The sequence below is a fragment of the Canis lupus genome, chromosome 17, assembly GCF_048164855.1.
Source record: "Canis lupus baileyi chromosome 17, mCanLup2.hap1, whole genome shotgun sequence".
Taxonomy (NCBI): Eukaryota; Metazoa; Chordata; class Mammalia; order Carnivora; family Canidae; genus Canis; species Canis lupus.
The window spans coordinates 21,927,233-21,988,180 of record NC_132854.1 but is presented as its reverse complement, the minus strand read 5'-3'; the positions used below and the strand labels follow the sequence as shown (position 1 = coordinate 21,988,180).

Below are 60,948 nucleotides of genomic sequence, written 5' to 3'. Positions count from 1 at the left end.
TTAATACAGGCCAACCAGAAACCACATGAAAATTAGAAAATAACACTCCATATGTTGGAGGCATTTAGGAAAAACAATTGCTAGTCTAACTTGTAGGAGCACATCCTTCTCAATGGGAAAATAAGCTGGACTTCAGACACAAGTAGCAAATTCAGTGACTTTTTAGTTACAATTAGTTATGGAGAGAAAAGCATCTGCTAATATGGAAATTAGTAAAAGACTATAGTGTATTTTTGCTTGGCCTCTTTAACATCTGATGTAACTTGTAACCTTCATGCAATAATAACCACCAATATTATGATCGCTGCAATTAAGCGCATGAGAGAGAAGGCACCTGACCTATGTGTATGCTGAGGGCTTTGCTACAGGAAAATGAAGGGAAAATGTTCAAAGACTCACTGCTTGTTGCAGGGGAATACCATAAACCTAGAACTTGTTGGATGGTAGTGATGGTAGTGGCAGCAAACTTCAGAACTAATCTTACTAACTCCGTTAATGACTTAATTTGGGTAAACTTTTAGAAGGACTGAACTGTAATAACTTTGGCCTAGTGGAAATTTCTATATGAAACTATTGGATAGGCTGTGCCCTGACCAGGGGCACTGTGATCACATGAGAATATCCGCATGCCATCATAAGTGCAATGTATTTCAACTACAAGTCGGAAAACCTAGCCAGTTTTGATAGATGATAGATAGTAAAATATGCTGATGTGAATTTAAATTTTGATGAGGACACAAGAATTCCAGAAGTTAATGTCATTAATTACCCAGGAAGGAAATCACGGATCCCAGGAATTCAGTAGGCTTGTGTCAGGAGGCTAAGTTAGGTGTCCTATAACATAGTAGTAAAGGGAAATTGCCCTGATGACTATAAAAGTTTCTGTGAATCTAGGGGCAAAATTCTATCTTATTTGGTGAATCAGTAATCAGTTTGTAACCCAAGATGGGTTGAGTATAGGGAGTAAGATATAGGATATAGCTTCAAAATCACAACAAAATAAAAGGTATAAAATGTATGAGGCATGCTAAGACAAGTGTATGGATAAGGGGATATTGACATAGCAGCTTTTCCATTGCATTGGAAGGAGATTCTTTTAGGACAATCCTCTATCACTAATGGGAATTAACTTTGGCTTTGCTTTGAAAAAAAAAAAACGCACACACACACACACACAAACATGCCGTCATTCAGGCCAGTAGCAATCAATAATTAACTTCCAATTCCTCACAAGGGAAAAGGCACGTGGTCTACAGACACATTTTTGGATCCCAGATATTTTCATATTTAGGGATAAATGTAGGGAATGAAATCATCAAATATGTGTATTAACAAGCTGTGAGGTGGGTTGGGGGAGCGGACAGTATAAAATGAGATGCTATCTATCCTCTACAAGTCACTGATTTTCAGGAAAAATAAAAGGAGCTGAGAGCTGGAGATGTCAAGACCCTGATAACACATTTAAACTATCTTCCTACTGATAAATTGGACGAGCATTTTATTTTTATAACAGCAGTAGTTTCTCCAGAATGCATACAGGCTTTCCTCACCAACGATTAATCTATTAAGGTCACTGTAGAGATTCTAGCCTTAGGAGTTTCATGTAGAAAAAGTTTCTCTACAATTATTTACTTAAACAATGGGTCCACCTTTAGAGTAGAAAACTTAAGGGGATGATCATACATATATATCTATATCTATATCTATCTATATCTAAATCTATATATAATATTATATATTCCAGTGAGCTGAAAGTAGTTGCAAAATTGGAAAGTAAAATCACCTGAAAAGGGAAGAGTTGACCCTTGAACAACAGGGGTTTAAACTGTGCAGGTTTGCTTATATGTGGATTTTTTGGGGAGAGTTAAAAATCTATACAGAAATTTTCAGCTGTGTAAGGGATCAGGCTCTTAACATCCACATTATTCAAGGGTCAACTGTTTTAGTTATACCATTTTTTTTTTTTATGAAACCTGGAAAAAATCATGCTGTTCACTTTAGGAGCTCTTTGGAAATGTCTCTGCCATTGTTCTTTACATATTCATAAGTCACAGAGAATCTTATCAAGGAAAGTTCCTAAGGTGGCTACAAAAGCTATCCAAGAAGAGTATCCACACCGACTCAGTTCGAGCCACAGAAGAAGTCCATCTTTGTAGTCCTGATGTCCCTTAATCCCCTTCAGTAACTTAAGCATCCTTTGAAGAGCTGTTGAATCCACTGAGTTGATGATTATTTACTCAGTGTGTGTGTGTGTATATATATATATATGTTCTTATACATTATATATACTATTATAATATATATATATACACTTAACATATATACCATTATACTCAAGATATGAATAAAAGAAATAAAATAAATATTCACTGAATCAAAGAATTAATATATATTCAAAAGTGATAGCTAAAAACAGGCCAAATATAAATTAGACGCAGTGTTCTGGAAAAATAATACAAATATAATACAAACTGATGGTTTTGTGGGCTATAGAGATGGTGCTATCATTTTTATGGTCTACAAAACCTCCTTATTTCCTTTTTTCCTTCTTATTTAATTTATCTCAGATTTTCTACACCAGTCTATGTTTTTCTGTCCTCCTCTTTTCTGCTCATTGGGGTTTACTTTGTGTTGATTTGTTACAAATTGGTAAAGAATGAAAGGTAGCTCCAGGGTCTTTCTCTTAGCAAGTGGATCTCAAAATCTGTTTTTACCTGTCTGCAGCAATTTGCCATCATTCACTATCTCATTTCATTGCCTATACCAAGAGATAGGATGGTGCTAGTGACCTGAGACTTGATCTCTGAGACTCTGGAAGTTTCTGGATTCTCCCTGGCTGTTTTGATATGTATGTGTCCCTGAACTATTTAAGGTGATATCTGTACCTTTGTTTTCAAAAAAAAGAAAAAAAAGAGAAAAAAAAAGCAAATTAAAGTCAAATGGGATTTCACTAGGGCAGAGCTTGAGAGGAACATTCACTAAATGACTTTAACACTAGGAAAGTTTATTAAAATATGAAAAGAACTAGATCTTCCCTTTCATCTGTTGATACATCCAAGACATTTCTTGAATATACTACTATATTTTTTTACTGCAGGTACCTCTTTCATTGAACATCCCCTAAAGTGATAGAGTAATTCAAACTGCTCATCGTAAGAATGTATGAGCAAGTATGACATGGTATAAAAAGTGATCTAACTTTCCTGGGTGAACAAATATAAATTAGAATACATGTTTTAGGGAAGTTATATGTTTGTCTCAAATCCAGATGACAAAGACAAATTTTTCTAAGAGAACCTGGAAGCAAAAAAAATGACTTTAATAAATGTTGCTGGAATTTGGGAATTATAGCCATTTAAAAATTCAAGAACTTAATTGTGAGTAAAACAGACACCATTTTGCTGTCATCAGAAAGTGCAGTTAGGGAGAGAACCAGTTATCAAAAATAAGATGATAAGTGTTACGAAGGACAAATGCAATGTACTGTAAATGAAAGCTCTAACTTAGTCTAGATAAATGTCCTTAGCATTTGCTTGAAAATAAAAACTTTGATCTTTTCATTGAGATCTAAAAGATGAGTGTTTGCTGACAAAAAAAGGAGCAAAGTCAGGATGGTTGGAGCAGAGGCAACAGTGTGTGTGATGGCCTAAGGCAGGGAGCAGTATTGCTCACTAGAGGAAATGAAGGTCAGAGTGAAAGAAGAATAGAAAAATGTTAGACATGAAGCCGAAAAGTGAAGTGCAGACCCTAAAATGGTAGGCCTTGCACATGTTAAAAGTAGGGGAGTTACTGAAAAATTATAAACAAGAAAGATACTGTTAGATTTGCATTATTAAATGATCAATTTCCCTGTACTGTAAAGATTTGCAGAACAGAAAGAAAGTGGGGCCACTTAGGAGGGTGTTGCATTAATTGAGGGAGCAGTAGATGATCACTCGGATTAGGATCCTGGCAGAAAAGATGCTGAGAGAGGCAGAGCCTAAGAGCTATTTGGGAGGCAAAATCAATAGAGTATCAGACCTCACTGATAATGCGGGATGAGCGGAGAGGATTCTCAGGTTTCTAACGGATGGATACTGTTATCGTTCATTCTGATAGGAATCATTAGAGGAAGACACTGCAAGATCACTAGTGAGCATGGAAACATGCAAGTAGGCAGTTATCCTGTTTAATGGGGCTAGAATTCAAAAGGGCTGAGGTGCAGGCACATATTTACGTGTTTAATGTCAGAGTATATTCCTAACAACTGAAGCGATGGGTAGGGTGTGAATTAACTGAAGGACATTGACTGAGGATCATGTGACCTGTGACAAACCGCAAAGAAATTCAACAGTTAAGGATTGCATAGAAAAAGAATGACCATCCATGTGGTTGAGAAGGGAGAATTAAAGCGTAAGACGAATGCCAGAAGAGGGTGGTATCGAATAAACCAAAGCAATATGCTGTCATTTTTTTTAAAGATTTTATTTATTTATTTATGAGAGACACGGAGAGAGAGAGAGAGGCAGAGACACAGGCAAAGGGAGAAGCAGGCTCCACGCTGGGAGCCGGACGTGGGACTCGATCCCTGGTCCCCAGGATCCCGCCCTGAGCTGAAGGCGGCGCTAAACCGCTGAGCCACCAGGGCTGCCCATGCTGTCATTTTTATTACTGTTGTTATTTTGAATATTATTTTATTCAGAGGCAGTGGTTTAATGCTCACTTAGTACAAAGTGCTTCTGAAATATCAGGCAAGGTGAAAGTTGGAAAATTTTCCCTGGACTTAGTGCTATGAAGAACAGTGATCTGGAAAAGAAGAGCTCTCTAAGTAGAGGGGAGAGTTGACAGGATGGAATGGAGTGACGATTGAGAGCATGATGAAGAGATTTCCTTTCTTTCTTTTTGTTTTTTTGTTTTTTTTCATTTGAAAAATAATACATAATAATACATAATGCAACGTTTATTCTTTCTTCTTGTCTTCTGGTGAGGGTCAGCTGGTGGCTCCTCACTGTGGTGCTATTGCTCTCGGAGACAGTGTTACTATCACTGGGCTCTTCCTCAACCACTCTGTCGGCCCCCTCCTGCCCGCTGGCCTTGTCTTCAGGAGTAGATGTGCCTTCCTCATCACTCTCATGGCTTTCGTCACTTCATCAGGATGCTTTCCTGGTGTCTCTGGGCCTCAGTCTTACTAGCATCTGGCTCCTCCTCAGGAACCACACTGCTCTGACTGCCTTCGGCTTGCTCTGCTGCTTCCTCCTTTTCCTCTTGCCTTTTGCAGGCCTGTCCCTCTGCCTGTGCAATTCCAGGGGCAATTTTCTTCCATATCTACCTTGATTTTCAGACTGAACAATATTTTTGAGTTCATTGTTAAATGAATCTGTCCTTTCCAGGAATTTCCTCTTCTTTTCTGGGTGCTGCTCCTCTATTTGAAGAAGTTCAGCTTCTAGTTTTTGCTACTAAGGACTGGTGGTCCAGTCACATTCTAGGTGCTGTGACAACTGACCAAACATCTGGTCCCATACTTTCACTGGGCATTTCACTGATGAGGCGATGATCTCTCTGAAAATGGATGCTTCACTAAAAAGCCAGTATCATAATCATCTGCATCTTAAGCTAGCTGAATGCTCATGCACGGTTCTCCTTTCTCCGTGTGAGACTGTCTCTGTCAACCTTCTTCCTCCAAAGCAGCTTCTGTATGACTTTCTGCATTTCTGTAAGCAAAGTATGCAGGGGAATTATGAGAGGTCTTCATAGATTCATTGTACTCTACCCTTTCTGCTTTGTATTCATTTAAATATTCTTGTTTTTCTTTACCAGTGAGATCTTGCCACATGCCACCAATAATCTGGCCAATCTCCTACAAGTTTAGGTCAAAGTTGGAAGCTTTTACTTGGTCCCAGAATTTTCTGCTGTACCTCATGTAGGGCATCAGTGTATTATCTGGTGGCTTTGGGTGTTTTGATCTTAATACCAGAGGATACATTGCCTGGCTGTAGGTGCATGGGTTCTCTCCCAGACTGTAGTTGTAGGTGAGATAACTGCATGGATGGTATCCCACAGACCCTGGTGTGGTGGGAAAACTGGTGTTGCAGGAGTGAGGGTGCGAGGTGGAACATAAGATGGTCTTTCTGACACTTCAGAAGATTAAGTTCACAGTTCTGTAAGCCTGAATCTGAGACACAGAGGGTAGAAAAAGCATCCACAGCTCCATCCTCGTTTCCCTTTTATGATGATGAAGTTATTTCTTAAATTGGGCCTGAAAGGTAAGAATGCATGGTAGTAGTTGGGTAGTAAACTGACCTAGGAAAAAAAGGATTTTTTAAATTATTATTAATGTATTTATTTTGCCTTTTAGGTTAAAAAGATTCCAGCCTGTTTCAGCACCAATGGAAAAGATAAATAATAGAATGTAATAGAGAGGAAAGTGATTGATCTGGCCAAGGAAGAGGCAGGAGCAGCTGAATGCAGAATTTCTTTGTTCCTGAGAAGTACAAAGAATTCCTAAAAGTGAATGTTTAAAACATTCGGACGTCCTTTCTAAATGTTCATACAGATTAATTCACTAAATCCATAGCCATAGGAGGTAGAAGCATGGATAACCCCATTTTACAGATGAGTTAAATAAGTTGTCAAAAGCCAATTTTGCAGGTAATGGAACCAGGAATCAAACCTTGAAAGATGGGGGCATCTGGGTGGCTTAGTTGTTGAGCACCTGCCTTTGGCTTGGGTCGTGTCGGTCCCAGGGTTCTGGGATCGAGTCTGGCATCCGACTCCCTGTGGGGAGACTGCTTCTCCCTCAGCTTATGTCTCTGCTTCTCTTTCTGTGTCTCTCATGAATAAATAAATAAAATCTTAAAAACAAAAATTCAAAAGACAGACTCCAGCGTCAATTGACTAGCCACTACCCTATATTATCTCTCTATCTGGTCTTATCATTTTCCAGCTAATCTGTAAGAACTCTGAGGGAAACCTGTCTCATGCTTCCCCTGGTTTTCAATAAAGACAAATTTAATCTTTGTAATGAAATACCTATGCTTATTCCAATATTTTAGATAAACAAAAGTTTAAGGGAGATGAGAAATGCCTCAGTTTTATTTTATAGTACATGGTAAAGACCAATTTGAACCCAAATTGGTCTAAATTTAAAGCCATTGACCTTTTCCCTCACCAACATGAATGATTTTCAAGTTCTCATGGTTGAAAGCTACTCTCCTGCTGATCTGCTGATCGCAGTTACTCCAACATTGATCTCTCAAGCCTGCTTTAAAGGAAAGCTTTTCTTCGCACTCCCCTTTCCTCTCTAGAGCCCACTATGCTAATTCAAATTTGTTGTCCTCATGAGTGCTCCCTAGCACCCCATACCTATTTCATTCACAGCACACATCTTTGCATTATAATCATCTGGTTAATTATGAAACAAGATAACTGTTAACACTTTTTTTTTTTTTTAAATGAGAAAGGCCACCAGCTGCTACAGAGTAGTCTTGTTGAAAATAACCTGGAGCAGATCATGTAGATTATCAAACATTACTTATTTTGGTGTCTCAGCTTTATGAAGGCATTGCATAGAGCGTGTATGAAGTTCTAGGACTTGGACAAAATCAAGAAGGATTGCCTTGAATTGATCCAGCATTATAGTAACACTTTGTGTGGAGAAAGGGTGCCATGTCTCATGTTCTTTGGGAAAGAAGACGACCCCCCCCCAAGTACACCAGAGGAGGTTCACAGGGTGGGTAGTGTACTCGGAGCTGGTGAAGAGGGCTTGCTGATTCTTGTGGGGATCTTAGCCTGTTCTAAGGCTGGAACTCTTCTGAGGCTCACTAATATTTGCCAGGTAATAGCTGAACATGGGGGAAGGTGGTGAAAAATAACCAAGCTAGTCCTGACTTAGAGTGAGCTGCAGCGAACATGGTCCATCTTCTTTACTGGGCAGGACCAGGTCTAGAAAACATGTACTCTTTGGCAGTAAGAAACAGTGACAAAACCCTAGCACTGAAAACCACACCCTCACTCCCTTTCTACAGACTCAAGTTTTTTTGGGCTAGCCTGTGGCAGGACATCTTAAGAGCTTAAGGGGTTAATCGGGAAAATAAGGATCATTGCTATAGTTTATTACCTAATAGTTAAACTGGGCAAATGGATTCTCTTTTGCTAACTCCTACTCCAGTGTGTTGAGGACTTTGCTAATTCGTTTTTGCCACTCCTGTATCGCAAATGTTTGCTCAAAGTGGAACTTAACTGTGTATTTAATACAAAAAACTGTAAGAAGCATAGCACATGCATTTTTACTTTTGGTAGTAGGCTCATGTGAATGTATCTCTAAATAATTACAGTAACTATTTTATGGTACTTTAGCATTAAGCTAGGAATGTTAAAGATATTACCTTATTTGATATTTATATAACTCTATATGATACGTACTGCTACTTGTTAAAATCTGAGACTTAGGCCTTAAACCACATGGCTAGAATCACATAATTAGATATTTATAAAATCAGTATTGAATGAAACTTAAAATACAAGTAGTTCAGTTACAGAAACTCTACTCTTAATCCTAAATATAATTTTGTGCCTTGTCAAAAGAACTAGGCTGAAACCATTTTAAGTGAATTCTGTGTAAAGTAAAATCTCCTTCATTAACAATCTTTTAAGCATAAAAGACTTGTATTTTCCCATAGGTAAATTATAAACATGGAATAAAGATGAGTCAGGAAATTAATATTAGAATTTCAACATTGCTTCAGAACTGTGATTTTTGGAAATATACTTAGTAACTTCAATAACCTATTTTTGATTTTGCATCAGTTATTTTGGAAGAGACACTATGGTTATAAACTGTGTAATTTGAAAATTAATCTTAGTGAGTAGTGAATAAACAACATTTATTGAGATTTACTTGAAGGAGTACGACATTATTTAACTCTTTCCAAGGCCTCTCTTTCCTAAGCCATATACACAAAAATGGAGGAATTATACAAATAAGAATCGGATGGTAGCATAGAAGTCTACCCTGAATTGAGCAAATATAATAAAATTATTTTTGTATAAGGTCTAAAGATGTATTACACATGCCCCCTCCCTATCCCCTTTACCCCATCTTTCCTTCTCCTTTTCTCTCCCTCTCATATATAGGGTATGGGTTCCATACAGTGCATGTGCCCTTGCAAAAGTCAACCAGCTGCTGTTCTATCTTCCCTCATTTTCAGGAAGAAACATATCACACAGTGTTTTGGATTAGAGTGTGTTCACCAGGAAGATTACTGATAACTGAAAATTATAATTCAGACTAAGATAGAGGAAAAGTTAATTAGACATGAATCAATCATCCCTTAGAAATTACATAGTTTTTCTTTTACTGATTTCTTCCTTTTCATCTCTGTCCAATCTTTCAGGCTTTCCCATTTTTCCTTTATTAAACACTGAATCATGAGTATACTGTAGACACTGTCATAGGTACTTAGCTTTTGAAGAGTTCAGGTTGAGTTAAGAAGGAAAATATATAATCAAATACATTGCAAAAGTGGGTAAATTGTTTTACATGAAGAAAATATTGCACAGTAGATTTTCAATTGTAGCTCCTAGTATTTCAGACAAGGAGGTGTTATCCTAAATCGGTGCTGTTTGACAATTGAGCACTAATAAAAAGAAATAAAAGGTGGTGATTTTAATTCAAAACTACCATTTAAATTGTTATATTTTGGATTCTAGAATCTAAGAGCTAAATTTCATCACCTTCCAAATTGGAAGGAGATGTTTTGGTCAGGCAAATCCAAGGAAGAAGTTTTAAAAATATCTTTTTTCTAAAAATAACTGTGCCAGGGCAGCCCCGGTGGCGCAGCGGTTTGGCGCCGCCTGCAGCCTGGGGTGTGATCCTGGAGACTCGGGATCGAGTCCCACATCAGGCTCCCTGTGTGGAGCCTACTTCTCCCTCTGCCTGTGTCTCTGCCTCTCTCTCTCTCTCTCTCTCTGTGTCTATGACTAAATAAATAAAATCTTAAAAAAAAATAACTGTGCCATATTTTTCTATTCCAATGATTATTCTAACGGAGAAATTTTTATGATGTTTAATAAATTCCATTACCAACATTTATACAACACTATATATCTATGATGACATCCTTTCTGAAACATTTTAAAGTGAACTAATTAGTTTGATATTTTCAATAAAAATTATTTTGAAACATTTTGAAAGCATGCTTATAGCAAATTAGTGAAGACTAATTCTAACTAGATCAGTCTCCTAATGATTAATTCTGTGTGCTTCCCAATTAAACTAGGCCAATACCAGAGTTTTTTGATTTTCAAATTAGTTTTGACATAATGCCATATGTATTTTTTTTTAATTTTTATTTATTTATGATAGTCTCACGGAGAGAGAGAGGCAGAGACACAGGCAGAGGGAGAAGCAGGCTCCATGCACCGGAAGCCCGACGTGGGATTCGATCCCGGGTCTCCAGGATCGCGCCCTGGGCCAAAGGCAGGCGCCAAACCGCTGCGCCACCCAGGGATCCCCATAATGCCATATGTATTAGTTTGTCTTGACAAAGTACCACAAATTGGGTGGCTTAAACACTAGAAATTTATTGTGTCACAATTCTAAGGTGTTGAAAGGATTGGTTCCTTCTGAGGGGCATAAAGGAAGGATATGTTCTAGTCCTTTCTCCTTGGCTTGTAGATGGTTCTCTTGATATGCAAAAGGTGTTTATGTTCTAGGCCTTTCTCCTTGGCTTGTAGATGGCTCTCTTCATATGCAAAAGGTGTTCTGTATGTGTGTTTTTGCACAGGTTTCCATCTCTTATAAGGATAACAATCATAATTAGGGCTCACCCTATAGATCCCTCCTTAACTAATTGCACCCACAACATTCTATTTCCAAATAAGGACATTTTCTAAGGTATTGAGAGTTAAAACTTCAACATATATTTTGTTTTTGGTGGAGGGGGCTCTAAGTAACCCATAATACCATCAAATTTTGTAATTCAATCCTTCTTTAAAAAAATATGGGAATAAATTAAAAATACTGTCCTGATCTTTGATTCTTTGGATTCTCATTAACATAGGAACAACAAATGAGCATTTTTACAAAGTATACTTTTGACCATCTGTAAAAGATCATAAGGCATTTTTTTTCTACAGTCTCCCTCGTACCCACATGGACATTGGTAGTTTAGTTCTAATGATTCAATATGCATTATAATATCAAGAGGGTCTTGATTGTTATGTTTTGTGCCTGGCAAGGGAGATAGGGTAGTGGGGGTTATCACGTGTTGGCCGACTGAACAAATTACATTTATTTATTTATTTATTTATTTATTTATTTATTTATTTTTTAAGTAAGCTCCACATCCATCCTGGAGCCCAAATTGGGATTTAAACTCAGGAACTTGAGATCCAGACCTAAGCTGAGATCAAGAGTTGGATGCTCAAACAACTGAGCCACACAGGTGCCACAACAAAATACTTTTCAATTAGTTTTGACTCTGGCAGATTATTTCCAAGATTATTTCCAGATCATTACCTTCAAAATGTTCTGTAGGGAACATTTTGCCTTTTCTTACCCCACCTAAATTTCAAACTTAGAAATTGCAGTAAGTATATACATAAGTATAAAACAAATAATAATTTTATGTGTTAATTGAAGCTCTCTTTAGGCAGTTCTAGTTATTTTTGGTGTTTCTACCACATTGGTTTTATCATCCAAGTTGTAGAAACCTTCATCTTTGGCAATGTATCTCTCAGGATGGAAGTTGAAGATATAAAAAGGCCAACTGGAAGAAATCAGAGGCTGCAAGAGACCTGGAGGTTGAACTAGGCCTGGGGCTCTTTCTCCCTTCATCCTGACTTGCTGAGGAAGGCAGTTTTGTTCAGTCTGATGTTGTACTCAACTCTTTCTCCCAGTTTATGCCTCCTCTTAACATTTTATAATTGCATTCAATATTATTTTTAAATCCTCTTATTTATTCTCAATTCAATGTCTCTATGATCCCTTTTCCTATAACTTTGTTCATTTATATATATATAAAATATTTCAGAAAACAGTACTTATTACAACTTAAGTAAACTAAAATTAAGACAAAGGACAAAATTAAAACATTTTCCCAGGCTCTTCAGTGTGGTATGTAGTCTTCATACTGACCCTAATTGAATGTATCTAAAATTAAGCCTGAGCTTTAATGCCTGGATCTTCTGTAGTTTCAGAGCATGAGTTGATTTGAATTCATGTTCTCATGTTACAGAGCCTGTCAGGGATGAGATTGAAACCTTACACATTCACTGTTTGAAGCATGGGAAAATTGCTTAAGTTCTCTAGATTTTAGTCTCTTACCTACAATATAAAGATAATAATGACTATTTCATAAGTTTGTGCAGGAGTTAAGAGAGATGATAAATGTAAAGTACCTGGAATGTTGCTGGTTTTCTGTAAGCACTTAATAAGATGACCACCATTATTGTGTATACAAAAGTCTCAAAAGTTGTTCTCTCCATCTTCTCAATACCAACCATCTAGGAACATTCTCTATAGTAAGTCATTTTATTACCACCTCCAGGCATATAAATTATCCTGTGAATCTTCATTTTAATTCCAAAGGCCTGATCTTCACTTGCTTTCCTAAAAACCTTGTATTTTTCAATATGGGTGGGTATTTTTCTCTCTAAGCCTCAGTTTACACATCTATAAAATGGGGGTAATAATCATGTCTAACAGGACTATTATGACTGATTTTGAAAGCAAATTACAAAGCATGATACACATTATGCATTGATGGCCACTTTTGCACTAGTAGTGTCAAAATAACAACGTTATCAAAATAGAGTTTGAGTTATAGATGCAGCCAGACCTACCCAGAAATACTGAGAAATATGTATGTGCCTACTTAGCAAGTGTAAATTACTAAATGCAAGCTCTCCACCAATCAATGCAATTTCATTGGGTATTAATCTAGTAGATTAGACTAAAGTTAGCATTACAATTCAAACCATGTGTGCTTATCTATATAATTATGAACATTTCAAGGCTAATTCCTCCAAAATGACATTTCATCTCTCACATATATATATATATTTTTTAATATATAAATGGTTACCAAACAAATGGAACACACATTTGAGCTTTGTCCGAGTTTAGACATCAGGCTTCGAACCTTGAATCACTGACGTATAATAGACTAATATATATAAATATGAGGCTTATTATCATTTTAAATACAGATGCTGTTATGTTTTTAATACTCAATAGTACAATAAGTCATTTTTATTATAGGCTGGGATTTTGAATAACATAACTTCTCTCCTAAAAACTAGAAAATAAAAAAAAAACTAGAAAATCAAATTTTCTTACTGAGTAGAAGTGGTATTAAATATGTCTTTCTTCTTCATATATATTTTAAGTTTTGTTTGTAAAATCTATCAACAGTTCTAAAGTAACATTTCTAGGTATAGACATACTCAGTGATCCTTGAAGATAAGCTATAATTGACGAAGGAATTAAATTCAGAAATATCTAGTAAACATTTGTGAAAAATGATTATGTATTTACAGTTATTTTATTAACTTGTATAATGTTTTTTATTGAGCAAGAATGAACTTTCCCAGGTTTTTTTTTCCAGGTTTCAAAAAGAAGGGTTAAAAACTGAATTTATTTCTGACACATATATATCAGATATATATACATGTATATAAATATGTTTTTTAAATAATAAATTTATTTTTTATTGGTGTTCAATTTGCCAACATACAGAATAACACCCAGTGTTCATCCCGTCAAGCGGCCCCCTCAGTGCCTGCCACCCAGTCACCCCCACCCCCCGCCCTCCTCCCCTTTCACCACCCCTAGTTCTTTCCCAGAGTTAGGAGTCTTCCATGTTCTGTCTCCCTTTCTGATATTTCCTACCCATTTCTTCTCCCTTCCCCTCTATTCCCTTTCACTATTATTTATATTCCCCAAATGAATGAGAACATATAATGTTTGTCCTTCTCTGATTGACTTATTTCACTCAGCATAATACCCTCCATTTCCATCCACGTCAAAGCAAATAGTGGGTATTTGTCATTTCTAATAGCTGAGTAATATTCCATTGTATACATAAACCACATCTTCTTTATCCATTCATCTTTCGATGGACACCGAGGCTCCTTCCACAGTTTGGCTATTGTGGACATTGCTGCTAGAAACATCGGGGTGCAGGTGTCCCGGGGTTTCATTGCATCTGTATCTTTGGGGTAAATCCCCAGCAGTGTAATAGCTGGGTCGTAGGGCAGGTCTATTTTTAACTCTTTGAGGAACCTCCACACGGTTTTCCAGAGTGGCTGCACCAGTTCACATTCCCACCAACAGTGTAAGAGGGTTCCCTTTTCTCCGCATCCTCTCCAACATTTGTTGTTTCCTGCCTTGTTAATTTGCCCCATTCTCACTGGTGTGAGGTGGTATCTCATTGTGGTTTTGATTTGTATTTCCCTGATGGCAAGTGGTGCAGAGCATTTTCTCATATGCGTGTTGGCCATGTCTATGTCTCCGTCTGTGAGATTTCTGTTCATGTCTTTTGCCCATTTCATGATTGGATTGTTTGTTTCTTTGCTGTTGGGTTTAATAAGTTCTTTATAGATCTTGGAAACTAGCCCTTTATCTGATACGTCATATGCAAATATCTTCTCCCATTCTGTAGGTTGTCTTTTAGTTTTGTTGACTGTATCCTTTGCTGTACAAAAGCTTCTTATCTTGATGAAGTCCCAATAGTTCATTTTTGCTTTTGTTTCTTTTGCCTTCGTGGATGTATCTTGCAAGAAGTTACTGTGGCCGAGTTCAAAAAGGGCGTTGCCTGTGTTCTCCTCTAGGATTTTGATGGAATCTTGTCTCACATTTAGATCTTTCATCCATTTTGAGTTTATCTTTGTGTATGGTGCAAGAGAGTGGTCTGGTTTCATTCTTCTGCATGTGGATGTCCAATTTTCCCAGAACCATTTATTGAAGAGACTGTCTTTCTTCCAATGGATAGTCTTTCCTTCTTTATCAAATATTAGTTGACTATAAAGTTGAGGGTCCACTTCTGAATTCTCTATTCTGTTCCATTGATCTATGTGTCTGTTTGTGTGCCAGTACCACACTGTTGATGACCACAGCTTTGTAGTACAACCTGAAATCTGGCATTGTGATGCCCCCAGCTATGGTTTTCTTTTTTAAAATTCCCCTGGCTATTCGGGGTCTTTACTGATTCCACAGAAATCTTAAGATAATTTGTTCTAACTCTCTGAAGAAAGTCCATGGTATTTTGATAGGGATTGCATTAAACCTGTAAATTGCCCTGGGTAACATATGTTTTTGACATATATCAGAGTTTCTGACATATATGTATCAGAATTATATATGAATTATATATGATATATGTTTTATAAATATTAAATATAACTATGTATAGTATAAAACTTTGAGAATCAAAGACACTTCAGAACAAAAAATGGAGAACCAGCTTACGCTAAGAGTATGAAGATAAGAGTATGACTTAGTAGATATTAACAAAGGAAAAGAGATGTAGTCTAGATGGCTTATAAAATTAGGTCAATTCATTTGTTAATTGCTTTTTCTTTTAAAAGGTCTTTTGGGAGACTTTAATATAATAGTTATTTTAAGAATAAAATACCTTTCTTCTCCCATTCTCATATTTGATCATTAAAATTTTTAGTATCAAGGGAAACTTACCATATTGCACTTTGAATCAGCTAAATTATATGAATAAATTATCTGTAACAAAGAGCTCACATGTTTCTAGACATAATATCTTTCAAGTTAATGAACTCCAAAATAAAATATGATTTGGAATATATATTATATGCTACTTATTTTCTCTTGTGTTTCAATGGTCTGCATGGGTTATTAGGATATGTAGGTCCAAAAATGGGATGAATTGTTTTGGAATTTACCATAACATATTTAATCAACATGCTGAAGGAGGGTATTAATCTTCTGCTAAAATTATTAAGAATAAATATTAATGGTAACCATGACAAAGCAAATATAGATGTTTATTTATAGTGGTATCTTCCTAGAGATACCATATGTAACAAAGTTTAGTATTAAAGATATAATATATCTATTATGAAAACCCATATTGAGATATCATTATAATGAAGAAATAAAAAGATTGAAAATAACTAAATCTGTATATATCTATCATTAACATTATTAAATTATAATTCATATTATTATTATTTTTTAATTCATGAGAGACACAGAGAAAGGAGCAGAGACACAGGTAGAGGGAGAAGCAGGCTCTCTGCAGGGAAACCGATGTTGGACTTGATTCCAGGAATCCGGGATCAGGCCCTTAGCCAAAGGCAGACACTCAACCACCAAGCCACCCAGGTGTTCCCATACTATGTGTTTAGTAATATATCTGCTTTAAGTAGTTCCTCACTTCCTGGATTTAATCTACATGCTGTCAGGGACTCTGCTGTATCCTCTGTTGTGTATCCTAATCACGTAGATTAGGAACTAAGTCAATATGCAATAAAGGCAGATAATTAACATTCCCATTGTTAAAAAATTAAACAAAAGTTTATAGAATATACAATATGAACAAGTTGACTGTTAATAAAACTATTTGCTAGCATTATTTAGAACTTTAATGAACTGTAGTTATTTAAGAATATATATCGTATTTTATAATATGTACATATTTTAAAATTTTAGCCATAAATTACAATTCATAGAAAATGCATTTAGGGTCCCTGGGTAGCTCAGTCAATTAAGTGTCTTCCTCTGCTCAGGTCATAATTTCAGGGGTCTTGGGATGGAGTCCCATGTGGTCAGGTTCCCTGCTCAGTGAGGAGTCTGCTTCTCCCTCTTCCTCTGTCCTTCCCCCTGCTAGTGCTCTGTCTCTGTCTCTCTCTCTTTCAAATAAATAAATAAAATCTTTAAAATGCATTTGGAATTAAAAATAGGATTTATAATTGACCTTAGACTTGGCTCATTTTGTGCTGTGTCTCTTTTTTGGCTCTTGTTACTCCTCTTATTGTAGATAATAGAAAATAACATGGATATTTTTATCATGAAAGTGGCTTCTCTAGTTATTTTTGTCTTTTAAGTGACAGATATTTGTACTGTTTAAATGGGAATAGACTGTCTTAGGAATTAGTGAGTTCTTTTTACTGGAACTATAAAAAATAAAGCTGGGAAATATATAATTATGTCCTGGATATGCTGAAACATGATTCATACATTAAATATGAAATGGTATAGAAAATGGTTTTCAAATTGTAGTTCATGAATTGCTAGAGATTTTTTTCTGGTTACTAAGGGTCCTCTGAGGGAATAAAGGAAGGGCCAAGAAGACAATGTTTTGGGCCTACATTTATGTTTTAAGCAGGACAGATTGATACTGACTCTTTTAGGTATGGGGGTTCCATAAAGATTTATCCTGAGTAAAGTAGTGCACGGTTATTTAAGCTTAATAGCCACAGTATTAAAGACTCCTTGAGGTCCTCTTAAATTGGTGATCCCATGATTCCACAGATATACAAAATAAAGGTATAATTTGGTTGCATATATAAGCTATTATCATTTTCCTCTTTGAGTATATATTCCCCTCCTTAAGGAATTATATTACCCCTCTCCAATGAATCATAGAAAATTTAGGACTTAATAACACCCTTAATTTGGAAGTATTTTTGAAAATATCTACTTGGCTATATTCATAGAAACATTAAATATCTTTACACTGAACTATGTATAAGAGTCAATTACTGGGACGCCTGGGTGGCTCAGCGGTTTAGCACCTGCCTTTGCCTCAGGGCATGATCCTGGAGACCTGGAATCGAGTCCCACCTCAGGCTCCCTGCATGGAGCCTGCTTCTCCCTCTGCCTGTGTCTCTGCCTCTCTCTCTCTCTGTGTCTCTCATGAATAAACAAAATCTTTAAAAAATCAATTACCATAAAATATATATAGTCATCAGTAAAATGGAAATATATATGCACATATTTGACAATGAATGAAAAGATATTCTAAATCGGTAATAAAGAATTTTAAAAAGGTAAAGTAATTATACAACACCTTCTATTAAGGTAATATGTGGAAATATTATTCATTTTTAGTGGTTGATTTTTGAACAATTTCAAAATTATAGAAAAACACAAAGATTTTATTTTTTTTTAATTTTTTTATTTATTTATGATAGTCACAGAGAGAGAGAGAGAGAGAGAGAGAGGCAGAGACATAGGCAGAGGGAGAAGCAGGCTCCATGCACCGGGACCCCCGTGGGATTCGATCCTGGGTCTCCAGGATCTCGCCCTGGGCCAAAGGCAGGCGCCAAACCACTGCGCCACCCAGGGATCCCAACACAAAGATTTTAATTATTTATTTGTTTGTTTGTTTATTTATTTATTTATTTATTTATTTATTTATTTATTTATTTATTTTTAGCACAGGGCTCATTCTTGCATTTCTCTCCAACCATACGCAGCCACTACAAAGATTTTTTCTTAAAATGTTGAGAATATATTGCTAGGTTGATGCCTTATCAACTCCAAATTCTTTAATATATCTCCTGTAATTATGTACATGGCTGTGACAAAACTACAGTACAAAGTCACAATCGGAAAATTAATATTGATATACCATATCCATTTCATCCTTAAATCCCACTCAAATTTTGTCAGTTACCCTTAATTATTTTTTGCAGCAAATTGATCAGATTCAGAATCATTCATGGCATTCACTTGTCATGACTCTTCAGTTTCCTTCAAACTAGAATAGTTCTCGATGTTTCCTTGAGTTTCCTGATCTTAAATCTGCTGAAGTATAAAGCAATTATTTTGTAGACTGTTTCTCCATCTGAGTTTGTTTGATGCTTCCTCATGATTATTTTTTCCAGGAATATCACAGAAGATGTGCTGCATTTTCTTCGTGCCTTATTAAGTGTCATGTGATTTTTATTTTTTTCCTAAGACTGATGATGATCAGTTTGACTGGTTAGTGAAAATATATTCAACAGGGCTCGCCATTGTAGAGTTACTCTTTTTTTTTAAGTTTTACAATTGACAAATATTTTGTAGACAGGTACATTGAAACAATATAAATAGCTAAGCTCCTCATCGAACTTTTGATTTATTCTCTTTATTTGTTTTAATACGGGCTTATGATTATTATTTTATTCAATGAGTTAAAATTAATTAATATTTATTTGGCCAGAAGAAGAGCCTCTTTAACATTTTCAGAAAGAGTCTATGATCTCTTCTCTTGGTCAAGTTCTAACATCCAGCTCTGGAAACCCACTCTAGCCTTCTCTGCCTCTCCAACTCAGACCCACTAGTCCATGGGCCTTCAACACTGTGTGCCATTTCATAGATTTAAGATTGAATTGCTTAGTATGGTAAAGGGAAAGATGGGGGAAAAAAGAGGAAAAGAAAAAATATCTTTTCTTTATTATTTAGAATGCTATTTTTTACTGATTTAGAAAGTTAAATCCTTTTTAAAAAGCATTTTTGTGTTCTTTTAGAAACCAATGATTATAATGATAGTGTCTGTGGTGGTGTGTCTGTAGGTGTGTGCATTTTCTCCCAATGAGTAGGTGTGTTGCAATTGCGAATATTCTTTTATTAAGATTTATAGAGAACTAATTTTTAAAAAATAGAAAAATAATACCATGGGGTCAAATCTGAAATATTAGCCATTAACCTACTGCTCCTATGGTAATAGAACTCTATCCCATCTATAGTCTAAAAATACTAGAATTATCTTTGAATTCTCTCTTTCCTTTATCACCTACAACATTCTTATGGTTTCATATTTGCAGTATTTTACATTTACTTTTTTGTTATTTTATAGTTTTAATTGAATTCCTGTTTGTTAACACAGTATAATATAGTTTCAGGTGTACCACATAGTGATTCAACTGTTGGCTACAATGCCTGGTACTCGTCACAGGTGCCCTCCGTCATCCCCATCCTCCGATTCCCCGTCCACCCCCCCCACTTCCTCTGGTATTTTTTTTAATTTATTTTTTATTGGTGTTCAATTTACCAACATACAGAATAACCCCCAGTGCCCGTCACCCATTCACTCCCACCCCCCGCCCTCCTCCCCTTCTACCTTCTGTGTTGTCCTTTTCATCCTTCTTTCCCCTAGTTTGCCACAATGCCACAAAATTGGTCTTCCTCCTAAAACCTTTATGCCTTTATCTTGCACTGTGATGCCAAATTACTTATCTTCTGCTCCCCAGAGCCAGAAAAATAAAGGCATTCAACAACTTCTAGGATCTCTTTTCTAACCTACCTTTTCAATCTTTTCTTTTCCGCTCTTTCCTTTTAAAATGGGTCACTCCAGCCAAAGAAAAGATGTATTGTTCCTTTTGGAAACTCTCAGATTTCCAGATCTGTACCTTTTCACTTTCTTTTGCACATGGCACTCCCTCTTTTAATACTCCATTCGCTCAGCTCTTCTTCCCTAACACTTAAAGCCTACGTCAAAGTAACCTCCTCTATGAAATTTTACATGACTTCCCTAAGTCATCCAGCTGCATCTTTGTAAACAAATCGCCTATATTATTTCCTTTTTTTTATTGCCTATATTATTTCCTACCATGCATTTTATTTTTTAATTTATCAACTGTTTTACACTTAAAGTGTGCCAAACAGTATTTTAAGTGCTTTACAAATAGTAACTTAATTCTCAAAACAACCCTATCACATAGGTTATTGTTAATATAATTTTAAAGATTGGAAAACCAATCTTTAAAAAACCAGAGTTTTTAAACAATGCCAACCTACACAGTTTAATTATTGAGACCATGTATTTAAATTTTATGCAGTGTGACTGAAGTCATTTATAATTTTACCTCTTTTACAAATATATAAAGGGAAATCTTATGTCATTCACTCCCCTCCAAACAGAACCTAGTTCACTGCATTACATTTATAAGGTATCTTATAAATATTTGTTTGATAAGCAAAAGTGCTAACGTTTATTGAGCATACATTATGGGGAAATACTATTACTATTAATTTGCATTTATTAGTTGATTGATCCTTCAGTAGCCTGTACAGTAGGTACTATTATAACATCTTAAAGATTAAGAAACTGATATGAAAAAAGTCTTAAGCTCCTTATTCATTATTTTCATTGGGAAGTACAAATTGGTACATTTGGATATGTGATCTTCAAGTCTTAAGTAGAATGTTTAAATCTTAACAGCTTCAATAGTTTGTTTTAGACCGGCAATAGCCCAGCTATGTAAATTGGGAAATTTATACCTATTCATAAATGGGGATACTGAAGCTCAGACAAGTGGCTAAATTGACCAGGATCACATATTTATAATAAACACATCTTGGATTTTAATTTATCTTCTGACTCTCAAATCTAAGAGTTTCACTTTGCCCTTTCAACTCTCACATTTTCTCCACAAAAGAATAAAATGAAGGGAAAATGGTGCTCTCACATGCCCTCCTCAAGTTAGCCTTTGAGAAACAAAGACCAGAACATGAGCAATGCCTTAGCAACCTAGGAAAACATTTCACCATGTTCGTGGAAGAAAATGTAGTCTCTACAAGAGTACAAAAATGTGAAAGTATCTTTCCTCCGCATACAGAGCATCAGTCTGTAACAGACAAGTGGCAGACTTCTATGAGAAGCTTGAACAAACATTTTCTATACCACTGAGCATAGTAAAGGCTTAAAAGGAGTGAAAATAAGTTCTATCCAAAATAATAAAGGAAGTATCTATAAAGATGTGATTGGTTGTAACATCTATTTCTCAGAATTTTATTTAACAAGTCAATTAAATTGATGAATAGGGAATAACTCGGCATTTCCTTAAGATAGTCTTTGGAAAAAGAAAAAGCATACCCAGACAAATCAATTTAATTGTTAAAGGAGAATGAGAAAGGAAACTATACAAACAATGCAGCAGAAACAATGGACTTGAGTTGTAAACTTTCTAAACTTAATAGCTGTTATAATTGAAAAATTCAAATTAAAGTTGTGGCTTAAGAGATTTTTAAAAACACAATATCAACCTTTTACAAGTATTAAATATAATCTAACAGTAATAGTTATTTTTAGCATATAGTCTACCCAAAGTCAGAGGTTTATGATACACTCCCATTAAAAACACTCCTCTTTGTAGAGATATGTCTCAGAATGTGAAAGTGGCTATAATCAGTTATTGTATATTAAATATTCAATGGAAGGAGATTGGCATTACATTTCTATTTATCTTTTATCTATCTTTAACATTGAAAAACAAAAGTAGAGTTAATATTTATTTGAGAAAGAAGCCTTTTCTTTTTTATCCTGAACAATCTTATTCTCAAATCTAATTTAGATTAGATAATCCCCTGCTACATGGACACTTAAACAATGAAGGTGTTTCCTAATTTTTTTGCTACCAAAGAACACTATATTATTTTTCTACCATGATGAACATGAGCAAAAATACACATAATTCTTCAATAGTTGGAACTGCAAAGACAAAAAATCTGATCATTTAAAAATTTTAATAGATAGTTAAAAATGCCTTTTCAAATATATTTCCTTAATTAATATTCTATTCAAGTACATGGAAGTGCTCATTTTAAACTCCCTCAACAATATTAAATAAGATATAAGCACATTTTTACTTTTTAAAATCTATTGGATGAACACTCATATCTCCATTAACTCCATACTATTTTCAATTCTATGCCCTAGATTATGAATTAAGTTAAATATCTTAAGACTATTTACTATCAAATTATATTTCTTCTTTGGAGAAGTGTTTGTTTATATATTATACTCACTATTATTTAAGACTACTTGTCTTTTTCATTATTTTTAAGCTACCTTTGTAATTTCTAGATATTTCTGTTTTTAATTTACATATATTACAATTATTTTCTGACTAATTTTAAAAAGATATGCTGTGCAAAAAGAGATGGTTTTGTCTTTTTCACTGTAATATTTATGATGCTTAGTCTTTTTTCTTGTCATATTGTTTGTTGAGTAAATTGAGGTATTTAACTACTTGAAAGCATAATGTTGATATGGTACTGCTTATAGAGTGTATTTGGCCTACTTGGGGGTAAAAAGAAGTCATTATACCATAATATAAAGTGGTTTTTCAAAAGTGATACAACTTTTCAAGAGTGTGATGGAGAAATATATATTTACTAAACAGTCATTAGATGAGGTAGGTCTGTGATCCAATGGCTTTCAGTTTGTAGAATTCACCATTCCCCCCAAATCTTGCAATGTGTATGTGTAAACTTTGGAGAATCTATTTTAAAATGGAATTTTAGTACAAACCATTAGTTCTTAAAGTTTCTTTTCAAATGACATTGAGAATTCTAGTAGAGTTTTTTGGGTCCTGGTGTTACTTTGAACATTCCATTAAAAAACTTACATCAAACTTGACTAATGATTTTAGGATATAGATTATTTTTACATGAACCAGTGATTTCATATAGGAATTGCAAAATGGTTAATTTATAATTGTCAATTTCTCCATGGTTTATCATCACCTATGTGGTTATTTCAAATAAAACTAATTTAAGAATGTCACAATAAACATCTGATCTTTTAGTCATAAACTTTTTTTGGCATTAATTAACTAATTTATTTATTTGCAGGGGATTGTCAAATGATCCATTATTGAAATTATTTTTTGTTGTATTCTTGATCTGGGCATTCCGTGGCACCACCATTTATGCTATCCACGATGTCATGAGGGTGGTGGCCATCAACATTGCAGCCCACAGATTGGGCAGGCCCCTGGATCTCTTTAACGGCTTCAGAGAGTTCTCTGGCTAAAGATCAGTGCTGGATCTTTTGGACAATGTTGCCAATCTCATCAAAAGTGATATTTCCACTGTGATTAATATTTTTCTGCTTCTTTCTGTCTGTCTCTTGGTGTTTCCTAGAAGAAGAGACTGAAGGCACCACTGATTAAATGAGCCAGATTGATGGGCTTGTCTCTTCTGAATGGTCAATTTCACTGTAATCCTCAGACGGCTTCCAATAACCAATGGCCTTGGCAATTTCATCACCAGTCTTTTTTAGAGACAATCCCAGGAAGCCAACCTTCCCAGCCAGGGCAGAAGTGGCACCTATTCCCCACTGGTATACCCCAGGTTATGACTTTGATCTGGTTGGGGTCAAATTTAGGCAGCTTGCTGGAGGCGATTGGTGTCAATTAACCCAGATTATGGACCACCAAAGGCAGTGGCACCTTTGCCTCTTCTGAGCCAAAGGCCCCCTCTTTTTTGGTATTTAAAAGATTTTAGGAATGCCTGGGGGGGCTCAGCGGTTAAGCACCTGCCTTCACTTCATGTTGTGATCCTGGAGTCCCAGGATCCAGTTCTGCATTGGGCTCCCTGCATGGAGTCTGCTTCTCCCTCTGCCTGTGTCTCTGCCTCTGTGTGTGTGTGTGTGTGTGTCTCATGAATAAATATAATCTTAAAAAAAAAAAAAAAAGATTTTAGAGTAACTAGTTTGTGCTACAAGCAATCTCAAATATTGATGTTTGGGTTAGTTGCTTTAAACCATGTTTATGTATTCTTGCATCTTTATATATTTGAAGTGTTTAATAATGATTGTTCTTTTTTGTTTGAATTATATCATTTTAGGAAAGTGGGAGCTTCTTCCAATTGGTTTTTATATCCTATGGATACAAATCTTGAGGTCTTATTGCTTTCTTGTCTGGTGGCACAAAAAAGTATCCAAGGATCATCTCATATATTCTCTTCCCCAGATTTTATTTATTTATTCATGATAGACATAGAGAGAGAGGCAGAGACACAGGCCGAGGGAGAAGCAGGCTCCATGCCGGGAGCCCGATGCGGAATTCGATCCTGGGACTCCAGGATCACGCCCTGGGCCAAAGGCAGGCGCTGAACCACTGAGCCACCCAGGGATCCCCTGCCCCAGATTTAACCAACTGGATTTAACCAGGTATAGAAAGAGATCCAGTTTCTTTTCTGGAAATGAGATTTAGAAATCATAATTTGGGAATATGGGATGAGGAGGGTTCATGTACCGTTTGCTGCTGCTGCTGTATTTTCTAGACAGATATAGAAAAAAATGTCTTAAGAGAAAATCACAAGTGATCACTGGTATTTCCATTTAAAATAGAAGCCTTTTTTCATGTTTTTAGAATCAACCACAAGGTAAGTTATTTTAGCTGGCATAATGTTGTCATTCTTGAGAAAGTCATAAGAAAGACAATACGTAAAAGCAACAATGACAATCAAGTGTTGTCTGCTGACTACTGCACAATTCTATTTGCTCGGTGAAATGTAATCAATGAGCAGTACTATATTACTATGCTAATTCTGGATATTCCTTAGGTCAAGCCTAACTTTGCTTATATTATTAAAGGAATATTAAAAAATAAATTTTTAAGGATAACCTTTGCCAGTATTTGTTTAAAATTTCTTTAAAAAAAAAGATTTATTTGGTAGAGAGAAACAAAATATAAGCAGGGGGAGTGGTAGGCAGAGGGAGAAGGAGAAGCAGACTCCTTGCAGGCAAGGGAGCCTGACCCAGCAGCACTTGATCCCAGGACCCTGGGGTCATGACCTGAGCTGAAGGCAGACACTTAACCTATTGAACCACTCAGGTGCCCCTGCTTACAATTTCTGAAGTAAAAAAAAAAAAAAAAGAAAAAAAGAAAAAAAAAAGAAATGTATATTTTTCAGTAATATACTCAAAGATTTTTACATTGTATATGCAAATAATGTGCTTTTCAATTTTTTAAGCTACTAAATCCTCTGTTGAGAGGAAACTGTACATGAAACTTCAGTGTGCAAATAAACGAATGCAGAACAACTCTGGTTGGGGAAGTTTATATGTAAATTTTGTTTCAATAAAGTTGCCTAGAGTTTTTCCACTCAGAGAATCATATTACCAAAATCGCTTTAAATAGAAAAATAAAATAAAAAATAATCCTTTGGTTTTGAAATTAGAACTACTGGGGCGTAACTTGGTCATTCCACTCTCAGTTTTGTAAATCAGGAAAAAGTTATTTAATCTATCAGAGACATGGAATTGTTATGTGTAAATTGAGAACCTCAGAAAAAGAGTTTATTGTGTTTTTGCAATAAAAACATAGCTTTGGAAGTACTATATATATGGTATGTTACATATAAACATTGTAATTGTATGCCATATTTTCATTTTCATTAACTGTATATCATATTTTTAATCCTGATTCCACAGGATTACTAACCCTCCCCTTCTCCTCCTCCTCAAAAGAAATCTTACAGGATAGTCATATGCACTTAGTTCCCAAGTGAATCTAAAACAATTGTGAATGCATAGGGCTTTGTTTTTTTAGTGAAAACGTGAGACTTTATTGGTAGATGATGTGTACTCTCACCGCCGACTAAATCATTGTGTGTGAGTTATTGTGTAGGCTGATGCAGTACTGTACCTATTGAGTGCAGTATTTAAGACCTGGGATATTTCACACATTCCTATAAACTCATAACATTGCTACAATCTTTGCAGCAAGCAGCATATGCATAAACTATTAGGAAAAATTTGACCCAGGAGATAATTTTGCCCTCCAACATGATTTCAATCTTTGATAGTGGGTATAGTTTACATGAGATAATAGAAGCAATGAAATCTCTTTCAGGATAATTTCACTTATAAGGCAATCTTCACATTATAGACCTTGAAAAAGACATTTTAGAGTGGTGTCCTTGTTGGCATGATTTTAAATACATCCCTGATAGGGGATTGGATATCTAAATGTTTGGTTAATAAATAACACATTCAGAGACAATGTGGATCCTGGTTACTATTCACTGTTTTATGTCTGTTCTCTACCCTGCTGCCAGCAGACATTTCTGAAACTAACAAAAAAAAAAAAAAAAAGAAGTAAAATTATCCTGATATAAGTTTATAAATTCAGGGAGATTATTTTGGATGTTACATTTTGGAAAGGTAAGAAAAATGAAGGACCATAAACTGAAAGCTCAAGCAACATAAAAATCTCCAAATTCACAGAATATTTAGTGTGACTACATTAGAGTACAAATAATTGAAATTTTTATTGCTAACACTTTTAGAACTTCAACAACAAATTATTATTTTAGGTATCTGATCCCCAAGAGGAAAATCGATGTAGAATCTTTCAATAAAGAAGTTGGGACATTGTAAATGTAAATACAAGGAAGATGACCTAAGAGGTCTGTCTGATATTAGAAGTGGAAACAAGTAACTACTTAACAACACTGTTTCTGGCACCGTTTATCTCTCATAACACCTCCTAGAAATCTTGTGCCTTAACAAAAAAGCAGTTTGATGATAGATTATCAAAATTTCAATATTAAAGCTACTTTGTACATATCTATTTGCATAATGTATTATTATTATTACAAATTTTAAAAGATAATTAGCAAGGCAAAAGTTAATGTAATAATCGGTGTAATAAGGCAAATAAGTGCTTAACCTGGAATTAACAGTTTATTACTTTTGAAACAAAATACTTTTTTGTAAGAGTTTATTTATTTATTCGGGGAAGACAGGAGAGAGAGGCAGAGACATAGGCAGAGGAGAAGCAGGCTCCCTGCAGGAAACCTGATTGGTAACTCTATCTCAGGACCCCAGGATCATGACCTGAGTCTAAGGCAGAGGCTCAACCCCTGAGCTACCCAGATGCCCCAAACACTTTATTTTTATGTTTACTTGCAAGTCCCAGGATTTGCTTCTCTTTGTTAATTATTAGATTTATTAGTAGTCCTCCAACCTTGTAAGCACTGATTATACATTCACTCAATAAATACCGTAGAGTATTTCTGGTAAGAATATGATAGTGGCAAAAATAATAAAAAGTGAGAAATATTATTAAGCTTATCATAACGTATTATAGTCTTTCTTTTGACAGAGCTCGATGCTAGGTAAACCTTCAGGGAAGAGTGAGCGATCACAGGGTACGTAAGAAAAAGTATGTGAACTAAATGAGGGAGGCCACCTGAAAAATAGGAAACTTCTCCTTTAGCAGATAAATAGCTTGTACCTGAAAGGAGGAAAATAAACTAGCTCCGTTGCTAAGGGCAACTCTAAATGCTACTTCTTCAAGCATGACATTGTATTGGAAGATTCATGTCTGTGCCTCCGCTATTTATCTATCTGCAAGTGATTAAGAAGATGCTATTTTAAGTCAGGTGTTCACACAACTGTCAGCAAGCATGAGTTGTGGAGCAGAGAGCAGAGGCACATGGGCTTAAATTCTACCCCTTCTGGGAAGCCCAAGGCACGAAAGTAAAAGACAGTGAAAACTAGGAACAAGAAGAAATGTGGGCTTCTTATCAAGTGAATGTCGCCCTTGTCAAGTAAGGCTGACATTGCTAGAATGTAACAGGATGCCCATCTGTTTTGGCCAAAACACAATAGCTGTACCCTGGTAAATTACCTGAGATTAACTTGACATATGTGTTTCCTTGCAGCTCTTTGTCTATTTACCTTATATAAGACTCACAAAATAAATTATGGATGTAAAAATAAATCAGGCTAAAGTTATAATAAAATGTGTATAAAGATGCCTCAGATCTGTTCAGATATTATTATGACTACTAAAATTTTGTAATGTTTGGCTGGATACTCCTTCAAATGATATTTACGATTTATATTAGACAATATCCAATGGCATGCAAACATTTATAACTACAATTTTATTTTTTCCAGCTTTTGAGATATGACTGACAAATAAAACAAGTATATATTTTGTGTGCACCATGCAATATTTTGATATATGTGTGCATCCTGAAATGATCACTGGGAACTACCTGATTAACATGTTGATCATTATCATCGTTTTACATTATTATCATTTTTGTTATTCTTAGAACAGTTAAGGCTTCCATTCTTAGCAAATTTCAACTCTACGCTACAGTGTTGACTAGCGATTATCTTCATGCTGTATACTAGATCCCCAAAACTAATTCTTTCTGCACAACTGAAACTTTGTAGCTTTTAGCCAACCATCCCTTTGCTTCCCTCATGCCTCAGCTTCTAGCAACCACCATTCTCCCTCTCCTTTGATGAATTAAACTTGTTTAGATTCCACATATAAATAAGGTCATGCTATGATTTAAAATCCTAAGCATTTAATGTTGTTGTTCTTATGGAAGTTGTGATGTTAATCTATACTGAAGGACGACTACCATTTCCATTTTTTCTAATGAAATCATGGTCATTGAGAAAAGAAGGTCCCATTATAACTTTGGCATCTGGTATTTTCTATTCATACAAAAGGTTTTGAGGCTACACAATGGATTGGTAGTTGCCTGTAGACTGTGTTTTCCATTCTACTACTAGAATGTAAACTAGTATGAAACTTTCATCTTTGTTTCCCTTGCACCACACTAGTCAATGTCTTTAGACAAGACATTTTAATTTGTATTGCGTCAGCCTCATTAACTATAATGCAGACACTAAAATTCACAAAAATAACTTGACTCCTTATCCACTATAATCTGAAACACAATTCTGAAGTGTTAATATAAAATATATATAAAGACTGTGGAAAGGGAATCATCTAGATCGAGAATAAAGCTTAGACATAGTCTGCATGTAGCATAAATAAACTTAACATCACAGCTATCACTTTGCTTTGCACCTGCAAACAGATAAGTCACCAGCAGACCGCTGAGCACAGGTGTTATGTGCTCAATTCATCTGAGACCCTTAAACAGAATAAACTGCTATATTTACTTCTTCATGAAGCCTCTAAGTGGATCTTTATGAAGCTGTAGACTGAAGTTTTCCACATCACTAAAAGTAGCTGAGTCCAAATCCAGTCCACCATTTATGCCAATGAGACATGAAAAAAATCTGGGGTTATTGCTTACAACTCAAAATCACGGATCCATCCCCAAAGAGCAGATGCAAGAACATATTACATAATAATATTCTGTACTTATTAGTAAGAGGGTAACTGTAGTCTGGTCCCAGGGAGACAGTATAACTTGATTTTATTTTAACAAGCTCAGCTGGCAACACCAAGCCTTGACCAATGGAACCAATACTTGTGTCAGAGCAAGGGCTTGAAGGGGTAATTTTAAAAGGTGTGGGTTCTCAGGAACCACACTCAGATTCCTACTCAGTAGGCTTGTTTGGGGCCCAGAAATCTGAATTACTGACAACCCTAGATCTCCAGATGTTTTGGACAGGGAGAGATGATAGATAGATAGATAGATAGATAGATAGATAGATAGATAGATATAGATAGATATCACCATCTTTAAGAGCACAAAATGAAGAATTTGTAATCACCTTTTTTGTTTTGTTTTAAGATTTTATTTATTTATTCATGAGAGACAGAGAGTGAAAGAGAGAGGCAGAGACACAGGCAGGCTCCATGCAGGGAGCCTGATGCTGGACTCGATCCTGGAACTCCAGGATCACACCCTGGGCTGAAGGCAGGCGCTAAACCGCTGAGCCACCCAGGGATCCCTCATCAATGTTAACAATATATAGTTCCCTAGCCCCAAGATGTTTCTTCTTGCTCCTTTGCTCTCAATTCCTCTTGCTGGCCCACACACCTGACAAGCACTCATTTGTTTTCGATCTTTACAGCTTTGTCTTTACCAGAAGGGCGTATAAATAGAGTCCTAGGAGATGCATTTAAGTGTTTGTTCACTAATAGTATCCTATTAAAAGTCATCCATGTTGTTGCATGTATCAGTAATTTATTTATTCCTTTTAGTTACAGAGTCATATTTCATTTTATGGCTAGACCACAATTTCTTTTTTAAAAAAATATTTTATTTATTTTGAGAGAGAGAGCACATGGGCATGAGCTGGGGGAGGGGCAGAAGGAGAGGAAGAGGGTAAAGAATCCCAAGCAGATTCCCCACTGAGCTCAGAGCCCCTGGGGGGGTTGGTCTCACAACCCTGAGATCATGACCTGAGTGGAGACGAAGAGTCACATGTTCAACTGCCTGAGCCACCCAGGCACCCCAAGACCACAGTTTAATTCATTCACAAGCATGCACACATTTGAGGTTTTTTTTTTTTTTTCTTTCACAATTATAGCTGGAGCTACTATGAATATTAGCAAGTAGGCCTTTGCATAGACTTGTGTTTTCACTTCTTTTGACACTGCTGGGTCCTATAGTGGTCATGTGGTATGTTTAATGTTGCAAAAAAGTGCCAAACTGCTGCCCAAACTGACTACCATTTGGCATTCCCATCAGCAATGTACAATAAATCTATTTGCACTACACAGTTATCAGAAAATGGTATTGTTAGCCATTTTGATTTTGCTACTCCAGTGAATAGGCAAGAATATCTTTTTGTTAAATGATTTTTCTGTATCTATTAAGAATATATTTATTTATTTACTTTGCTTTTAGTCAGTTTATATAGTTAGTTACATTGATTATCTCTAAAAATATTAAACCAAGCTTGAATGTTTGGGATCAACTTGTTTATAATCAATTATCCTTTCTTTTATTTCTTTTATTTATTTATTTTATTTACTATTTTAGAAATAGAAAGCAAGGACAGGAGCAGAGGCAGAGGGACAAGCAGACTCTGCACTGAGCACAGAGCCTGACAGGGCTAGATCCCAGGACCCGGAGATCATGACCTGAGGGGAACCCAAGAGTCAGATGCTTAACCAGTTGAGTCACTTGGGCACCCCTGTTAAAGATTATTGAATCTCTGTTTGTGAGGGATTTTATTGTGCAGTTACCTTCTTCTTCTAATGTCTTTAGTTTTGAAATCAGGGTAATGATGGCCTCATAGAATGGACTGTGACATGTTCCCTTTTCTATTTTTTGGTGAAGTTTGTACATGATTATTATTATTTCTTTCTTGAAAATCTGGTACAATGCAATATTCATCGGAGTGTGTTTTCTCTGTGGAATTTTAGCCAAAAATTCAACTTATTTAACAGATATAGAGCTTACCTGGTTTTCTAGTTCTTCTTGATTGCTTATCAATTTATATTTTTATCTAAGTTGTTGAATATATCGATATAAAGGTACTTACAGGACCTGGGTGGCTTAGTCAGTTAAGCATCTACCTTCAGCTCAGGTCATGATCTCTGGGTCCTGGGATCAAGTTCTGCATTGGCTTCCCTGCTCAGTTGGGAGTATGCTCCCTCTCCCTCTCCCTCTCCCTCTCCCTCTCCCTCTCCCTCTCCCTCTCCCTCTCCCTCTCCCTCCGGATGCTCTCTCTTGCTTCTCTCTCTCTCTCTCTCTGTCAAATAAATAAATAAAATCTTTAAAAAAATAAAATAAAATAAAGATATTTTAATGGTCATCTGTTACCTTTTTTAAGTGTGTGGACTCTTTAGTGATGCCCCCTCTTTCATTCCTGGTAATGGTAATTTGTGTCCTCAATTTTATTCCTCGTGAATCTGGCTCTAGCCTTATCAATTTATTCTTCCTCATTATAATAAATTTTGATCCAATTATTTCCTTCTATCGTTTTCTTATTTATATTTCATTGGTTTTTAAAAATAAATGTTTTACTTTATAATCCTTTTACATTTGAAGAAATATTAAAAGATTCAGCTTCCCCTGTTTTATTACATAAGGTACATTTATCACAATAAATGAACAAATAGTGATACATTATTGTTAACTAAAATTCATACATCATTTGGATTTCCTGAGTTTTTAGGTAAAGACTCCTTTTTCTGGCTCAGGACCCTCCTAGGATATCACATCATATTTAGTCATCATGTCTCTTTAGCTCTTGGCTGTGATAGTTTCTTAGACTTGCCTTGCTTTTGAGGATCTTGACAGTTTTGAAGAGTAGTGCTTAGGTATTTGGCATGTTTTCCTCAATTAAGATTTGTCTGATGATTTTCCTCACAATTAGAATTGGGTTATGAGGTTAAGAAAGGAAGCTCACAGAGGTTAACTGACACTTCATCACTTGCAAGGGTGCATGCTGTCAACCTCACTTATCACCGAACTTGATCGCCTAGCTGAGCTGGTGTTTGTCAAGTTCCTCAATTGTAAGGTTAATCTCCATCCCACCCCCACACCATACTATCCTGTTTGGGAGGAAGTCACTATGTGCAGCCCATATAAGGAGTGAAAAGTCATCCTTCACCTCCCTGAGGGATTTACATGGTACTTATATAAATTATTTGGAACTTGTTCTGGGTTTAATGGTCTACCCTCCAAATTCATGTCTTTCTCAGAACATCTGAATGTGGCCTTACCATAAATATGGCAATGGCAAATATAATCAGTTAAGATGAGGTCATATTAGAGTCTGCCTTTAATCCAATATTACTGATGTCTTTATAAGAAAAGAAGAGACACAGAGACAGGAATACACAGAGGGAAGAAGGACAATCGATAATGAAGGCAGAGGTTGGAAGGATGTATTCACAAGTAAGGAACCCCAAGGATTGCTGGCATCTACCAGAAAGGAGGAAGAGATAAGGACAACTCCTCCCGTTGGTCTCTTGAGAGAGCCCATGCTACTGCCAATAACTTGATTTGGGAACTCTAACCTCCAGAACTGTAAGAGAATAAATCTATGTTGTTTTAAGCCACTTGGTTCATGGTGCTTTGTTACAGCAACCCTTGAAAATTATATAGAGTTCTTAAGCACAGGAAATTTGTCTCTACGACCATATGTATGTATTCATTCAATCATTTATTTTTAAATGAGCCCTCCAAATGGTCACCAAGGTTTTCTAGGGACTGAAGGTGAGGGATGTGATGGTACAACAAACAAACAAACAAAAACAAATATTTTGCCTTTCCGCTGGTGGTGGATAGTTTTTATTTATGGACAAGACTCCAGAAATTTGTAACTATGTTGCAAAAGTCATTCACTATTTATACCCTTGCATTGCTGAAGAAAGCTATTTCAGGTCTCCTGCCTGAACTCAAATGTTCTCAAGTGCATCTGGCAGAAGCCAGTGAGAAAAAGATGACAAGTGGTCAAAGACATTATTGAGACTGTAGCTCAGGGGCCTTCTGAAACTTTACACTAGCTCATATTTGACCTTTAATCTTTTGGGGTTTTTTTTTTTTTGGTTTAATTTCCTTCTTCCCACTTTTATGGCTGCCACCCACACTCTTCCAAAGAGAAAATATGTCTGTGTGTCCTATCTCTCCTAGAAGGGACTTGTCAGACTTTGAATTCTGATTTTATAGAACACCTGACTTGTTACAGTAGGCTTGATATTGTCTTGTGGCTTTTAACATATTTTTTTTAATTTTTTTTTAATTTTTTAAATTTATTTATGATAGTCACAGAGAGAGAGAGAGAGAGAGAGAGAGAGGCAGAGACACAGGCAGAGGGAGAAGCAGGCTCCATGCACCGGGAGCCCGACGTGGGATTCGATCCCAAGTCTCCAGGATCGCGCCCTGGGCCAAAGGCAGGCGCTAAACCGCTGTGCCACCCAGGGATCCCGGCTTTTAACATCTTAAGTGGAAGTGGAATTTTATGCAGACAGAACTGTAACAAGTACTTTTCTTAAACGGCTGGAGGAATTGAACATACTGAAAGATGTCATGAAGTTGCCTTTCTGTCAGTGGTTATTTCATGAAAACTCAAGATACTTTTTTAACCTCAGATGTATTGTTCACTATCTGAGAAGAACAGTGGAGCAACTGAAGAACCAATATAGATGTTTATATCATTTATAACATTAAATTATCTATTTCAGAAATACAGTGAAATCTTCTGAATTGTCCTGATAGACCAACTCTCCTAAGGCATCAAGATTCCACATAATAGGAAACTGAGGGAAAAAGTTGCGAATCAAATTGGAAACCATATATTTTTCTCAAGTAGAAGAGGAGCAATGAGAATCATAAAACTGTCTATATCTTAAATTATAAGTAAGTCCAAAATATATGCAAATTAAAGAAGATTTTAATCAAGAAGGGCTTTCTAATACATTTTTCTTTTCTCTTTCTAATCTATCTTCACCATGGAATAATATTTATAGTATTTTTTTCTCCATAAGGAATTTCAAATAACTTATACAACTATATTAATTTCCAGAAGAAAGCAACACTGAAATGCTTATGGAAATTCAAAGAAAACTTTCCTAAAGCTAAAAAGTGAAGATGCCTATCATTTATGAATAGAGTACCCTCTAGGCCCTACTGCTGACCACAGATGAAATATTTCACATGGTGAAGGAACAGAATACTCATAATAAGTATAAGATGTTAGCATTCTTGTGCACATGTGCCCAGAGGTACTGGAAGTGTTTAGTAAATGAAAAAAAAATAAATAAATGCATATTCAATTTTTTACTCTCTCCACAGACTGATAAAACAAAAAATTAGTTGAGCTCAAAGTAATGAAATTAAATTGAGCCAAAAAAGAATTTAAGCTCCACATAAAGAGGGAAACATAGTATACAGATTTATTAAAGTATGCAATAGTCTCCCTAGGAGGGTATTAAAGGCTTGATGTGAATCATTTAAAAGGGGCCTGAGGAAACACACACACATACACATCACATTAAAATATGTGCTAGAAGGACCCATTTGTACTGATTGGCAAACTGGCTAAATGTTTACTTAGCTCCAATATTTTTGAAGAGCCATGATCATAAAAAAAAGTTTCATAATAAGTATATTTAGAAAATAAATTGCAAGATTAAAGAGTTAAAACTATAAAAGATGTGAAGAAAATGTGAATTTGTTTATATATAGGGTTGGAAAGGAAAGTACTTTTTATGCCAGTGCACAAAAACTATAACGTCATAGTGAAAAAGTATAGTAAACTTCACTAAGTTTGAATTTTAATTATTCCTAACAGCTAACGTCCCCAACAAGAAGTAATCAGATAATAATAATATGATAAACATGCATTCAAAATAATTGATAGGAGCCAATATTTACTGGACAATCACCACATTATAAGTGCTGCACTCCCTACTTCATAAATATTAGTTTGTTGAAATTGCCTAACAACTAAATGAAGTACATGATTGTATTGTCCACGTAACACAGAGGTAGAAAACCTATGTTAGCTATATTTAAATGTCCACATTCACATAGCCACTAAGTATTTATGCAATGTGACAATATCGAAACCTAGGTCTGGATATCTTAAATCAGCACTTCTTGGAATTTAATGTACATTTAGATGAACCAGGATCTTGTTAAAATACAAATTATGATTCAGTACATCTGGGAGGGGGGCTCAGGAGGCTGTATTTCTAATAAGATCCCAGGTGATGCTGACTCTGCCTGTCCAGCAATCACACTGTTACTAACAAGGCTACGGAGAATGACTTTTGATTACTTGCTCAACTGAATCAGTCATAAACAAAATACAGGTAATTATGGAGTGACGAGATTCTAATATGTGTTTATGTATGATGATGTGTGGTGAGGCTGAGATTGGGAATTCCATTTAGGATAGTAGAAGTCTACGTTTATAAAAGGCTTTTGGAGACATTATGGCAAAGACTTCTAAAATGTTCAATGCAAAAATGCAAAAATGCAAAAAAAAACCCTTTTGAATCCAATTGTGTGTCTATAGGTTCATTATAGAAATAGATTATTACATGTGCTTAAATACATTTATATGTAAAATGTTCATTGCAGCATTCCTGTAATAAAAAATGGAATTCTCTGAAGTATTTAATAGGAGGCATGTTCAATAAAATCGAATAAATCTATCCAATGAAATATTGGGCAGCATTCAAAAAGAAGACATACATCAAAATTACCTTCTTGGAAAAGAACTCCATTTGTTCTTAAGCTAGAGTAGGTAGGCACTTTGATTAATGTTGGAACGTCTATACAAGCGAAATATGCCTTTTATACAACAGGTGCTCAAAACACAATAATTGTTTGTAGCCTGAATGAAACGATGGCTTCCAAGGTATTCCATGGAGTGAAAAAATGTATAGTAATATTTTTAGTGTTTTCAGGGGGGAATATTGTAGATTTTGGGTAGAGATAGAATTGTACTTTTATTTTATACTTTATTTTGTGATTTAGCTTTGTAAGGTCTGCTTTACTACTATTTGGAAAATAAAATTAATTAAAAAACAAAGAGGAGCATCAAAAATTTCAAGAAGTTAGATTGTTAGTCCTCAGATTCCCGTGTTTTTCTTTATTGTGGTTTAAAGGATGTAGCATTAATGTTTTTATCTTACCCCTTTGTACAGTAAGTGTACAGTTCTATAGTGTTAAATATTTTCTGCATTGTCATGAAAGAGATCCCCAGATTTTCTTTATCCTGCAAATCTGAAATTCTATACCCATTAAGCAGCAACCATAGTCTTTTTTAAAGGAAGAGCTTCAAGCTACTGTGTTGAATCAAAAGATAAATTTCCTTCCAGACTTCTTCCACATATTTTATTCATACATTTAAGTTGGTGCAGCCAAAATTAGCCTCAAGGCTTCTCTTTTGTCATTTTTAAGGTATCTATTTTGTATAGTGCTCTTCCTCAAAATATAAGTATAACCAAAGTGAATTAAATGTTATAAATTTGATTTATACCTCTGTCTCGTTCTGTATATCAATTTTATGATATTAAGTATTCCACAAAATTGGGAGACAATTGAACATTAAGAAGGGAGACAGAACCAAAAGAAAATAGTTTATTATGTATTCTAAATCTGTTTGAGTATGCACATTGCAATGGCTATGTTTATTCTTCAACTCTGCCAAAATTTAGCTGTAAATAAAATAGAACCTGCTCAAAATCTGGCAGAGGCTAAATTATGAGTCCAAATCCTAGGGTTTTGTGATACAATTCATACAATTTACAACTACTATGCCTTCTTTTTTCAATTTTAGAATATGTAAACATGCCTCTTTCTTGAGATTGAGCCAGATACCATTTTTGTTCTTTAGGCTTTCAACTATTTACTGGATTTTGAGATGTTTCAAAATCCTGTGGACCAGAAACTCCATCCTCAAGTCCTGATTTATTGTCATTAAACATTTGAGTCCTGCAATGTTATGTTCTCTTGGGATGAGTTTACCACCTGAGGATTTAAAGAAAAGTCATTTCCAAGCTAAACCTTAACACATGATATGACCAGTACTCAGATACACCTAAAACGGCTGTTTCATTCATCTTACTTCAATCTTTCCAATTCTTTGTGTGTGTGTGTGTGTGTGTGTGTGTGTGCACTGAATTCTGACTGCAATAGGATTGCACTTTTCACAGGATCTTTTGAGAGGAAAACATAAACTAGATAGAGAATATACCTGCCTTGATGGTCTGGTCTTGAGTGAGGCCTTAGGATGTCAGTACTCATGACCAAACTGGTTGGCTCCACAGAGTTCTGATTGGTTATCCAGGTCCTGTTTTCAGCTAAGGTGCTATGGGTTAAAGTCATCTATATCACCCTTCACAATGGAAATCTCGGGAAACCTCTATCTTATTTTCTTAAGTTTGTAATCTGCCTCATAGTGTACCATTTATTTGAACAATGACATATAATCAGAAAATTATAAACTTCTAAAATATATATGTTGGGTATAAAGGAAAAGGGGCTGCGTTTTAACTTCTAAATTTTTAACCATGTGGATAAGTGAAATATTTATTTTGGAAGGATAATGTGGCACAAAAATTATCTGGAATAACATGGCACAAATCTTTACATGAAATATTTGTAACTGAAGCAATAGAAAAAATAAATATTTTCAAAACTGCAAAAAAAAGTTCACTTTGTAAACTAAAAATGAATTGAATTAACCAATCAGGAGAGTATACTTGACAGTGCGCATAAAGGCAATAATTCTCCAGGTATGGTCTAGGGTCTGGAATTATCAGTGTGACAAAGGAAACTTTTAGAAGTGCAAATTATCAGGCTCCTTGCAGACCAAGTGAATCCAATGGGAGAAAGGTTTGCCAACATATTTGAAAGATCCTTCCCCACCGCTCCAGGAGATTCTACTGCATGATATATAGGTTGTGAATTACTGCTATAAACTTTAGTGTAAGATACGGTAAACCATTCAACAAACCTTCATTAGTGCAGGCAGTCTTAAGCTAAAAAAGAGAGCAAAAAAATCAACTATACCAACTATAAATTTGACATTTCCTCTTCTAGCCCAAGTAAAATTTTAAGTGATATCAGATTTAATCTCTGTTCTCAAATTTATGGACCTCAGTTTGAAGCTCCAATGGAGTTTACTATATATTTGTACATACTCTTAAACTGAGATTCAATAATCATTGCTCGTCAAGGTTAATTGTGACACCAGTAATTTCTATTTCAATGCCCATTAGTTGTGAGGCTGCAGGTGTGACTGGTTTCTGATAGCACTCCAAGTGCAGCGCCCCCTCCACTCTCCAGCTGAGCCCAAGATGCTGACAAAACCAGTGCAGGAAGGGGTCACTGTGCAAAGCTAATTTCAGGTGGCTTCCTGAGGCTGTGATTCTTTCCACAAAGTGGCTAATTATGAATACTATGGCATGATTGATACTGTTTTCTTCCTACTGTTACATTGTTCTCTGTCTTGTGACCAGGTAACCCCCACCACCACCCCCTGGTACTGCTGATTGACATTTGACATGGGCAATCTGGAAAGCTCAGAAGAAACACAACATTTGAACTAAAATACCCATGAAGCTGCTATAAAGGCTAATTTGAAGGTGGGCAATTATAGGCAAATGTGAGAATGGGAAAACTGTTGTTCTAGTACAACTTTAATAGGACTTATGTAGTGGAACTAAAATAGGATTTGAGAAGTTCACATGAAAAAAAAATATTTGCTGACATCAGATACTGGCAGTCAGATTACCACTTAAGACTTAGGGATCCCTGGGTGGCGCAGTGGTTTAGCGCCTGCCTTTGGCCCAGGGCATGATCCTGGAGACTTAGGATCGAATCCCACGTTGGGCTCCCGGTGCATGGAGCCTGCTTCTCCCTCTGCCTCTCTCTCTCTCTCTCTCTCTCTCTATCTATCTCTGTGTGTGACTATCATAAATAAATAAAAAAAATTTTTAAAAAAAGACACACCAAAAAAAAAAAAAAGACTTAGGTAGTTTTAGTGTTTACTTATTAAATGGATGCATTCGATTTTGTGGTGTATGGATGGGATTTTTTTGCATGCACATATTTGCACTCACAAAATTCACAGTGATTTTTTTTTCGTTGTACATATTTTCAGATTTTCTTTGGGTATCTCACTAGCACTCTCAGTGGAAATAATCTGTTTTCTAGGTGCCATTATTCTCAATAGTTGAATTTGGAGTACATATGTGAATTTGTGAGGTGGCCAGATGGGATTACCCTTATGCAGTTTTTTAAAAGGAGTAGACCTAACCAAGCAAAGCCACTTAGGCACTAACTAAATCGACATTCTTTTCATACTACAACATAGAAATTTCATTGAAATATAGGATCAAGAATTTGATGAAGTTGAATTCAAAGACATACTACAGCTTGCTACTCAAAGTGCAGTCTGAAGACTAGAAGCATCGGCATCATCTGCACGCTTGTCAGAAACACAGTCTTGGAGCCACCATAGACTGAAGTGGGATCTCTTTCTAAAAAGATTCCAAACAATCAGTATGTTCATCAGAATTTTAGGTGCAGAGTACTGAGGAAAAGATAAATAATATTTGATTTATTCAGTATATTGTTCTTTATCACTAACTATGAACACGTACTTTGATTTACTGAGGTTTTTTAGCAGCCACTTGGGAATTAAAGTACACAGAAACTATCCATCAGTCATCACAGACATAAGCCTATCTCATAAATGTATAACCAATCCATTATTTTTTTGGACCTATTGTGGTAGGACCCCTTCAATTGTTATTTGATATTGAATAAATTAATTTTTCTCTTATTTAATTTCCTCATCTGTAAAATGGGGACAACAATAATACTTCTATTATAAGGCTATAGTGAGGATTACATGGATTATATATGTAAAATTTTAGAAGAGTTTAGAACACATAGTAAACACTCAACACTTACTCTTAGTATTTTTTTTTTTTTTTTTGGAGAGAGAGAGTGTATGTGAGAAAGAAAAGGGAGGAGAGAAGAGCTGAGAGAGAAAGAGAGGCCCAAGTATGTTCCATGTTCAGTGCAAGCCCTGTGAGGCTAGATCTCACGACCCTGAGACGATGACCCCGAGATCGTGAGCCCAGCAGAAATCAAATGACCAACACTTAATCGACTGAACCATCCAGGTGCCCTTCTCTTAGTATTGGTTTTTGATGTTAGACACAGATGTCAGGCCACTGGTTGCATGAAGTTTTTGATCATAGGCTCCAGAGAAATGCACTTGCCATCCCTGAGGTCTGCTATAGCTCAGTCAAGTTCAGCCAGGGCAGCTGAAGGCATAGCAGCAGTCCCCAGGATCAGTATTGTTTAACAGCCCCCTTCATCAAAGAAGTAGAACAAACCCCCAGAAAGATGGATGATGGCATTAAAAACAAAACATGAAAGAAACCGAACTTTCTCAAGGACTTTTTTTTTTTTTTTTTGTCTGATGGGGATTTACAGAAAGCATGGTATACTTGAAAGAGAAAACTGGCCAGAGGGGATGAACTTTATTTGATATTCTGGCCACTCCAGGTATTGACACATCTCTTGATTTTTAAAGTAGTGTGTTTTTACTTAGTATCCATTTTTCTAGAAGATTTACTTAGGATTGAACTTCTAGAAATGTGATTATTTTAGAATAGGTGTATCCCTTGTTTAAATGTAATAACAAAAAAATGTACAGGCTAGGTCTTTGAAAAAGCAATTTCAGATAATGTTTCACAGAGAATTATAATGAATCAGTGTAACATTGCTTTCTTCTTAACACGGAGAAAAAGAAAGAGAAGAAAATACAACTAAAAATGACTTTTTGAAATGAGGGCTCTTTTTATATTTGCCATGTGGAAAGTGAAAATAGTTTATGACAGCATTTATGGAATATCCAAGATTGTCTACAAATGCAAAGTGAATAATAGTGATAATGATCACATTAGAAACAAATGCTATTATATATTGCGCTTTTGTGAAGTGCAAATGACTACATGCATTGCTTGATTCTAATAGCAAACTACAAGATAGGTATTATTATTATTATCAGGTAGTATTATTTCTCTTTTAAACATAATGAAAATAATATTCAAAGAAGTTATATAACTTGCCCCAGGTCTCTGACAAGTCGGTGCCAAGAGATAATCAGATGTGACGCTTCCCTTAGTTGACATCAACATTTTTTCTTAAGCCAGGCCAGAGAAATTTCTCTAAGAATAACACTTCTTCTACCCCCCAAACCACATTGCTGCACTAATTTTTACATCGCTATCCAGAGCCTCTGCTGTACTTGTACTAAAGGAAGTAATCATTCAACCCAGGTGTGTCTGAAGTCCCTTGTCTTAAAAATTCATTCTTGTACAATTGGCCATGTTGACAGTGACCATTGTAGACATTCTCATTTGCTAGATAGCCATTCCTTTAGAAGAAACAAAATTTCTATTTCTATCAGCGTCACCAAAGCCATAGGCAAGAATATGTGTAACATTTATTGTTCCTTCATTTATTGTTTTAGATGGTATGATGCTATTCCGTGTTTCTTCTGAAAAATTTGGCTCCCTGGTGTATAAATAATTGGTGTTTGAGGTGGATTTGCTGATAATTTAAAGAAAAGACACAGTCAAGTTTCTTGCACTACATGTATGCAGGACTGCTTAGAAGGGGGATCTCCCTTTTCCAAAATAAAGAGAAGCCAGTGGAGGGAGAGTTTATATTTGTTTTGAATCTTATTACAATTTTTTCCCTCCCAGGGAGAAAAAGAGGGGGAACATTAAGCCCATTATGCATGAATAAACTGAATTTGCAAGACATGAGCAACCAACTTGTGATTTGCACCAGAACGATTAAATATAATTGTTTCTAAATCCTTGTAAGATAGTAAATTGAACACCAATAAAAAATAAATTAAAATAAAATAAAATAAAATAAAAGACCAAAAAAAATAAAAAAAAATAAATCCTTGTAAGACAAGGTTCAGGGCAGCTATTTTTCTACATCTATAGTTTTTATACAAATCATTTGCTAACTGCTATTTGTATTTATAACTCTGTGACTTTTCTCACTGAATTTCTTCTCTTTAAAGTTTGGTTTTAATCATGTTATTTTTGCAGCCTACTTCATTTTTTTGAAAGTTCAAAACCCACGTTTGGCAAAGAGGTTCCCAATTTACCTGAATGCAAAAGAGCTAAAGGGATGTGTTACCAGAAGGCATAATATCCACAGTATGGAATGAATGCTTATTGAAGGTAGGAGATATGCATAAGAGGAAGTAGAAAGAAGATATACACCTAACATTTATAGAAACTACTTATGAAACCTTGAGAAGTATCTTTAGAACTTAATACCTTGCGATTGACATTCCTGAGCCCATTTCCTATGAAGCATCACTATGAATGCCCACAGAAGCTGGCTTTGGCATTTTCCGGGATTGGGGGGGGAGGGTTGGGGAGGGTAGTTCTGCCAGATGGGCACACACACTATTGTGTGTGTGTGTGTGTGTGACACACAGCAGCATCGTGTCTCTGCTGTCTCCGTCTGTGCAGCATATGGGATGAGGCTGTGCCTTTGATGAGAAACAAGCCTGTAAGATGAATACGACTCAGCCTTGCAGATGCACTAGAACAAAAGAAATACAAGAAATACAAGCAGAAAACTTGATAGATTTGGCCACATATAAATTTAAAATGTCTACACGTTAAAACACATGAAAAGGGTCATTTCAATCCAAAAATAGAGGAAGAAATATAAGCTGACAATATTCAAGAAATAAAAGACAGCCAATAAACCTATGAAATATATTGAACCTCACTTGTAAACAAACAAAAAGGAATGCAATTAGAGTAACAATGAATCCTCATTGAAAAAGACCAAAGGAAGGGGAAAAAATGCTAACAACTAATAGGAAACAGGCATTGTTATACATTGTGATTGAAAATGGAATGGGTGGTAAATACACTTGAAGGAGAAACTCTTATCTGTCTACCTACCTATCTATCTTAAACTTAAGTGTCTGTGATTTTGATCCAGTAATATTATGTATTGGAATTTGTCAAAAAGACCATTACAAATACATAAAAATATGTATATATAAGATAATGTTGTTATAGTATTTTTTGGTAAATGTTAAAAATGGAAATGGTGACAACCTAAGTGTTAGAGTTTATATATGTTGAATATTTAATGGAAAATTTTTATGACATGATTTATAAAAGTAATCAAAAACATTGTTTTAAAGAATGTGTAAGGATATGGGGGATAGAACTATAATTACTATTAAATTTAAAAGTTTCCAACATAACGTGTATCAAATAAGGCAATTATATAATTGTAACATGAAAACTCAGAAACAAAAATTAAAAAAAAAAGGTTATGTCTGGGTGATAGGATTATGACTTAGTATTTTTCTTAACCCTTTAATCAAATTCCTAAAGGGAAATGAATCTAATGCAGTAAAGATTATAAATAATGTGCAAAACATTTCTTAAACTGAACCTTCTTGACCTCTAGGCTTTTTTTTTTTTTAAGATTTTATTTATTTATTCATGAGAGACACAGAGAAAGAGACAGAGACATAGGCAGAGGGAGAAGCAGGTTCCCTGAGGGGCGCCTGATGCGGCACTCGATCCCAGGACCCCAGGATCACAACCTGAGCCAAAGACAGATGCTCAACCACCTATCCAGCCAGGTGTCCCTTGACCTCTTGTCTTAATTACAAGAGATGGTAAGTTAAAAATAGGTTTTGTTTTAAGATCCAGGGGATATATCCAAAAGAATGGATACTATTCTTACTCATTTTTTATCTCTCTGAATGATGATGTTTTACCTCATTTATATCACTGCCCACACACACATTCTTCTTCCTACCAATACAGTCATATTGTGCAGTTTAATTTTTCAATATTTGGTTCAAATATTGAAGTTAATAAAAATATTTAAGCCATATTTCTTATTATCTTAACTAGAAATTATCTCTTGACTTCTCACTTAGTTGGAAGAGGCTATAACTGCCCTATTCCGTCATCTACTTCTTTTGTTCCCATCTACCATTCTATTTCTGACATTTATAATATTATTTTGCATCTGTAAGACAGCTACTATTCTGTAACCATATTGTGGAGAAATTGATTCTCATATTGGAAAAAAATGGCAAGTATTACTCTTGGTTATAGTTATGTCATTTTGTCACTTCAAAGCCAGGTGTTGTGATTCTTCTTTGACTACATAGTCATGATCACTGGGCAGTCAAAAGAGATATTGGATCAAATGAATTTTCTTATATGCCACAGTAGCCTTGAGAATGAGGCTTGTAAACCAACAACAAGGAGCAGAGTAATGATAGAGGTTGCTGTGCTCTGAAATCAGTGTTGGCACTTCATTGATCCTACTGTACCCCCCTTAGAAACTCTAGGACTCTCCTATCATACCTTCCTTTCCCGCCTTCCTCACTCAAACTCAGACTTGCCTACATAGCCTTCTGAAAGCCCTATTAGCTGCTCAGCTTCCTGCCCACATTCTCATCCAATCACTTACCCTAATAAAATTTGTGCAGGCTGAAGCCTACAATGTCATCTTCTTCTCTCATCCCCTAACATAGATGCCAATATTTCCTCAAAATGATGCAATATTTTAATTTGCTTTAACCTCAGTTATTTTAACCCTCAGTTCTTACATTTTTTAAAAAAAGACTTTATTTATTTATCCGAGAGAGAAAGAGAGAGAGAGAGAGAGAGAGAGGCAGAGACACATGCAGAGGGAGAAGCAGGCTCCATGCAGGGAGCCCGACTCCATCCCGGGTCTCCAGGATTACACCCTGGGCCGAAGGCGGTGCTAAGCCGCTGAGCCACCCGGGCTGCCCCTTACATTTTTGTGGTAATATCATTATATTAATTGTTAATGATATCATTCATTATATTATGTATTGCTCATTAATTATTAATTAGAATATTAATATAATATTATAATGATAAATTTACCATTTCTCTTTTAATCTATGTTTTATTATATAACATCATAACCTCTTTTTTTTTCAAATTTTCAATTATATTGTCAAGTTTGATACATACCATTTCTTCATACCCATGACCTACTTTCCAGAGAATTCTGACTTCTTGCTTTGACTTTTAACCTAGAATTTTCTTTCACTGATCTCCGGGTCTGAAATCACTATTGACTGGATCTCAGGATCTTTCCTTGACTTATTACTCATTTAAATTTTTTTTTCTCATTGTTTTTTGAAGCACATACTCAACTGATTTCCTAAGAAAAGGTGGGCCAGAAATAAATTTCCAAGCTTGGGAATTTTATAACAGCTTTGTTCTAACTCAGATATTACTGATAACCTGTCAGGGTTTTCAATTCTACATGGAAAAACTTTTCCCTTAGAATTTAGAAGGTCTGGGGGATTCCTGGGTAGCTCAGCAGTTTAGCACCTGCCTTCGGCCAAGGGATCCTGGAGTCCTGGGATCAAGTCCCACATCAAGCTCCCTGCATGGAGCCTGCTTCTCCCTCTGCCTGTGTCTCTGCCTCTCTCCCTCTCTCCCTATCTCTCATGAATAAATACATAAAATCTTTAAAAAAAAAAAAAGAACTTAGAAGGTCTATATTCTATTGTCTTTTTAAAAGATTTATTTTATTTATTTATTTTAGAGAGAGAGAGAGAGAGGGAGAGAGAGAACATGCAAGCACACGAGCTGGGCGAGGGGCAGAGAAAGAAAGAGAGGGAGAAGCCTTAAGTGGACTCCCTGCTGACCATGGAGCCCTACAAGAGGCTCTGTCTCAGGACCATGAGATCATGATCTGAGCCAAAATCAAGAGTCAGATACTCTACTGACTGAGTCACCCAGGCGTCACACATTGTCTTCTAATATACAGTTTGCTAATAAGAATTCTGAGACAGGTTTGTTTTCTTTAGATTATTGATACTCTTTTTCTCTTCTATGAATTCTCTTCTAATTTTTTCTGTATTATTCACATGTTCAATTTTTTTTAAAGCATTAGTGCAGCCATTTTTTTAAAATTTATTTATGATAGTCACACACAGAGAGAGAGAGGCAGAGACACAGGCAGAGGGAGAAGCAGGCTCCATGCACCGGGAGCCCGACGTGGGATTCGATCCCGGGTCTCCAGGATCGCGCCCTGGGCCAAAGGCAGGCGCTAAACCGCTGCGCCACCCAGGGATCCCCACATGTTCAATTTTACAGCAATATATAAAGGTATGAATGTTGTGCATATGTGTGCAATTGGTAAAAAATACTTTTAAGATTCCATGTTTCTCTTTAGCTTTTAGTAATTCTTACCTTTCATGGTTGCTTGTCTTTCATTTTCCTTGTTGTCCATTTCTAAAATGCCATTAGATTGAGATTCAGTCACCTGGGTTTATCTTCTAAGTCTTATTCTACCTCAGTTCCCAATTTTTTAATTTGGTTGGTACAGAAATGTAGCTTCTATTTATTTATTCCATAGCTTCTCTGATATTTCCTATGAACCACATGCCAGTGGCAAGGAAACAGATATCTCAGATAACAGTTTTTTCCTGTTAAAATCGTTAATTCATAGTTCAACTTCCCAGCAGTGCTGGTTTAAATAGTTCTTTTTAAAAACCTGAATCTCTTTAAATTGTGATCTCCTTTCTCTTCTCCAAAATGGCAACTGTGTATTAATTATGCGTCCTTGTGGTTATTAAGAGGATCTTAGATTCCTGAACTTCTGTGTGGTTTCCTGCTGTGAAGGGGCCTGTTCTGGTATAACTTCTGGACAGGTGATCCCTACCTTTGGATTGGCTTTGTTTGGTGTATTGTGGGACATGCCTACACCTACAACTAGCATCCATGGTGTTCGTTCATTTGGTTTCATCTGAAAGTCCTCCCACTCATAGATAGACTTGTTTCTACCCCTAGTCTCTAAATCTTTATTCATATGTTCAGCACTTTCTTTTCATTTTGTGAATTAAGCATTTATACCCCAATTGCCTGCTCCCTCCACATGGGTTGTGGATGGAAGTAAAGAATTATTGCTGCATCTTAACTAATTACTTCACCCACCATTCTCATTCTCTGTGTAATCTCTTTGACACCTTGGTGGGTAGGGTGCTGATGAGGAGCAAGGTTCTTCTATGGACCTGTGGCTACCTCCATGTTCTTTCAATAGCCACAGGACATTTGCTTTTTGTGTTCAGGTTCCACAGTGCATATACCTGGGTGTCTTTAAACCTTGTACTTTGCTAAGGTTAGGACCTAACAGATAAAGTGACAATTAGATGGGGAGACCCCATAACAAAACTACTATCTTCCTTCTTCCTCTAACAATCCTCAAGGTCAGAAAGGAGCAGCCCATTCATCTACTTCTTCCTTTTTTAGCCTGGTCTCATGATACAGCCTGGTGGCAGGTAGAATCAGCAGAGAAACCCATTCTGTGCTAGAAAAACACAAATCAGGAGGCCTTTCAAGAAGACTGTATTTACCATTGGCCTTTTAGTTGGCCCCTGAGGAATGCTTCAATCTTCCCCTTCTGAGTTTGGAACTTATTGAAAAATAAATACAGAGGAATCAGATAAATGGAGAATATGACATCTTTATTACTGGTAAAGATGTTTGGTGAATGTGGCTTTAAGAATATGGCCACTTGGACTTGAAATGCTTCACCCCAGAGTTAAACAGACTGACCCACACAATACTGGCAGTGCTGAATGAAGAGGGCCTTCCTGACCAAGGAAAGCTAGTCCTCTGCAGGAGAGGGGGAAGTAAGAACCTGCAAGCAAGGTGACCCCACAAAAGAACCTGGAGTGCCCCTGAGCCAAGGAAGCAAATGCGTTGTTTTTCTGCCCTTAGATAGAGGACAGTGGAGGAGCAGAATGGAGCTGGATGTGTTCTCCCCAGACCTTTATTCCTTGGGTTCTGAGGTAGGAATTTGTTCCCTTTTCACAGAAATATGAGGAATGGGAAATACATAATCTCCCCTGATTCTCCTCAGATCTTATTTCTTGTTAGACTAAACAATTAATTCTATGATCAGCCCTGATCATAGCAGCTTACTGTCACGGAGGAGAGAGGTGACGGATCAGGCTAGCTCTGTTTCCATCTTCGTGATGCCACTCCACGCCAACCTAGCTTCTGTGTGGGTCCTCCTGGATTCACCAGCAGGGAGTTAGTTTCCTCCCTAGAGGGTTTTGAAGTGGTTTAGAACCGTAACATTTCAGGGGTCCCCGAGTGGCTCAGTTGGTTAAGCATTTGCCTTCTGCTCAGGTCATGAACCTGGAGTCCCTAGATCAAGTCCCCACATCTGGTTCCCATTTTGGTGGGGAGTCTGCTTCTCTCTCTGCCCCCCCCAACTTGTGCGCTCTCTCTCTCTCTCTCTCTCTTTCTTAAGCACACCCTCTCTCTCAAATAAATAAATAAAATCTTAAGAAAAAATTTAAAAAAAGAACCTTATCATTTCAGACCAGAGAAATCAGCATCACTTGGGGCTTGTTAGAAATGCAGAATTTGTTAGAAATGTGGAATTTCAGACCCAGCCGAGATGTACTTACTCTATAGTTATACAGGATCCCCAGGTACTTCTTTATGTACATTACAGTTGGAGAAGCACTGGTTTAGAACAGGTAATTAATTAAAGTATCTCAAAGGCTTTGCTAAACCCTAAACTATGTATTTCCCCCTAGTTTCCCTGCACAAATTACCCATGACTGCTTTCTTACCTCACCTAAGATCACGAGATGAAATTTAATGGTAGTGGCAGAAATAATAGATAAGATTAAATAATAGCTAATGGAAGAGCCTGATGGTAGTCCAGAGGCATGTTCCCCCATTCAAGACAAGCTCCTCCCATTATCCACTTAAGAAAAGCTTACAATCCCAAGTGGAATCCCTTAACCCAAATAATGAATATAAAACCTGAAAATATATCAAAGTTCATAGCTCTTGTTGAAGTAAAGAAATTAAATTCTAAAAATGAGACTGGCTGACACTGGCTGCTGAGGTGGCTTTCTGGGATGCTTGGGCAGAGGCCCCACAGGGAAGGTGCTCGCTCTTCAGCAGCTGAGGCCAGGACTGTCATCCACTTACTTAGACTGTCTTCTCACTCAGAAAGTGGTATTTGAGGCATATGTGCCTTTTAGCAATGTGTGGAAATTTGCACTGGTGATGGCCCAGTTCCCAGATCTGGAGATTTTTTTTTTTTTTTTTTTTCCTGTGTTATTGGGCATCTTACAAAAAAAAAAAGAAAAAAAAAGAAAAAAAAAAGAAAGAAAAGAAAAGAAGAAAGCCTTCTTGTGACTGAGATCTCTGATATCTCTATGCAACACTGCGAAGCCCTGTTCTCTCTCTTCTTTCACCTTTTGAATATTTCCAGCTCTGATTAGCATTTCTTTCTACTCTCTTTCTCTGCAGTAGGAAGCTATGGCTTTTTTTACTTTTGCTTTCTTTGACCCCGGTGCTTTGAGGAAGGTTTTGCTGAGCCTTTTTAGCAGTTGAGCCTATGTTCACCTCTTTTTTTCACTCTACCACATTCGGAGCGATTTCCCTAAATATAAAGGTTTATTTTACCCTTTCTCTGGTGGCACTAGACATTTGCATTCCCTATATAATTCTTGATTTTTGTTTTGTGAGGCTCCTTGGTTTCATAGAGCAAGTGAACAGTATGGTCTGAAAAAATCAATGAATATTCAAAGAAAAATTGTGTATCTTTACATCCCTTCTCTGAATATTTCCACCAAGGGGACATTGTGTCACCAAACCGAGGATGAATATGATTTGTTATTACCCAGACTGGCTCAGTGCCAGGTGCCTGGTGCCTCCTTCCTTTTGTGCCTGTTTCTGCAGAACACAAGCAGAACTTCCCCACCTAAGTTAACTGTGTTTCCCCAAATCTCATTCAGTAATTATGTGGCTACATACACTCATGTTGCTAGTCATTCCCTCTCAAAACTGTTCATACCTTCTCTTATCTTCAAATTGTGATTCATCCAGTTTTATGGATTCTTTATTTAATTTAATCATCAAGAGGATACCTCGCAATATTTTTTTGGATTCTTTCTCAATGAGGTTCCCAATCAGGAAGACCTTGCATTTTCCTATTTATTTATGTATTTATTTATGTATTTATGTATGTATGTATGTATGTATTTGTTTGTTTGTTTATTTATTTATTTATTTATTTATTTTTAGGGGAACCCAGCCACTCATTCTGATAGTAGAAACCAAGACAGGTGTCCCTTCTTTAATAACTTCCTGAAAATTAATTACACCAAAGTGCGTCTCCTCCGCTTTCTTATCTATATGGTGTGATCGCCAAGATCTCATTTATCCCCTTTCAAAGGTATATATCCTCTCCTTTAAAATCACAACATTTGTGTGGAAATTCTCTCCTCCTCAAGCTTAATTAGCCTAAATTTATGGTGTTTTCACTTTTTACTACTCCCGATCATCAAGAACAAAGGACATTTTTAAATCAAGCCAATTAGTTTTGGATTTCCTGAGAAATGGCATTCCTAGACACAGAATGTTCTAGCTCAGGTTTTTTAAGTTGCCATTGTATATCTTTACAACATGTTTTTTGTCCTCAGTTGAAGTTGATGGCATATTCCTTATAAATTAATGGCCTCTCTACCATTCTTTGCATAATAAACTCTACTGAGCTTATGCAGATGGAGTCATAATCAGGATCTCTGAAATCTAACATTTTGATCAGAGTTTTGGAAGCCACGAATTCAGGTTCTGTTCTGTTCTCAAGAGTTCTGACTGAAAAGAAAATATATGTTACTAAAAAAGTGTACCCTTAGATATTTTTCTTTTAACCTTTAATGTAGTTAAAAGCTATGTAAAAACCAACAGAATGTGGAATGTCTTCCCTGCCACAATCTAGCTCACACATTGGTCACTCTGTGAACTTCTTACTGGAAATTTAGCTAACTTTGCAATTATAAATCCCAATCTGAGGTAATGGCTGAGAAGCACATGAAAAGCAGGGAAAATAATCCACACTTCAAATGACTTAAATGCTAGTTTAATGGATTTTTGCTTGTTTTAATAAGCACCAAGTATGTCTCAAAGTCTCCTTTTATTCAGTATAATTTATTTGCTACATAAAATCTGTATCAGCTTAGGTAGAATTGTGTTCAGTCATAAAGGACTATCTCATGCCTTAGGTTAGATCGGTGTCAGTGGTCGAGAATTCTCTTCCTGCATATCAAGTTCTGTAAAGCCTATATTTAATATGCCAAAGGCCCGTTAAAAACAACATTGAACCTTTAAAAACAGCAAATGCCCTATGAATAAGCCACTATGAAAGGCTGAATTCAAAATGCCACATGACCTTTATACCCTAAAGATTTTATTAGTACTACAGCAAATTTCCATTATATCTGGTCCTCAAATACCAGTACTTACATATTTTCTAGGCTTCCCAATAACTGTAGGATACAGTTTTTTTCTGAAGCCAATAAAAAATACCTTTCTACTTTTTTCAGATTTGAAATTAGGCATAGAACTGAAAACGACACGTGAAATGCTAGGTTAATTATTGATAACATGGAATAGAGAACAGAACATCAGTTAATTTGGCAAAATGTACTTGCTTATCCTTCACCCTAGAATTCCACAGACTTAGTCACGCAGTCCCTAGTGCTTTGGACATCTGCACACCTCCCCTGCAGGGCAAGAGCCAGACTCAAAGCTTATTCCATGAAGCAGAAGAGGATGCATATGTCTTGCAAAGCAGCTGGATACAAAAGGAGACCTAGGAGACACTGAGTCAACCACACTGATTTCTTTTCTTAAATTTATTAGTCAAAAAAAAATTATTAGTCAGATGTATTTTTCCCACACATTTGTCTCCTGGGGAGTAATGCATTAAGTCATTCCTTTCTATGAGAGTAAGAAAAAGTGGAAATAAACACCCCCACCGTATTATGCAAAGGCAGATGGAGGCAATGGTTTTTGCATTCAGTTGATTATTATTTTTATCTACTTTTTAGCCAGTTATTTTGGGAAATAATTGAAAGGAGTAAATAGTGTCCTCTCCAAAGCATGAAAATATTAGTTTTTCTTATTTTGGCAGTTCTAATCCATTCTCATTGATTGCTGTTTTAGTTGCTGCTCATTGAGTGAAGAGGTGAGTGACAGGGCAACTGGATCACTGAGCAAATTTGTGTTTATCTGAGGGAGACTAGGAGGGAAATTTTCCTAGTAAAGATGTGGCATTTTTTATTCTTTTTGTTTCAGTTATTTAAAATGAACACAAGAACTTCATAAGATCATTGTTATGATTAAATGAAGAAATATATAATATATATAAGAAATATATATAAATTGCATATATATGCTTATATATAAATTCTATATATAAATATATAATATATTAAATGTATATATTTATAAATATTGACATATATAAATTGCATAACACAGTGCTTCATATATCACTCAAGTAATGTTGGTGCTCTGATTATTAATAATTACCAGAAGCATTTAAAGACACAAAGTTACCTTCTGATATCCTGTGTGTGTTAATATTTTCCTATATATAATATAAGGGAAGGGAGAAGAAATGTGTGGGAAATATCAGAAAGGGAGACAGAACGTAAAGACTGCTAACTCTGGGAAACGAACTAGGGGTGGTAGAAGGGGAGGAGGGCAGGGGGTGGAAGTGAATGGGTGACGGGCACTGGGGGTTATTCTGTATGTTAGTAAATTGAACACCAATAAAAAATAAATAAAAATAAATAAATAAATTTAAAAAAAAAGAAAAAAAAGAAAAAAAGAAAAAAAAACAGTTGATTATTGACAATTAACTTAGTTCTCTCTCTCTTTTTTTGCCTGCACAAAGTACTATTGCCATTAATCACTGACCTGCCCTCCAATGAACAGATAGCTTTCTCTATTTCCCTTTCTAGGCACCTGACAACAGTTAAAATATGTCTCACAAATTTTGGTGTCTATGGACGTGGTTATAAAAAGCTTATAATCCTGCCAACATTCACCTGAGCATCTGTGGATTCAGGGGCAAATGGTTCTGTGACAGAGTGTGTATTTGTGTGTGTCTCTTTGAGGAGACAGTGGTAACTAGTTTTGAGAACAAGGCAAAAGAGAAAAGAGTACTATTCAGTCTACTATTCAGTCATGATAAGGACAAGCAAACTGCTTTAAAAGGATAATCAGAGGATGAAATCTTAGTATTTCCTAGTTCCCCTGTGGAAACCTGAGATGTAAGACTTCCAAAAGTAATTTACTGGACTGCCAGTTAGAGAGACTGTTATATGGCAACCCTAGTTTTGGTTCATCCTCCTGGAGACATGAGATGACAGATGAAGTGGCAATTTGAGGGTAGAATATAAAGAGAATTCTGCAAATTTCTTCCAGACACAGGATTACAAGACACGATGATCTTTGTCACTGCCTAAGGCCCAGATTTTCTTGACCAAATATTACTCCAGAAAACTGTGAGGCAGTGACTTCTGTAGTTATTTTGAGCTTGTGGTCAAGTGGTGTTGTACTTAGTAATGAACAGATATCCTCAACGCTGCTTCTGGCACTCATGTTTGTACCCAAAAAACATAGAGGTTACTTCAGAAATTTTTGTGGTATCTGTTAGGAGCATATCCTTGAAAATACATGCATTACTAAACTAAAAATATAGAGTTGTTTTAAATACAGATTTTTAAATTAATTTCAGAATGCTTTGTCCATCATACTTTGCTATCAATGTTTTAATCCTGGGGTCTCAAGCAGAACTCTCTTGTCCTTGGTTTATTAAAAAACAAAACAAAACAAAACTCCAGCTCAAAGAGCCACTTTCTTTTTGGATGTTACTGTAAACAATAGAGTTGATTTAAACTATTCCTAAAAATGCATACTACTTCATATTTCTAAGTAAAATGTAAAAGTTACTTAAATAAGTACTCATCTTTGTCAATTTGAGAAATTTCTAAGATAGAAGAACATGCAAATCACATTTTCCACACAATTAAGGAAGCTGATAAGGCTGCTTGCCTCTCATCATATCTGTCAATGATAGTTTACAATGGAAATAATGGTAAACTAACAAATGTTATACAGATGGTCCCTGACTTACAATAATAGTTTGACTTCAACTTGTTTTCTTGACTTTACGATGATGCAAATGCCATACACATTCAGGAGAAAACATAGTTAGAATTTTGAATTCGGATCTTCTCCTAGACTCCCGATATGTGGTACAATCCTCTCTCATGACACTAGGCAGGGCAGTGAGCCATAGCTCCCAGTCAGCCATACCATCATGAGAGTCAACACCTGTACCACTGACAATCATTCTGTACCCATACAACCATTCTGCTTTTTTTTACTTTCAGTACAGTATTCAACAAATTACATAAGATTTTCAACACTTTATTATAAAATAGATTTTGTGTTAGAGGATTTTGCCCAGTTGCAAGCTAATATAACTGTTCTGATTCAGTTTAAGGTAGGCTGGCCTAAGCTATAATGTTTGGTAGGTTATGTATATTAAACCTATTTTGACTTATTTTCAACTTATGATGGGTTTATAAGGATGTAACTTCATCATAAGTCAATTAAGATCTGTACTTATTTTTCAAAAACAAGATAGACAATGCAGAGTGCAAAATTATTGCATAATGTATAGAAATATCTTCATTATGTACAAGTACTCTGTTTTAAGAAGTTTGAAACCAGTTATAATAACCTACAGTTTTCACAGAATTTCATCAGAAAAATTTAAACCTCTGTCAAAAATTCTTGAAAAGCTAGGTGTTAGGATGGAATACTGTGAAATAATTATATTGTGATGAAAATGCTTGTTAATGGACCCCTTTCTGAGTTTGCCTTTTTGCTAAAGTTACACACAATTTTTACCATCATTTGGCAAAGTGTTATGGAGTGTAAGTCACAACTTGGTGTTAGTCAAAGTTTATAGTTCCAAGACTTATCTAATTTTGTTTAATATTAAATTTCAAATACTCAGATGCCAATGACAATGCATGTTGCCTCAGATGCCAATGACAATACATGCTGCCCCTTAGCTCTAGTTATTATGCTAAAGAAACAAGTAATCAAAAAAGCAATTGCTTTGTGTAGAGGAAAATACACCAGAAATCTAGCCTGTGACCTCATTTTTAAAAACATATTGTAAAAGCATCAATAAAACTACTAAAAATTATATAGGAAAGAAAATAATTCATGGTATGCTAAATAATCTAGCATATGACACATTCAGAATAATGTATGTTTTAATCAATACACTTTTATTTTGTTTTCTAGTAGAATGTTTTGATAGTATGACAAAGGGATATCACTGCTTGATAATTTATTTCATAAGGTTCTGCTTAAATAAACAAAAGCATAATTGAGAGAGTTATCTGCAATACATGAATTTACATGCATAATTCTTCCATTTGTTAGGTACAGTGGGATGGCAACTCAAATAATTTATTTTTTGATTCAGTTATGTACTTGATATCAATGGAATATCTATTGTGAACAAATTATAAATTCTCTGCATTTGTAAGTCTCATTTTAGGTCAATTTTAAAATTAGGTCTAATTTGAGGTTAGAGTTGATATTTAAGCATGAAACCTGGGAAAGTTTGAGATTAGAAGCTAGATTAGACAGAGGTGATTCTGAGTCCACTCCAAAGACAGCAGAGGTTGATTGGAGCTGGGCCATCAGGCTTACTCGGGCTAGAAAGGTCAAGATGTCCCCTCAAACCCCACTGCACACCCAGAGGACCCTGAAGTAATTCTTGCAGTATTGTTCAGGGCATGATATAAGCTCCTGGCTGGTCTCTAATCATTCTGGGTACCAAACCCTTTACAATATTTCACATGTACCCCATAGGGTATAGACAAGTGTCCGTGTGTAAGAATGGCTGTGAAATTAACAGGGATTTGGGACCCTGAATTAAGTTCTTGTTGAATTGTCAGCAGTATAAATATAAATGAGGCTCTATAGTCTATTGTCACAACCAAAAGAAAGTGACAATGCTGGAGGAGTGTGTGTGTGTGTGTGTGTGTGTGTGTGCGTGCTTAAATAAATCAAGGACAAGAGAGCCCTGCTGGAGACCCCAGGATTAAAGCATTGATAGAGAGCAAAATATGATGGATGAAGTGTTCTGAAGTTAATCTACCCAACTCTAACATTTCAACTCATCAGAGAGTTGATTGTCACTACCCACAGATCATTCTCAGCAAGCTCTCTGTTCTTCTTATCAGTTTCCTGAAAATCAGGACATTTAGAGCTACCTTTTTATTCCTGTTTAAGATCATAAGCTTTCACTCTCCCTCATGAGGATCCTCTTACAAGATCCTATTACAGGAAGACCAGAAATATCATGATTTATGACAATAAAATCTTCAAAGCAAACGGAAAGATAACTGGTAGGAAAATTATGACATACGTCTTCTTTAATAATGACTTTTGAAGTATTTTACCTCACAGAGTAGGCATCTAAAAAATGTTAGTTGCCATAGGTGTGATTATTAGACACAGTCAAGATAAATTAGTTTGAGCAACTTTCATTTACCTGAAAGATAGCTTTAGAGTATGTAATTCTAGAGTTATAGTAAGAAGAAAAAAATCATAAATCACAGGGACAGTCTTAATATCATGTTCAAAATAATCTAAAAACTATGAACATAAAAACAAATAACATTAGTAATATGGTTTGTACCTGGAAATGGAGTTGTATCATAATTCACTGTCACAAATATAGATTACAAACAAGAGCCATTTTGATGAGTCACATTTCACTTAGTGAGGTGTTTTTTTAATTTTCTGTGGCAAAAGGATTAGCCTTTGTGTGTTTTCATTATTCACGAGACATACATATAATCATATTTTGTCTTTTGTTTTACCACATTACTGTCTTCTTTTAAACAAGAGATCAATTTTATATAAATATTTGTACATATCAGCACATCAGTTATAATGCAGGTTTAATAAAAATGAGGATCTTGGAAGACACTATACAGAAAGTAACTAATCTCAATTATTAAAGAAACTGTCTACTTACTAAAAACTTGTAAGCAAACTGATGTCTTGATTAGTAATGTGAGATTTAAATAAAAAGTGTGAAATGCAATGAAACAGCAGTATAATTAACTACATAAATTGGATTAAAATATATAGAAAATTTATTCAGTGAAAAACACTTAATTCATAGAGCAGTAGAGATTAAAATTAATTTTGAAGTGAATCATGGATTTATTTATAAGATGAAAACTAATTTTTAAAGACAGAATTCAGTGTTTGCCAAGTTATTGTGAGTACATTGGGGAAAAAAGACAAAAGTTTTAAAAATGCATTCCATAGGGGAGTCCTGGAAAACTGGGCTGCATTATTTTTCCTAACACCAGAGAGCTACAAAGCAGTATGTGCAATTAAGATTTTTAAAAATAGTTTAACTTTTAAAATATCTTAAAACTGCCAAGAACATCATTTTTAAAAGACTAATTTTATTCTGGGTGCATTGGAAAATTGGGGCTACAACACATACCAGAAATTCTTTTATTTCAATTTCATGTACTCACAGGGAAAATGCATTAATATTATTTTTTTCAAAACACATTTTTACATGTTTTCTGAATTATCCATACAAGAATACTCAAAGCAGGAGGAACTCTGCCACATTTCAAACAAAGAAATTTATGCTGGGAGCAGTGAAGTGTCAAAGAACTGTCAAGCTCAGGTGTGATCTAGAAACAAGATCTTCAACAGATGTTAGGCTCCTCCAAGTTGAAATTCAGGATTGTTGCTTATTTTCTCTAATACCTAGGCAAGCTGTTGAACTTCTCCTTTGGAGTTGACATGAAATTTAGATATAATCTATGCAAATATGCCATCTCAGACACTTCAAACATGGCAACTAGCGATTTAGTGTAATCCCAAATCCATCGCTACTTTATTGTGTGACCTTAAGAAAGCTGCCATTTTCTCAACTCTGAAAGTTGGTTGAGTTGCACCTACCTGACATGATGCAGCAAGGATTATGTAAGATGATGCGTATAAGCATGCCTGGCACAAAAACCGTCATGTCCTTTTGCTATTCCTTCATCACTGCATATTTCAGGTTCCTAAGCAAGAATTCCTTATCCCCTAAGGCACTGCCTCCCTTCCTTTTTTTCTTTCAACACTAAGAAATGAGCCTAAAACAAGGAAATCTGAGTGGCTTAGGTAAATCTATTACAAAATAAATCACCTCCTCTGGAAGCAATCTGTGTAAGAACAGGAAATACAATACTAATTAGGACAACTGAGTTCTGGTCCCCCCTGCCTTTTTGCCTTTAATCTCTAGGGGTTGTAGCCATTTAAACAAGTTATGTATTTTCTTGGATGGGGGGGACACCTATTTCCTAAGCTGTTCCAATACATTGATTAAATAGATCATCTTTAAGACTTATCCCACTTCAAAAAAAAAAAAAAAAAGACTTATCCCACTTCTAAATTCTGTATTATCATCAAATAAATCACATCAGTGGATAGTTTCCTTTTCTCTGTTATTCTTTTCACCTGATAGCATTGCCCTCAATTTTGTCAGTTTGAATGATAAAATTCAGATGTTAATGCAACCGCAATTGTGATTTTTAACCTTGCACAGACCATGAGTTTTACTCCATTCCAGAAGCTACTACTAATGTATCCTTTAATTAGACAGGCTGCTAAAATATGGATGGATCAGCAAAGATGCATTCCCGATTCTGGAAAAACAATTTAGTGCAGACTCTGCTAATATTGTTATCACTGAGGCTGAACTGTTGTATACATGTTGCAAAAAAAAAAAAAAAAAAAAACACCCATTTCTCATCATTTTGCTCTGTAATCTTCAGAATGTGACTCTTTAGGTAGTATTCTTCATGGACACAACAATAAAATAGCTAGGATATCCTGTATATACATATACCTATATAATATCTGAATATATGTTATATGAGGAATATGCATTGAATGTGTTCATAAAATGGCCTATTATGTGTCAGATATAACATATTTGTCAATTTTCCTCAATATGTATAACTTAATGAGGAGAGACACATTGCTTCTTTGACCAATTTCAGCACAAAAACATTGATTTACATTTCAAGCATACACTGAGAACATAAATACTATTTGATGGCTATTATAAATAACATTTCTCAAGATACTAAATATTATAATTATTAATATTCAGACAAAGGTAGAATAATTTTATGTGATGAAAATTATAGGATTTACTCCTAGTCCCATTTTAATACAATTTGCTGAATTTGAATTTTCTGTGACTTACTTAACTCAAATCTTTCATATTTAGAAGATCCAAAATGTAATTAAATACTTGTGTACTTTACTAAGGCTCCAATGCCAGAAAAAGATAGAAAACAAGATGACTAATGCTATTTATTCTAGGACTAATGTGAGAATTGTCCAGGCAAATAAGTGACCGGGAATAAAAACAAGGTATGGTTTGTTATCACGTTTGTTTTGTTTTTTTTTTTAATTTTTATTTATTTACGATAGTCACACAGAGAGAGAGAGACAGAGACATAGGCAGAGGGAGAAGCAGGCTCCATGCACCGGGAGCCCGACGTGGGATTCGATCCCGGGTCTCCAGGATCGCGCCCTGAGCCAAAGGCAGGCGCTAAACCGTTGCGCCACCCAGGGTCCCTGTTATCACATTTGAATGATTACATTAACATTATCATTCACTCATCCTAATAATTTAAAAAAATCCATATTTCAGGAACTTTGCTAAGATAACACAAAAATTCTCCTAAGTATGAGGTTCAGTATTGTTTGTAGATAAAATCCATATCCAAATTTTAAAATTTATATTGAGGAGAGACTTGTTGAGATTTTATTTAATCAATTTAGTACCTAAAACTTTGTAAAGTAAGTACAAATAAAAGAGATCCCTAGGATGAAAAGATGGATAAAGAAACGCTGTACTGTGAGAATTTAAGAAATATGTCCAATGAATAAAGAGTAAGGTGATCCCTCTATATCATGGATGCCATGTCCTGAATGTCCTGAGAGCTAACATGTACTATAGTTACAGGAATCCAGGGAGCTTATACCATT

At 35.7% G+C, this 60,948-nt stretch overlaps 1 pseudogene; it reads right to left on the bottom strand.

Annotated features, from left to right (window-relative positions):
• Positions 1-4,939: 4,939 nt before the first annotated feature.
• Positions 4,940-58,927, bottom strand: LOC140607753 (SWI/SNF-related matrix-associated actin-dependent regulator of chromatin subfamily E member 1-like; annotated as a pseudogene).
• Between the last annotated feature and the right edge of the window lie 2,021 nt (positions 58,928-60,948).